The sequence below is a fragment of the Bos indicus x Bos taurus genome, chromosome 25 (assembly GCF_003369695.1).
Source record: "Bos indicus x Bos taurus breed Angus x Brahman F1 hybrid chromosome 25, Bos_hybrid_MaternalHap_v2.0, whole genome shotgun sequence".
In the NCBI taxonomy this organism is placed as follows: domain Eukaryota; kingdom Metazoa; phylum Chordata; class Mammalia; order Artiodactyla; family Bovidae; genus Bos; species Bos indicus x Bos taurus.
This window is the reverse complement of record NC_040100.1, coordinates 4086897-4141417: the sequence shown is the minus strand read 5'-3', so window position 1 is coordinate 4141417 and position 54521 is coordinate 4086897. Positions and strand designations below refer to the sequence as shown.

General features: G+C 51.5%; 3 protein-coding genes across 5 annotated transcripts; all 3 read left to right on the top strand.

Annotated features, from left to right (window-relative positions):
- Nucleotides 1-11667: 11667 nt before the first annotated feature.
- On the top strand, nucleotides 11668-20693 carry ZDHHC4 (zinc finger DHHC-type containing 4). Of its 2 annotated transcripts, none has more exons than XM_027527520.1 (8): nucleotides 11668-12138; nucleotides 12602-12795; nucleotides 13371-13494; nucleotides 14433-14506; nucleotides 15544-15722; nucleotides 17385-17510; nucleotides 18638-18882; nucleotides 20347-20693. In XM_027527520.1, exons 3-8 carry the CDS (start codon nucleotides 13378-13380, stop codon nucleotides 20635-20637), a joined length of 1032 nt encoding a protein of 343 aa, XP_027383321.1. In that variant the 5' UTR covers nucleotides 11668-12138; nucleotides 12602-12795; nucleotides 13371-13377; the 3' UTR covers nucleotides 20638-20693. The 2 variants fall into 2 exon arrangements, with proteins under 2 accessions (XP_027383321.1, XP_027383320.1); XM_027527519.1 differs by having other exon boundaries at nucleotides 12031-12138; nucleotides 12602-12769.
- A 1056-nt stretch (nucleotides 20694-21749) lies between these two features.
- On the top strand, nucleotides 21750-33279 carry C25H7orf26 (chromosome 25 C7orf26 homolog). Its single transcript, XM_027527518.1, has 6 exons — nucleotides 21750-22300; nucleotides 22711-22932; nucleotides 25071-25236; nucleotides 27932-28456; nucleotides 29296-29335; nucleotides 32475-33279. Exons 1-6 carry the CDS (start codon nucleotides 22109-22111, stop codon nucleotides 32674-32676), a joined length of 1347 nt encoding a protein of 448 aa, XP_027383319.1. The 5' UTR covers nucleotides 21750-22108; the 3' UTR covers nucleotides 32677-33279.
- A 9196-nt stretch (nucleotides 33280-42475) lies between these two features.
- ZNF853 (zinc finger protein 853) lies at nucleotides 42476-49801 on the top strand. Of its 2 annotated transcripts, none has more exons than XM_027527509.1 (4): nucleotides 42476-42608; nucleotides 42793-42999; nucleotides 43768-43885; nucleotides 46576-49801. In XM_027527509.1, exons 3-4 carry the CDS (start codon nucleotides 43801-43803, stop codon nucleotides 48513-48515), a joined length of 2025 nt encoding a protein of 674 aa, XP_027383310.1. In that variant the 5' UTR covers nucleotides 42476-42608; nucleotides 42793-42999; nucleotides 43768-43800; the 3' UTR covers nucleotides 48516-49801. The 2 variants fall into 2 exon arrangements, with proteins under 2 accessions (XP_027383310.1, XP_027383309.1); XM_027527508.1 differs by having other exon boundaries at nucleotides 43763-43885.
- The last annotated feature ends 4720 nt before the right edge of the window (nucleotides 49802-54521 follow it).

Here is a 54521-nt window from a genome sequence, read left to right as displayed (position 1 = left end):
AATTTGAATAAAATCCAGTTTATTAAAATTTGGGGGTGGGGGGATATTATGCTTTTGGTGTTGTATCTAGAAACCCATCCCCAAACCCAAGGTTGTGTAGATTTTCTCCTAATTTTTTCTTCTAGCAAATTTTGGAAACATCCAGCCCAACCCGGGTTCCCTGTCAAGAGCACGTTGTGGGCCTTCCCTGGTAGTCCAGTGGTTAAGACTCTGTCTTGCAGTGCAAAGGACACAGGTTCGATCCCCGGTCTAGGAAGATCCCACATGCCCCAGAGACTCAGCTGGTGGGCCACATCTAACGAACCCAAGCTCTGGGGCCCTTGAGCTACAACTATTGAGCCGACACGCCACGAGCACTGAAACCCCCGCATCCTAGAGCCTGCGCTTCGCAGCAAGGGAAGCCACAGCAATAAGAGGCCTGCACAAGACGACCAGGGAGCAGCCCCTGCTCGCCATAACTAAAAAAGCCCGCGCACAGCAACGAAGACCCAGCACAGCCAATAAATAAATAACTTTTATTTTAAAAAGGGTATGTTGTAGTTGATCAGACTTCCACCATAAGAAGAGGCTTTTATCAAACATGACTGCAAACACCACAAAATGAATCCAGTTGGTTATGGGCTGAATTTCGTCCCCTCAAGTTCACATGTTGAATTCCCTACTCTTGTACCTCCAAAATGTGTCTGTGTTTGCTGATAAGGTCTTAAAAGGGATGGTTAACTTCAAATGAGGCTGGTAGAGTGGTCCCTAACCCAATCTAACTGGTGTCTCTACAGGAAGAGGACATCTGCACAGAGGGACGACCAGGAACTCACGTGCAGGGACGAAAGTCCATGGGAGGACACAGCGCCAAGGACAGAGGCTTTCAGGAGAAACCAGCTCTGCCGACACCTTGGCCTCAGACTTTCCAGCCTTCAAAACTGTGTGAACACAAATGTCTATTCTTTAAGCCACCCCGTCTGTGGTATTTTTTATGGCAGCCCTAACAAAATTACTCATTGCCGTAGTAAAATTTCATCAGAATGCTTTAAGAGGCTCTTCATTCAGGATGTGTTAGGAGTTGGGGAAGTGGCCTCAGCCAAGGAGAGCAAATGTGGGGAGGCAGAGATTGATTGGGAAGACCCAGACATCAGTTTAAAATTGGCTGTTGTCTTCCTCTCTCCAGGCCAAGTCTATCCCGACACATCCGGCCACTCAGGACTGAGGACACTGAGCCCGACTGGGCAATTCATATCTTGCAATCACATCATGTACTCCTACCCGAAGCCCTCTGAGTGTATGAGCACTGTGCGGTAGGACCCTGGCTAACAAACGCAGGGGAGCAGGTGACAGCCTGCTAGGGGACGGAGGGGTTGGTCCAGATGATTGTCCATCCCCGTGACATGAGAGCTGAAATTGACCGATGTCATAATGGAATTTTGAGGGCAGGCTTGATGACTAGCATGGGGTCATCAACTTGGCCAGTGTATTAATGAGGGTGATGCGTGCTGGCTGTGGTGCCAAACGACCTGCAGTTCCAGGGGCTTAACAGAATAAAGTTTTATTTATTGCCTACATTACAGTTCAGCGTGGATTGAGTGGATTTCCTGGGCCGGGGGTGGGGGCTACCTCCAGGAAAAGATGCCGGGTTCCAGATCCTTCTATCTTGTGATGCCAACATCTTAAACATGTGGTCACTTCTGTAAAAGCCATTATATCAATGGAAGGGGAAGAGACTGCCAGAGGATTATGCAGGAATGTTTTAAGGGCATGGTCTAGAAGCGACCTGCATTTCTTCTGCATGCTTTTCAAAGCCCAGGACAAACTTCAAAGGAGCCTGGGAGATGTCACTGTCCCCGTGCCCAGGCAGAGGAAGCCGTGGGGTGAGCAAAGGGCATTGTCCCTACTACAGACAAGGCCACTCATTTTCCTACGCAGTTTGCAAATGTTGGGGTGCTGGGGAAGATGGTGGGGTGGGGAGTCAGCCTCCAGAGAGTTGGGAATGCTGGCTCCCACAGCTGTTTCAAAATAAGTTCAGAGGAGGAGAGTTGGCTTAGCGGCAAACAGGCCAAAAGCTGGGGCCTTACTTGCCCATGGATCTGGGGTGAATTAAGGATGAGGCTTGTTGGGGTCGCCCTTTGGAGAGCAGTGCAGTGTGATGAGCAGCATTTGGGACTGTAAATCCCACAGCCATGTCATAGGAAGCATTAGCGGTACAACAGTAGAGAACAAAATATTAGCCATCACGTCCAGATCCAGGCAGGCTTGACTCTCTGCTCAGCCCCTGGCACAGGCCTTGGCCTGACAATGCATGCAGAGCTGGTCTGTGAGCCAAGTGCTGGCGGGAGTCTCTCCCAACGTCCCTGCTTCCTCCGGAGAAGTGAGGTCAGCCCACTGGCACACCTTGTCTTTCTCGAGTTCCTTTCCACTTGGTCTTGCTTCCTCTCTACTCACTTGAAAGTTATTTTACCTTCTTTGTCGAGGTAAACCACCTCCAGCTCTGCCAGGAAGAAGACCACACCCATCCTTAAAGAAATGTGGTAGCAATTTGGAGGAGTTGCCCTTCCCATCCCTTATTCCTGCTGTTCTTCCCCCAGTAGTCAAGGCAGCTTTAGGAACTTGGGGTGTGTGTGAGGGGCTGGCAGTGGGAGATTTAGCCTTAAAAGAGCTCTTTTTGGTCTTTCAGCCTGCTAAGTAGACTTTAGTGTATCTGTTGAAAAAACTAAGGTCTGAAATACAAACTATTCGTGTGTGTGTGTGTGTGAGTGTGCGCGTGCGCGCTAAGTTGGGGATTCGGGAATGGAAAAAAAATTGCAAAAGTTTATGGTTTAAACCATAAATTCTGGAGTGGGACTGCCTGAACTAAGACTGAACTAAGACTGCCTGGACTAAGAGCCTCTTTCACACCCCAAAGAAGTAAGAGTTTGAGCAGCAGGTGAGAAGGGAGGCTCAGGAGGAGCAGACTCATCCCCGTCCCCAAACTCAGAACCTGGGCCACAGGAGCCAAGCTCAGTCCAGTTATGGTGAAACAGCAGAAGCTGCCTTTGGCACCTTGGATTCTGGGCCAGCTTGAACGCCTCTCAGCTGTACACACAGCTCTCTCGGCGCCCTTCACCGCTCCTGGGAGCACCATCAGAGTAGGACAGTCAGGGTGCTGCACAACCTCACTGTGTCAGGTGCGTGACAGACAACAAACTGTGTATCCCAGGGGCCTCTCCCTCTGGTCCCCAGGCTTCGGGCTAGTGTTCAGAACCACTTTGGAATGCCAGGCTCTGGGTGCCCCTCCTCCAGACTGCAGAGTTTGTAAACTGCTAATCCTGCAGATTCTGGAGCTCCGTCCATGGCAAGAGGAGTTGCGTGGTGGCTTGGGGACCAGAGGAGCCCACGAAGCCTGGTGCCAGGACAGGGGGCACCTTGCTTCCCAGACGCTCATTCCAGGCCCCTCCCACCCGCCTCCTGGAGACCTGAGGTAACATTTCCGCCTGCCTGTTGGCTTCCGTGGCCCTCTGGGTCGACCATCCTAACGTGGCTGTCTTTCCTGGCCCCTTCCCTGCTGCCCCCGTGATGCTGGAGAGCCTCTGCCTCTTCTCTCTTTACGCCCTCCTGCTCTTCCTAAGAAATCGCATCTGTCCTGGGCGACCTTGCAGGGCTGTGAGGCTGCAGCTTTGTGGCTAGAATTTCCTCCCTCTTCCTTTGAATACTCGTTTTCTTGAACTTACACCAGGAGACGGCTTGCCAGGGAGGAATTTTATTAATAGATTTGCCTTTGAGTCTGGGAGATGAAGGGCGTCCACTGCGAGCTCCTGCTACGCTCCAGGCATCTCCTGTTCTCACAGTGCAACTTCACTCACCCTGGGCTCACTCTTTTTTTTTTTAAACTTTTAATTTCATTTTGAAGTATAGTTGATTAACAATGTTGTGTTGGTTTCAGGTGTACAGCAGTCATTCAGTTATATGTGTATCTATTCTTTTTCAAATGCTTCATCCTGGGCTCATTCTTAATTGGTGGGACATTTTTAACACATTGCTCTTTTCATTCCAGATATGACACCTTATTAGGTACCCATGTATTGAGTGTCTCCCCAGCACGCATGTCCCTTTCTAGTACTTTCTAGTATTATCCAGGTCTCCATCTGGAGTCTTCCTCTCCCCTGAGCAGCCAGCCCCTATGATTTGGGAGAAACTGATCCTCCCTGCAGCCTCAGTGATGGTGGGGGCAGGCGGGGGTGGGGGCGGTGTTGTTCAACTCACTAAAAGGCAAAGTCCATTTTCCCAGCCTCCAAACTGGGTGCAGGAGTTAGCCTCTGCCTCAAGCCAAGCAGGATGAATCTTAGTACTCCTACTGGGAATACCTGGGTAAACCTCCCTACTCTCTCCCTCAGTGGAAGTGAATGTGGAAGCGTGAATACCCAAATGTAGCTGGCAGCCATCCCAAGAGGAAAGCTGGTCTGAGGATGAAGCTGATACTCAGCTGACAGAGTGAGGGACAAAAAGGACCTTTGTCCTTGATGATGCCATTGAGCTGCTGGTTCAAACCATTCCTGAAGCCTGTCCCGTCTCTGGATATTCCAGTGGCAGAGGTCAAGTCTCCTTTGCGTGCTGAATTCCATTTCAGTTGGGCTTACTACTACTTGCTACATAAAGGAACTCTAATACCCCACAGCTTTACAGAGGTCAGAAATACTTCCCACTTTGTTCTCCTGTGTTGATCACATTCACTAACTTTGAGGACTGCATCTATATGAGTGGCCAATGTTGTCTGAATGTCCTTCACGTTCATTATCTCATTTAACCCTTACAACAACCTTTGTAGTCTCTTATCCTTACTTGAACTGATGAGGAAACAGGCTCAGAGAGGTTAAATAAAAACCACACAGCTAGAAGAGACTGGAACCCAGGAAGCCAGATTCCTGAGCTCATCATCTTCTTCTGTTTTAAAAAAGTATTTATTTGGTTACCCCAGGTCTTAGTTGCGGTATGTGTAATCTTTAGTTGCAGCATGTGAACTCTTGGTTGCGGCATGGAGGATCCCTGACTAGGGATCGAACCTAGGCCCCCTGCATTGGCAGGTGAATTCCTAACCACTGGAGCAGCAGGGACATCTGATAACTTTTAGGTATAGGTATACATACACTCTCATTTGAGAGATACCACAGCTGATGGTGAACTGCAGGATTGGTAACCAGAGTAACAGAGCATTTGGGGTGAGGAGAGCTGAAGAGGGCACTGGCTCAAAACCATTCAGAAACAATCAGGAATGGAGGTTCTGCCCTGACAATCCTTTTGACCTTGGAGCTGAACTCACTTACCTTAAGGGGCAGCAAGCAAGGTAGCCAAGGCCAACTGGAAAGTGTAAGTTGGCCAAACCTACGTTATCTTCCAGCTGCTTAATGGTGACATGTAATGGCCCAACCTACTGGGCAGAAGAATTTTTGTTTTGGTTGCTATCCAGGATATAGATTTTCCTTCGGATAGAATCCATCTTTATTCTTTCATTTGTTCAACACATTTTATTTGAGAATCTATTATGAACAAGGCGGGGCTTCCCAGGTGGCACCAGTGGTAAAGAATTCACCCGCCAATGCAGGAAACACAAGAGACATGGGTTCAGTCGCTGGGTCAGGAAGATCCCCCAGAGAAGGAAATGGCAGCCCACTCCAGTATTCTTGCCTGGGAAATCCCATGGACACAGAAGCCTGGCGGGCAGAGTTCAGACATGACCGAGCGACTGAGCGCACAGACACGCATGTGAATGAGGCACTAAAATAGTTGCTACTGATACAACAGTAAGCAAATACAGAACCAATGCCTGCCCTCCAACAAAAATACTGTCATTATGTTCTTTTAAATTTTTCCCTTTATTCTTCCACTGTAAAATGCTCCCTGACCAATAAATCACTGTTTGCAAACAAGGACCATGTGCTATATTTGCCTTTGCAAGGCAAATATGAAGTCCTGTACCTCATTTCCAACTGCTGCTTCAGTCATTCCCTTGGGGATAAGAGATGGTGGTATACAAGGCAGTTGAGTCTGTCAACCGATCTCGTAGCAGGTAAAAAGTGACACCACAGGTCCAGTTTCAGGGGCTGACAGGAGGGCTTCGGAATGCTCCAGGAGGGATTCTCTGCTACAGGCTTTAAAGGTGATACACTCCTTCCTATCCACTTGAATTAAATTTTTGGTTTCAGGCAGTGTTTTCATATGCTATTTGTAAACTTGTGTCAAGGTTCATGATTGGAGATTTTGAAGAAGAGAAGGAAAAAATAAAATGCCAGTAACACATGAGTTTCAGGAACAAACTGATCACTGAAATGTATGTCCTGAGAAAATAATTCAACTGAAAAAAAAGCCTTTGCATATGAATACTTGTAAATCTCTATAATACTAAAAAGTAGGAAATGGTACAGATGTTCAATGATAAGGTTAGATTAAGTTCACTATGTCATATCCTTGAATAAAAATTAAAACTACGTAGGTAGAGGAAAAGCATAAAGAATCAACCTGCCAACGGAGGAGATGCAAGAGACTTGGGTTCAATCCTTGGGTTGGGAAGATCCTCTGGAGGAGGGCATGGCAACCCTCTCCAGTACTCTTGCCTGGAGAATCCCATGGACAGAGGAGCCTGGTGGGCTATAGTCCATGGGGTTGCAAAGAGTCAGACACAACTGAAGCGACTTAGCACGCACTCACACAAGGGAAAAGAGGCACCACTGAATAGGAATCCTAGCTTCATTCTAATTGATTTTGAAAAATTACTGTGATAAGGAAGATAGGATTATCCTGATTGGCTGAGACCAATAAAGACCCACTCCTATTCTCCAAAGAAGACACATAGATGGCAAAGAGGTGCATGAAAAGACGCTCAACATTACTAATTATTAGAGAAATGCAGATCAAAACTACAATGAGATATCGTCTCACCCGGGTCAGAATGGCCACCATCAAAAAGTCTACAAATAATAAATGCTGGAGCCAGTGTGGAGAAAAAGGAACACTCTTACACTGGGGATGAGAATGTAAATTGGTGCTGCCACTATGGGGAACAGTATGGAGCTTCCACAAAAAACCAAAACTAGAGCTACCCTGTGATTCAGAAACTCCATTCCTGGGCATATATCCAGAGAAAACCACGGTTTGAAAGGATACATGCAACCCAATGTTCACTGTGGCACATTGTTTACAACAGAAAAGACATGGAAGCAACTTAAATGTCTAGTGATGCTCAGCATGGCTAGAAGCCAGCCAATTGTAACTAAGACAGCCCAGCACAGCAATAGAGCACACTGATTCTTTAGCCCAATGGCCTGGGTTTGAATCATGGTTCTCATACATTTTAACTCTATTGTTTAGCTCTATTGTTTAACATTTTAACTCTATTGTTTAACTCTATTTAACAGTTAACTCTATTGTTAACATTTTAACTCTAGTTTAACAGTTTAACTTCTCTAGGCCTCCATTTCCTCATCTATAAAAGTGGTATAATAATAATACTTAATTCATAGTAAGTATGAGAGCTTGCGCCTTGGAAGAAAAGCTATGACCAACCTAGACAGCATATTCAAAAGCAGAGACATTACTTTGCTAACAAAGGTCTGTCTAGTCAAAGCTATGGTTTTTTCAGTAGTCATGTATGGATGTGAGAATTGGACTATAAAGAAAGCTGAGTGCCGAAGAATTGATGCTTTTGAACTGTGGTGTTGGAGAAGACTCTTGAGAGTCCCTTGGACTGCAAGGAGGTTCAACCAGTCCATCCTAAAGGAGATCAGTCCTGAATACTCATTGGAAGGACTGATGCTGAGGCTGAAACTCCAATACTTTGGCCACCTGATGCAAAGAACTGACTCATTGGAAAAGACCCTGATGCTGGGAAAGATTGAAGGTAGGAGGAGAAGGGGACGACAGAGGATGAGATGGTTGGATGGCATCACTGACTCGATGGACATGAGTTTGACCAAGCTCTGGGAGTTGGTGAAGGACTCCTGGGGTGATGGACTCCTGAACTTCCACAGGAAAGCCAGGCATGCTGCAGTCCTTGGGGGCTTCAAAGAGTCGGGACATGACTGAGCAACTGAACTGAACTGAACTATCTCATAGAGTTACTATAAAAATTAAATGATAAATATTTAAAAACTTTAAACTACTTAGAACAGCACCTGGAACATAGTAAGCGCTACATTAAGTGTGTGGTGAACAAATAAATAAAATGCCATTTAACTCATCAAAATGTATATATTAAAGGAGCTGATCTGGGAATTCCCTGGTGGGCCACTTCTATGGCCTGGGTTAAGGGTTCAATTCCTGGTCGGGGAACTAAGATTCCACAAGCATTGTGGCATGGCCAAACCAACAAACAGAAAGGACCTGATCTCTCAAATGCTTGCAAGGGTTTGGAGAAACAGGCTCTTTCAGACATTTGAAGTGGAAGAGCAATTTAATACTATTTATTAAAACTAAAAATGCATGGGGTTGCAAAGAGTCGGACACAACTTAGTAACTGAACAACATCAATAACAACGACAACAATGTCTATATATTCTGGGGCCCAGGAATTCTACTTCCTGTAGCTGTCCTAGAAAAATATACCTACTTGTGTGTAATGAACTTCATAAATGTATTTTCACTGCAACACAGTTTGTAATAGCAAAACCTGAAATTGACCTAAATGTTTAATAGGACCGTTACATTTAAGGTTGCAAATTGGTGGCCCTTAGGCTAAATTTGTCCTGCAGGTATGTTGTGCTTAGCCTGAATACTGTTTCATAATCTTGAATTAGTTGCAAATATTAAAAAATTAGATTTATGTCATAAAGATCCAGGTTTTCAAATATTCTTAAAACACTGACATTCAAGTTAACAATCCTTTGGTCTGTGTAAATAGCTACTTCTGTTTAGAACAAAACACACCTGCTCCACTTTGTCACCTTATTGTATTGTTACTTGCATATCCCCTGTAGGCAACAGAGTTTGAGACTTTGGCAGATATGTTATGGCTCCGCCAAATAATGAATTGTACATGTGAGGTAAATACAATATAGCAGCTGATTATGTAGTGGTGTAAAGGATCACCAAGACATACTCTGGGGTTAAAAAAAAAGAGCAAGCAAGAGGTAGAACCATTATGTATACAATAATGCTATTTTGGTAAACAAAAAATTATGTATTTGTATGTACACACTCGGAGAAGGCAATGGCAACCCACTCCAGTGTTCTTGCCTGGAGAATCCCAGGGACAGGGGAGCCTGGTGGGCTGCCGTCTATGGGGTCGCACAGAGTCGGACACGACTGACGCGACTTGGTAGTAGTAGTATGTACACACTACAATGTAAACTATGAAGTTCAGGGATCTTTCCATTTTAGTGTTATGTTCCCAGTGCCTAAAACAGTCCCTGGCATATTCAGTTCAGTTCAGTCACTCAGTCATGTCTGACTCTTTGCGACCCCATGAATCATAGCACGCCAGGCCTCCCTGTCCATCACCAACTCCCGGAGTTCACTCAGACTCACGTCCATCGAGTCAGTGATGCCATCCAGCCATCTCATCCTCTGTCGTCCCCTTTTCCTCCTGCCCCCAATCCTTCCCAGCATCAGAGTCTTTTCCAATGAGTCAACTCTTCGCATGAAGTGGCCAAAGTACTGGAGTTTCAGCGTTAGCATCATTCCTTCCAAAGAAATCCCAGGGCTGATCTTCAGAATGGACTGGTTGGATCTGGGTTCTTAATACATAGTTTAAAAATTTTTTTTGTTGTTATCTTTTTTTTTTTTAATTTTACTTTATTTTTAAACTTTACATAATTGTATTAGTTTTGCCAAATATCAAAATGAATCCGCCACAGGCATACATGTGTTCCCCATCCTGAACCCTCCTCCCTCCTCCCTCCCCACACCATCCCTCTGGGTCGTCCCAGTGCACCAGCCCCAAGCATCCAGTATCCCGCATCGAACCTGGACTGGCAACTCGTTTCTTACATGATATTCTACATGTTTCAATGTCACTCTCCCAAATCTTCCCACCCTCTCCCTCTCCCACAGAGTCCATAAGACTGTTCTATACATCAGTGTCTCTTTTGCTGTCTCGTACACCAGGTTATTGTTACCATCTTACTAAATTCCATATATCATAGTTTAAAATTTTTATTTTGGCTGCACTGGGTCTTCGTTGCAGCACACAGGCTTTCTGCAGTTGCAGTGCACTGGCCTTCTCTTATTGCAAATGGAGTACAGGCTCAGTTGACCTGCAGCATGTTGGATCTTAGTTCCCCTACCAGGGACTGAACCCACATCCTCTGCGTTGGAAGGTGGATTGTCAACCACTGGACCACCAGGGATGTCCCTCAATTTGTTGTTGTTGTTTAGTTTCTAAGCCATGTCCGACTTTTCGTGACCCCATAGACTATATAGCCTGCCAGGCTCCTCCCTCCATGGGAATTCCCAGGCAAGAATGCTGGAGTGGGTTGCCATTTCTTCTCCAGGGGATCTTCCCGACCCAGGAATAGAACTCACATCTCTTGTCTCCTGCTTGGCGGCAGATTCTTTACCACTGAACCACCTGGGCTTCCCAGTCCCTCAATACATTATTTGTTTAATAAATACATAGAAGAGGGGGTCAGAGGATGAAATGGCTGGATGGCATCATTGATGCAATGGACATGAACTTGGGCAAACTTCAGGAGATGGTGAGGAACAGAGAGGCCTGGCATGCTGCAGTCTATGGGGTTGCGAACAGTCGGACATGACTGGGTGACTAAACAACAATGTGTAAATGTATAAAGAGTTGTGGAAGATATACACTAAATAAGTGATTAATTCTGTCAAAGTACTGAGATTTGGGAGGGGTGGTGGTCAAGAGAAGTTTTCGTTCTGTATAGTTTGACTCTTTTACAAGGAGAACACAATATAGTATTACTTGCATAAATTTAAAAAAATGAAAGAAAAGCAGTCCAGCACAATATACCCTAGTAATCAAACCAAGATTTAAAGTGAGGCCCAAATGAAACCATCTAAAGAAAAATGAATGGGGTTAAAAATAAAACTCGGTGCTTATGAGTGATGAAAGCTAATCAAAATACTTAACTACCAGCTCAGAATTAACCAGCAGGGTGATGAGCCCACAGAAAACACTGATGAAATCCAGCCACTCCGCACACTTGATGTGGCTCCATCCATAACCACAGACCTCCCTGGTGCTATCATATTTTCTGATTTTTGGGTTTTGTTTCTCGATTCTGTGTCCTCAAGTTCATGAATGCCTTTCACATAATGTGTCAGAAAGTGACCAGCTTGGGAAGTTTTATAAAAAGAAAAAAAGAAAGAAAGAAGGAAAGAAGAAGAATCAATAAGCTGGGGGTATATAGCAAAGACAGGCAAAGAGAAGCGCTTTAATGTCCATGTTTGGAGATCACAGACATTTCCCCTCAAAGGGAGGATAGGTCTGGCTCATGTTTTCAGAGGCATCGAGAATAGACCGGTCTCAGCGGATTCTGAGGTGTCAGGGCAAAGGAACACCCCATAGGAGCCTTCTCAATGCTATGTTTGGAAGCAGCTTTTCTCTCTCCAGGTTCAACTATCATTAAACAACCTTCCTTCTTATCGTCCATATTTGGAGTCAAACAATCCTCAACCACCCAGGGGCAGGATGTTCAGAGCTGTTCTGAGACAGCAGGAGCAAAGCCACTGGAAAGGTTCAGACGAGTCCAAACGGTGCAACTGGCAGAAAGCAAAGCAAACTGTTCATCACGAATACACAGTGTACGAGCGCCAAGGTGTGCCTGTCCTGGGCTGCCCCGGCCCCTGCACGGCTGGGAGCCCAGCCCTGACTGGGCTCTACTCAGATCAGCGGGTGGCTAGGTTTGCTTCACAACACCGGCGTCCTCACCCGCACCAGGCCTGGGACAGTCTTTTGTAAGATTTTTGACAACGGCTCTCCAAAACTGGACCTCCAGTCGTCGGTCTGGAAGTGCCCAATCGGGAAACTAGAGACGCCTCAAAGGGAGCAGAACGCCACAAACAGCTCCGCCCCTGCGGCCTTCCGCAAGCACTTCCGCCGGAAGTCGAGCGGGCCAACAATAGCGTCGCATGTGACGTCACGTGTCCGCCGGAAGTCTGGGGACGCGCCCTGGAGGCGCCGGCCAGGGCAAAGCTGGTTGTTGGCAGATCCCGGCGGTAAGTCAGCCTCCGCTCGGGTGTTAGGTACCCGGGCTGGCGCAGGGTCGTACGTCTCCCCGTCTGACCAGTCCTTTCCCGTTGTGTGGGGCTGCCCGGCGCCCAGACACCCTCCGTGTTCCCTCCGATCTTTCTAACCCCGCCCCCCCCCCCCCCCCCGCCCTGCTTTGGCTCCTGGGGAAATGGCCGGAGCTGCTGGGATCTTCGGACGGAGTGTAGCCTCGGGAATGCCCTTCTGTTGGGTCCCCAGCGTGGGCTCCTTAAGTATAGGGATAAACACCAAGATCCAAGTCTCTTGGGTTATTTCTTCCCGATTAGCTTTTTTGCCCTCTCGAAATCTTAAAATTCCCATTCACCCTGCGGGGGCACAACATCCTCTGACTTTCACATTCTTTCCCACAGTAGAGTCCGCCCCTGACTCCTAGTCTATTATATCGTGTGTGTTGAATTGATGTCTCTGCAGCCAGATCCAGCCTCCTAGGGGAACCATGTCTCCCGTAGCTTTGGGTGCCACTCGTTGCTCCAGGCGCACGCCGCTGCGCAAGAGGAGATGCCGTTTGAGTTCTCAGTGAATGTTCGGAGGAGGAACGCCAGAGCTGTCGGCTGAAAGCTATCCAGATAAAAGAAATATGTAGGCTGGGGACCCCGAATCACCTCGTGAGAATTACTGCTCTTTATTTCTTCTGTCTTATGTCGTGTAGAGTTTCCAGTTTGGTTATCTCAGTTGAAAGTTCTGCCCAGAATCATATCTGCCAAGGCCCAGAGTAACCGTTTCCAGTTTCTTAATATAGGCCTGCCTGTTTGTTGACTCTGGTCCCCCAGGGTGGTCCCTGATTGTTGGGGTCACTGGCCTGGAGGGTTGCTTCGTAAGACGCCATTACTGATCCTGGCCCCTGACCTCCTCTGCTGGACCCTCTTTCCAATAATATTGTTAGCAGATTCTCTTGGGTACATTTCATATCAGTGTGCTATTTGAGGGAAGACCGATGCTTTCTGCATATTCTCCCCCACTGATTGTGGGATTTGCAGGCAGGAAATGCCACAAGACAGACCACAGTGGTTTGATTAGGAAACTCTTGAAGGATGACCAGGCGAGTAGCCCCACTGAGAGGCAGTTTGTGCTAGAAGGCTGAAGAATTCTGTTTGAGGAGCCACTTAGGGAATCAGTGTCTGCGAATATGTGTTAGAATACATCCCTCAGTAGCAGTCACACTGTTTGTGTTTTTTCATAGCCCCAGGATGGACTTTCTGGTTCTCTTCTTGCTCTACCTGGCTTTGGTGCTGCTTGGTTTTGTGATGATCTGCATAGGCTCGAAAACCCATTACTTGCAAGGCCTGATCAGCAGAGGAGCACAGGTAACAGTGATGATTGGAGACCACTTGAATACCACCGGTCTAAAAGGCTTGGGCTTCTCGGGGCGCTAGTGGTGAAGAACCTGCCTGCCAGTGCAGGAGACAAAAGAGACGCGGGTTCAACCCCTGGGTCAGGAAGATCCCTTGGAGGAGGGCATGGCAACCCACTCCAGCGTTCTTGCCTGGGAAATCCCATGGACAGAGGAGCCTGATGGGCTACAGTTCATGTGGTCACAAAGAGTTGAACACGACTGAGTACACACGCGCACACACACACACGAAAGGCTCGCCAGTTTTCCATCAGAACGAAAAGGTGATGCCATTTTTATTTGTTCGTTCACTTGTTCTTTTACTTATGGCAGTTGTGGTATATTCCAAAGCTATCATTCTCAAGACTGGCTGTTTCCCTGGATTTGATGCCTGTAATTGGGCATGAATGTGAGAAGTGTATGCCTGGAGGGCCCTGATGGGTGAAACTGGGGCTTGTGTGAACAGAAAGCCGAATATCAGGCTACCCACACTCCAGGGATCAGAGTGAGCAGAGTTGGGGTGAAGCGCCTTGGGAGGGAGTTGGCTGGGAGGGACCCAGGCTAATGCCCAGTGGACTCTGGGACTTCGGATTGAACGCAGGGCAGGGAAAGGTTTTGTTAGCAGTTCACATTAGCATCACCTGATCCAGCCCCTTTGCTCACCCCCCTTTGCCTGAAGACCTCCAGTTGGTGCCTTGTGTGAGGTCAGGGTAGAAACGGAGGAGTGGGCATCAAAGGAAGGCCTGCTGCAGGAAGCCCTCCTCTGTTCTCACTTAGATCAGTTCTCTGCCCAATAGAAGAAACATGCCTTAATATTACCAGTATTGCAGGGTGAAAGTGAAGCATCTAATTTGTTTAGGAGTTGGGGGTGGATAACGAGAAATGAAACTGAAGCCTTCTTTTTTGTTTTAGGTATTTTCATATATAATTCCAGAATGTCTTCAGAGAGCCATGCTAAGCGTGCTTCATTACCTCTTCCATACAAGGTATTCCTATTTCAGAGTTTTAAGTGTTAGTAGTATTTTCTATCCTGTTTAGCTTGTTAGCTGTTGCTGTCCTCTGGCTTCAGGAGGTTCCTTGTTTGTTTCCAGTGTGTTAGGGGGCACGATGCTGGAGGGATCAAGACTCCTGGGTTCAGACCCTCTACTCATGGATAATCTGCCTTATATCTTTGGGGTTTCAACATACCTAATTTTAAATAGAAATATTTAAAGAAAGAGAAAATATTGACACGGATTTCTATAAAAAGAAATGTATCTAATATTGAGACCTCAATTCCCAACAAAGATGATGATGATAATTGATAAGATTTATTGAATCCTTGCTGTGTGGTAGGCAGTAGGTGAAAGGTTTCAATGATTACTCTTACTCAAGCCCAGAAGAAGTGGTGTCCCTTGGTTCACTTTCCATAGCATCAGTTCAGTTCAGTTGCTCAGTTGTGTCTGACTCTGCGACCCCATGGACTGCAGCACGCCAGGCTTCCCTGTCTGTTACCAACTCCCGGAGCTTGCTCAAACTCATGTCCATCGAGTTGGTGATGCCATCCAACCATCTCATTGTCTGTTGTCCCCTTCTCCTCCTGCCTTCAATCTTTCCCAGCATCAGGGTCTTTTCCAATGAGTCAGTTCTTCGCATCAGGTGGCCACAGTATTGAAGTTTCAGCTTCAGCATCAGTCCTTCCAATGAATATTCAGGACTGAGCTCCTTTAGGATGGACTGGTTGGATCTCCTTGCAGTCCAAGGGACTCTCAAGAGTCTTCTCCAACACCACAGTTCAAAAGCATCAATTCTTCAGCACTCAGATTTCTTTATAGTCCAATTCTCGCATCCATACATGACTCCTGGAAAAACCATAGCTTTGACTAGACGGACCTTTGTTGGCAAAGTAATGTCTCTGCTTTTGAATACGCTGTCCAGGTTGGTCATAGCTTTTCCTCCAAGCAGTAAGCATCTTTTAATTCCATAGCATGCACCAGTTTTCACAGGAAGCCCCTGTGACAAGCCATCTACCTGTTTCTTTCAGAAACTACACCTTTGTTGTCCTGCATCTCATCCTGCAAGGGATGGTTTATACCGAGTACACCTGGGAAATTTTCGGCCTCTGTCAACAGCTGGAGTTCTCTTTGTATTACCTTTTTCTGCCTTATCTGCTGCTGATTGTAAACCTGCTTTTTTTCACCCTAAGTTGTGTAACCAACCCTGGTAAGTTGAGGCTCTTAGTATAGAAACTGGTGACAGCTCAACTGTCAGACTCGTTGACAGTATTACAAACAAGTAGTGATCCCTCTCAGGGCTTTGCAGAAGAGTTGGTATGTAAGGTGTGCATGAACTTTCAGGTTTGTGTGTTTTAAATTGTATTTATTTATTTATGGCAGTGCGGAGTCTCTGGTGCTACTCGGGCTCTTCTCTCGTGACGAGTGAGGACTCCTCTTCGTCGTGGTGCGCGGGCTTCTCTTGTTGCTGAGCACAGGCTCTAGGGCCCGTGGGCGTCAGTGGTTGCGGTTCCTGGGCTCTAGAGCACAGGCTCAATAGTTGTGGTGCACGGGCTTCGTTGCCTTTGAGGCATGTGGGATCTTCCCAGACCAGGGATCGAACCCGTGTCTCCTGCACTGGCAGGCATATTCTTTACTGAGTTGCCAGGGAAGCCTGATCTTTCCGTTTGAGTGTTTTCTAATTTTATTTTTGTCCTTCTTCACGCACACAGGTGTGCTTTCTTTTTTTTTAACTTTATTTTTTGCTTCTTTGCCTCACAGATTATTTAAAACTATTTAAAAATTGCGATACACTTTTATTTTTTGACACTTTCACTTAATTGTATTATGTACAGAGCTTTCAGTCTGTATGATACATTTTCTTTTAAAATGGTTAGTGATATTTGCATTATGCCCAGGTATGTGGTCAGTTTCTATAAATAATCCATGTTTTCTTAAAGAGTATATATCGTCTAGTTCTTAGATACAGGCAACTGTTTAAGCCCATTAGATGAAGATGTTAATTATGTTGAGATCTTTTATATTCGTACTAAGTTTTTTTGATTGATTAGTCAGAGAGTATGTGATCTCATTCTAATGGTAGGTTTGACAGATTTTTTTCTTCACATATTTTGAAGCTGTTAAATATTTATGTGTGTATAATAGTTATATATACTCAGGAGTATTTAAGTTTAGAATTAGTATTATCTCTGGATTCTTTTTTCTAAATGAGCCTCTCTGTTACTAGTAATGCACTGTTCTCAAGGCTCCTCTGTCTGATATTATTACACTGTTTTTTGCTGGATACTTGCTGGGTATTTTTTTTATTTTAACTTCTATTTTTGAAAGACTAAAGGTGCACTAACTAATGAATAGATAAAATGAGATATACTTCTTCAGTGGAATGTTACTCAGCCATAAGGAGGAATAAGTACTTATACATGCTGTAACGTGGAAAAACCTTGAAAACATTATGCTCACTGAAAGAAGCCAGGTAAAAAAAGACCACATATTGTATGATTCCATTTATAGGAAGTGTTCAAAAAAGGCAAATCCATAGAGACAGAAAGTAGATTAGTGGTTGCCAGGGGCCGTGGGACTAGAGAGAAGTGAAGAGTGACTGTTAAAGGGTTTCTTGTTGGGGTGATGCAAATGTTCTAACGCTGCTTGTGATGGTTGTGCAACTCTGTGAGTGTAAAAACCACCGAATGGCACACTACAAACAAGTCAGTTGGTTTTATGAACTGTATCTCAATAAAGCTGTTAATTTAAAAAATAAATTATTTGGAATACTAAACATAGCAATGTTGGTTGTATTTTGCCAGGACAGATTGCTTGAACACCCAGTCGACTGTGTAGCTCAAAACTGACAACGTGTGCTTCCTTTTTTCAGGCACCATAACAAAAGCAAATGAGTTACTGTTCCTTCAAGTTTATGAATTCGATGGAGTGATGTTCCCAAAGAACGTGAGGTGCCCTACTTGTGATTTAAGGAAACCGGCGCGGTCCAAGCACTGCAGTAAGTCTGGCCTTGGCCTCCAGCTCCGCCCTCGCCCCGCAGACAAGTGGGTTCTGTCTGTCAGAGAATGTTACATACATGTAGAAGCGGCCACTGCCGGTAGGGACCTGATCATGGTTTCTTTAACATACCTGGGGGTGAAGCCTTGTGTTCTCGTGAGCAGCCTTCAGCTCTGGGTCCGACAGCCTGTCCTTGTTGGCTGGGCTTGCTGCCCAAGAGATGCTTCTGTGGGATGTTGCGTTTGCTGACTTGAGTCCTGGCAGAGCCTACTCTCAGGGCATGCCCGAGATACTGGATCGCTGCTGTCCAACAGGAGCGTCCTGTGAGCAGTGTAGGGGATTTTAAATTTTCCAGTAGCCGCATTGCAAAAGTAAACAAGAAATGGACAAAATTAATATGTGTTTCATTTAACCTAACATACCTAAAACGCCATCTTAACGCGTAATCAATAGAAAAAATAAAAATATCACTCGTGGATTGTTTATGTTCCCTTTTCATACTAATTCCTTGGAATTAATTGTGTTTTTTACATCACTGGTACATCTCAGTCAGTAAACATCAATTTTTTATTGGACATTCTTGATGTGTATTTAGAGTTCTTAAAATTTATAGTTGGAAGAACTGATTCATATACCCAAGCTCTTCTAGACATTGGTAATAGTTTTTCAGTGACTGAGTCAGTACCAAAACGTCCTTTTCCTTTAATATCCACATCTACATTGACGTGATGATTCATCTTTATCCAAAAAACTGATGTGACTTTTAAGCGGAAGCATCAGTTTTAAAATTATATCTAAATAAAGTGAGTTCACTAAGTACTGTGTCACCTCAGTGTTAACTCACATTGAACTCAAAGGAGCATCGCATAAATTGGAAAACAAGTGTGAATTTATCACTGTCAACAAGTATTCCTTCAGGTGGTTCTTGTAGCCGTGTTTCAAGGCCTCGGTCCCCACACGTGGCTACTGCATTGGCCCCTGTATTTACACCGAGGTTCTGAAAACGTGGCGGCAGCTGCCGTTTCCCCCAGCCTTCAGCTCGTGTCCGTGTGTCGCGTTCTCGGGAGGTGTGCCTGGTGTTGTTACCAAGGATCGACGCAGGGTTGTGGCTCCCCTGTTGCTGTGCAGGTGTGTGTAACCGGTGTGTGCACCGGTTTGACCATCACTGTGTGTGGGTGAACAACTGCATCGGGGCCTGGAACACCCGGTACTTCCTCTCCTACCTCTTCACGCTGACGGCCTCGGCTGCCACCATGGCCGTGGTGAGCACCGTGTTCCTGGTCCGGCTGGTGGTGATGTCAGACGTGTACCTGCAGACCTACGTCGATGACCTTGGCCACTTGCAGGTTGTCGACACTGTCTTTCTTGTTCAGGTAACTGCATTGCGGGCTGTTTGCAGAACAGCCACTGCAGTCAAGGTGGTCTTCTGTCCATCACTGCAGACGCTCGGTGGTACCCCTGATCCCCACAGCCTCTTCCCCACATCCCTAACGCCCAGCTCCCACCCACCTGTCCTGTCTATCATTACGTTATTTCGTGATTGTTACCTCCATGGAACCCCACAGTAGCAGTTTGGGGTTGGTTTTTTCCACTCACCACAGTTTCTTTGAGATCCATCCAGGTGTTTCCCTGTATCAGTAGTTCATTCCTTCTTACTGCCACACCATATTCTATGGTGTGGATGGGTCAGTTTGTTTAATCAGTTACCCTTTGAGGGACATTTGGATAATTTCCAGTTTTGGACTGTTACTGATGAGGCTGCTATGAACTTCCATTTATAAGCTGCTGTATGAAAATAGGTATTCAGTGTGATTGTGGATTGTATGATAAGTCCATTTTAGGGTGTTTTTGTGTGTGTGTTATGCTCTCTATTTATCTATTTGATACTAGGATAACACATTATAACTATAGGAGGTGACTGATGTGTTAACTAACATTACTGTGATCGTTTCACCAGTATAATATAGATAATCATTATGTTGTATATTACATTGTTACACCTTAAACTTTCACAATGTTATTTGTCAGTTATCTCTCTATAAAGCTAGGAGTGAAAAGAAAATTTGAACTATATTGGACAAAAATAAAATATAAACTGGAAATTATTTCTCTCCCAACAATTTCACTCTCCAGAGGCAAACGCCTTTATAGTTTGTTGTTTATTTCAGGCTTTTTCCCCCCTGAATCTGTTTTATATAGCCATACACCTTCACAGAGTTAGCTTTATTTTTACACAAACAGGATTCCATGGTGATTTTTGCATTTTGTCTTTCTCATTGGGCAATATATTTCCAGCATCTTTTCCAAATTAATGCACAAACATTGACCTCACTTTAATGGCTCCTTATTGTTCCATAGCGTAACTATCCCAGAGTTTTGTTCTACCTCCTGGATGGACATTTAACCTGTTTCTTTTGGGAAGAGGGGCTGATGTTACAGTGAATACCCTTATACATGTATTTCTGTGGTCATATTGTTTTCAGAGAGAGACTGATCTCTTCTGTCTGTCTGGACTTTGTGTTGATGTATGAACTAAGATCTGCATTTATTTTTGTTTATTTTCTGCATAGCCACCTGGCATAACACCATTTCCCGAGTGTCCTTCCCCTTTTCCTCAATGTCCGCACTCCGTTTATCCCATATGACGTTCTTACACACGCCAGGATTTCCTCCTGGGCTGTCTGTGCCATTTGTGTTTCTGATTGTCTTCAGTGGGTCAGAGATTGGGGAGCTGGGGAGGCAGCTCCGCCATGTGTGTGGACAAGACCCTGGCTGGTGGGGTGACCCTGACTTGGGTCACAGCCTGGCTGTCTAACGTGATGCTTCTTTGTCCCCAGTACCTGTTCCTGACCTTCCCAAGGATCGTCTTCCTGGTGGGCTTTGTCGTGGTGCTGAGCTTCCTCCTGGGGGGCTATCTGTGCTTCTGTCTGTACCTGGCCGCCACCAACCAGACCACTAACGAGTGGTACAAAGGCGACCGAGCCTGGTGCCAGCACTGTCCCCACGTGGCCAGGCCCCCAGCAGCGGAGCCCCAGGCCTACCGGAACATCCACTCGCATGGGCTTTGGAGCAACCTTCGGGAGATCTTTCTACCTGCTACTGCATGTTACGAGAGAAAGGAGAAATAGGGCTGGGAAGAGTGCTGCTGCCTTTCAAATACAGTTACATTTATTTATACACATGGGTACGTTGTAAGCGTTGGTCTATTTGTTTTTCTGGTTTCTGCTGTGTTTATGAGTTGGCTTTCAGTGGTTAAGGAGAGGAGGGGAAATTAGTATTTGCTGGGTGTCTAATCCTTGCCAGGTACCCTGCTAATAAGCCCTTTTATCCTCTGTTCAGTCAGCTGGCTGAACAGAGCATCTCTGAAATCCTGGTGCCAAGGGACTCAAAGGTGACTTCTCAGAGGTTCCTCTTGACCTTGGTCTCAGGCTGGGCACCTAGATGGGAGGGGCCTTATGGCTGTGTCCACCGATGTGCAGGAGGGTCCCTGTAATTTGGAATTGTCCCTGGATGCAGCCTCTTTGATCCTTTCCATCTTTCCCAGGGAAAGACCATGGCTTTTTTTTTTTTTAAGTCCTGACCCACATCCAGCATCCTCACCTTGACCCACCTGCAGGCTAGGATGGGCCTTTTACAGGAAGCACATCCCTGTGGCCTCTTGCCTGCCCTCAACTGGCCTCTTGTGGCCACATTCAAGTCATTTCTGCCCTATTTTTAAAACCCCAAACTAAGCCCCAGTTAATTCATTGCAGAAAGATGAACGCAGGGAAAAAGATTCACAGAAAGTGCTGAGGGCTTTTAGATTTTCAGATCTTAGTCTTCAGGAGCAGGATACTGGTTCCCTGTGGCCCTTCCAGGCAGACGGGGCCACTCCAGAGGGCACTGGGGAATAGGAACTCCGGGGTAGGAGGTATCATTCCGCGTCACTGCAGCCCCGTGAGTTAAGACTAGATTCAATCTTGAATAAATGGCTGAGGCCTGAGCCAGGGCCCTGCACCACCACCCTGTCCTTGGAAAAGCTCGGTAAAATCAGATGCGCAAGCTTTGAACGCCGCGTGGAGAAAGCGAGGGGAGCTCCGGGAGGGTCTCTGGGGCGTGGGTGGGGGGCACCAGGCCCCGGGAGCCTTCGCCGGGGGGTGGGGAGGTGTGGCTCCCCCTCGGCAGGGGCGGGGTCAGGGTGGGCGGGGCCTCCGCTTCCGTTCCCGCGGGCCGGGCCGCTAGGGGGCGCGCTCCCCGAGGGCGGGCCCTCGCCGCCGCCCGCGCTTGGCCCCTGCGGGCCGCCGTCGCCGCGCTCCGACTCCGCTGCAGCGCGGCCCCGCGGCGTCTGGTTCACAGGGCTGTCGGTGGCGCTGTCGACGTGCAGCTGGGGCGCCCGCCGGCTGCCGGCGGGGTCAGCGATGGCCCCCTGAACGGGCCCGAGCGGGCGGCGGCGGAGGGCGGGCGGGTGCCGCGGCGCAGGCCCCGGGTCGGCGGACGGAGGCCGGGCCGCGGCCTCTTTGTCTCGGCGGCGGCGGCGGCGGCGGCGGCTGTCGCGTCCGCGGGGGCCCCGGAGCGGAAGTCCGTCGGCGCTCCCGGCGACCTGGCCGCCGCGGCTGCACCATGAGCGACATCCGCCACTCGCTGCTGCGCCGCGACGCGCTGAGCGCCGCCAAGGAGGTGCTGTACCACCTGGACATCTATTTCAGCAGCCAGCTGCAGAGCGCGCCGCTGCCCATCGTGGACAAGGGCCCCGTGGAGCTGCTCGAGGAGTTCGTGTTCCAGGTGCCCAAGGAGCGCGGCGCGCAGCCCAAGGTGCGCCGGGCGGCCGGCAGGCCCCCCGCCCCGATCCGTGAACCCCGGCTCCCTTCTTCCCGGTGACAAGCGTCGACCGCACCGCGAGCTCCCTTCGCAGCAGCGGCTCCGTCCTAGCCCTTGGCCTGGTTCTTTCAGCAACGGCCAATTTGCCCGTCTTGGGGGTGTGTGAGCCCTGCGTCTCCAAGGTTTTGTTAAAGGAAGAGACCGTAGGTCACCGTGAATCCCACAGGGTGATGCATAATGACGCAGAGGGACATTTCCCTACGTTTAACAATCGAGTTCTACTCCGTGGCACCCGGGCTTTAGGGAGGTGAAAAGTTCCCTGGGGGAAAATAGTGTGTTTTCTTACCGTGTGAATTAATTAATACGCTTCGTTTCTCCCCGCTTCTCCCGGATTTGTTTTACAGAGATTAAATTCACTGCAGGAGCTCCAACTTCTTGAAATCATGTGCAATTATTTCCAGGAGCAAACCAAGGACTCTGTCCGGCAGATTATTTTTTCATCCCTTTTCAGTCCCCAAGGGAACAAAGCGGATGACAGCCGGATGAGCTTGTTGGGAAAACTTGTCTCTATGGCAGTGGCTGTGTGTCGAATCCCAGTGTTGGAGTGTGCAGCGTCCTGGCTCCAGGTACTTCTGCAAGTCTCTGAAGATGTTTCTCTCATAGCTCAGTTGGTAAAGAATTTGCCTGCATGCAGGAGACCCCGGTTCGATTTCTGGGTCGGGAAGATCCCCTGGAGAAGGGATAGGCTACCCACTCCAGTAGTCTCTGGTTTACCTTGTGGCTCAGCTGGTAAAGAATCCACCCGCCATGCAGGAGACCTGGGTTCAATCCCTGGGTTTGGAAGATCCTCTGGAGAAGGAAAAGGCTACCCACTCCAATATTCTAGCCTGGAGAATTCCAGGGACTATACAGTCCATGGGGTTGCAAAGAGTCAGAGGTGACTGAGCGACTTTCACTTTCACTTTGGTTTCTAGAGAATTTTTTTCCCTATGTTAAAGAATCCACAGAAAACAACAAAATTCTGTACATTAATTATCCTTCAGTAAAAAAAAAAAAAAATCCACCTGCCGGTATAGGAGATGCAGGAAACTCACATTTGATCCCTGGGTGGGGAATATCCCCTGGAGAACGAAGTGGCAACCCACTTCAGTATTCTTGTTTTTTATAGATCAGTAAGCCTATGAGTTGTTCCAGAGTGCCACTTCTAAGTTGATTGCTCTTCTAATGGATGTGGACATAGAAGCCTTCTAGAGTATTTTTAAATATCTAAGGGGAAATAAGGTAAACCCGCCTGCAGATGCAGGAGACATAAGAGACACGGGTTCGATCCCTGGGTCGGAAAGATCCCCTGAAGGAGGAAATGGCAACCCACTGCCGTATTCTTGCCTGGAGAATCCAATGGACAGAGGAGCCTGGCAGGCTACAGTCCATGGGGTCACAAAGAGTCGGACACGCCTGGAGCCAACTCTGTACATGAGTAGTAGATTGTGTGTTGGGTAGTTTTTTGGAAGATCTATTTTGTTTTGCTTTTTTGTTACTCAAAGTTGTTGAAAAATTCCTAATCCATTTAGAGTAATTATTAACTCAAAATTTTATTACCGTGGTCCTCAGCTAAGTTAACAGAATTTACCACATTCAGTTTCTCAAACTTGCTTCATTCCCAAGGACTTGATGACATTTGTGTTTTTAAAAAATTTATCTCAATGTTTTTTCCTATGATCTTATTCGTCTTTAACATTGGGCTAGTAAAAATGCATATTGTTCTCTGTAGCACACAGGTAAATCTTGGTGAAACGTACCTTAATTGTCACTATTCTGATTTCTAGGGCCCCTGAACTCATCTCTCGTGTTGTCTTTAACCTCGAGATAACCTTTATCCCTTGGCAACCTAGCTTAAGTCAAGTTTAACGCCTTGAAATTCATCCTGTGATTTTCCATTTATCTCTTGTGGTGCTGTTGTACTGGCATTCTAGCAAAGTGAAAGCAGATGTTAACGGGAAAGGGTCTTGTGGCTTGGGTCAGGGTTTGACACCCCTTGACACGCGCTGCAGCTTCCTCCGAGGAAAGGTGTAGGGATGGCTGGCTTAGTGCCTAAATGAACAGCCTGGCCTGACACCCTGCCGACACCCTGACACCCAGGCCCTGTTTCAGCCCTGGAACTATGGCATCCTGAGCAACTGCTGAATGTGGCTGCAGGTTGGCATCTGACCAGGAGGGGAAAAGGACCAGAGGGTGGTGATGTAGGAACCTGTACTAGGAGAAGATTGTAAGAAAAATTGAGACAGTGCTGCGGTAAGTCACATGACAGTTCACAGACTCCTAAAGCACGTCAAAGTGATACCAACTGTTAATTTTTACCTTTAGAGTCTTACCTGTAGGGTTACAAAAACGGTCATTTCCCCACTTGAAGTCAAGAACGACTTTTCCCAAGTAGACGTCAAAGCAGGGCTCAGCAGGCCTTTCAGGTAAAGGGCAAGACAGTCAGCCTCCTAGGCTTTGCGGGTCCTGTGATCTCTGTCACCCCTGCTCAGCTCTGCCCTCGTGGCACAGGAGCAGGGCTGTGTTTCAATAAAACAAAAGCAGGTGGCAGGGAGGATTTGGTCTGCAGGCTTTCGCTTGCCAGTCCCTGCTTCCGAGTAAGCCGGTCACATCTTCTTCCCTGCCTGGGAGGGGTCCTGCCGGTTCTGGTCTTCACCGCGTGTTCATGGTTGCACGTGCGTGGGCGCTCCGCACCCCTAGTTACTGGCCTGTGGCTTCCTTGCAGCGGACGCCCGTGGCCTACTGCGTGCGGCTGGCCCGGGCCCTCGTGGACGACTACTGCTGCCTGGTGCCAGGCTCCGTCCAGACGCTGAGGCAGATACTCAGCGCCAGCCCTCGCTTCTGCTGCCAGTTCATCACCTCTGTCACCGCACTGTACGACCTGTCATCAGGTAAGCTCGGAAACGGCTTCAGCTGACTGCCAGTGGCATGTACACTGACCACCCAGCCAGCAAATGCTTTGTCTTTTTATCTTTCCTTCTGCAATGTGTACTTTATTTCAGGCTAAAAGCTAAAGGCATGGGCTACTTAGATCTCTGGGATTTCCTAATGGGGAACTCTCCTTAGTGAATCCCATCTGGCTGACTCTGAACAGTCCGGGTGGCAGACAGCCCAGCAAGCTAGGGTCTGGTGTCTGGGATGGGTGGCTGGACTTGGCAGCACCCCGCCATGGCAGGGCACCTTTCCTGGCCCTCTGCACAGAGGCAAGAGCACTCAACAGCTGGGAACAGTGTTCAGGTCCTTTGTCTTCTCATAGGAAAGATTTAGTTCAAGCAAGTTCACAGCATCGCAGTTGCCCTTTCTTCAGTTACTCCAGGGCAACAAGAACAGAAATTGGTTTTAACATTGGATTAATAAATGGATTAATTAACATGTGCAGAAGGAAAAAGTGTTCACAGAATACCACTCACATGCTCGAATGGATGTGAGACGTGGTATTTTTCTCTTATGTCAGCTTGCCAGTCTGATATGTCAGTGATGTCTGTTTTCTTTTTTAAACCACTGCCAACATGTGATTGGCATACAAGAAGCTCTCTGTTTTTGTATGTGTGTAATGTGATGAGTTTGGAGCCACGGAAATCACCGGCTGCAGGGCGGTGGCCCAGAGGGCGGGCATGGAGTCCGCCAGCAGCACAGTGGTTGCCATGGCCAGCGCTCGGGTAATGGGAAGGCCTACCTGGGGTGTCTCCACCTCCAAAACCCCAAAATGAAAGGAGCTCACCTAACCAAACAACACCCTCCTGCCCGATGGGTGCAGAGAACTCAGGTCTCCCCGAAGCAAGACTGTGGAGATGGGTTCCTCAGGTACACACACGTGTGTACACAGAGCACATGTGTACAAGTGCTGTGTACAGGCTCTGGAGATGCCTCAGCTGAGATGTGTGCAGGGCTGGGGAGGGGCTAGGTTGCTGGAAAAGTGGGTCTGAGACTTGGCATTTCCCAGATGGACACGTCTTGTGAAGTCGAGGGGACAGACTCAGAGTCACCAATGTTTACCTCGCCAAGTCCAACTCATAGACAGCTGCTGCCTCCTGATACCGTCATTCATAGCAGCAGGGAACGGGCGGTTCATTCACAAACCAGCAGATAATCTTAGGGGAGAGGCCAGTGGCCCCTGTGAAAGAGCATCTAGGGGGCTGACACTGACGTGGGGCTCACTCCCCCCAGCTCTCCAGTCTCAAGCATGGCCCTGGACCACAGCAGCCTGGCAGGGACTCCGTCAGCCTTAGCTTTGTCATGAGCTGAAGGCTGCACAGCCCCGGGGACAGGAGGCCGGGGGTCTGCTGCTTTGCGCACAGACAGCCCGGGGGCAGTATGCAGCCATCCCAGGATAGGTGGTGTCGCCTCGCTGTTAAAAGCCTCCTGGGGTCAGGTCTGGGCCCACCATGTACTTTTTTTTTTTTTTTTGGCCACGCCATGTGGCATGTGGGATCTTCCCTGACCAGGAATTTAGTCTGGGCCCCCTGCACTGGGAGGGAGGAGTCTTAATCCCTGGACTGCTGGAGAAGTCGCCCCACTGTGTACTTTTAGTGAGTCTGGAGGAAATGACTTCACATCTCGGTGTCTCAGCTTCCTTATCCTTTATATAATAGATGAGTTGTTTGAGGGTTGAGTTAATCCATGTGAAGGAGACTGGTGCCTGGCACGTGGTTAACTCAGAATGAGCATCAGCATTTGTCGTTGTAATTTCTCTGTTTTGCTGTGGAATGTCCCAGGTCTCGGGGATCACAGGAGGCCAGGCTTAGCTTAGACAGGGGCTGGCAGCTAACATTAGCAGCGGACAGATCACTGTCTGGACTCTGAGCTGCTCCCCGAAGGCCACCGTAACGGTCACCAAACCTATTCGGTGACAGGTGATGAACTGGCGGCAGAAGCGAGGGCTGGCGCTGAACATCTGCTTCAGCGTCTGAAGGATCCTGGTGCCAGGCAGCAGGAGTCGTGCCGGAGGCCGGGGCTGACCGCACACAATAGACCACAGGGGACACCAGACACGGACGAAAGCGACTCCCCGGGAAGGGGGGACGTGTGGTAGCGGTTTTAGATATAGACCGTTACTGTTGTGCAGCCGCTCAGTCATGTCCGACTCTCTGCGACCCCATGGACTGCAGTGCGCCAGGCTTCCCTGTCCATCACCATCTCCCAGAGTCTGCTCAAACTCATGTCCATTGAGTTGGTGATGCCATCCAAGCATCTCATCCTCTATTGGCCCCATCTCCTCCTGCCTTCAATCTTTCCCAGCACCAGGGTCTTTTCCAGTGGAATAAAAACCCCCTAGTTACAGAGAGTGGATTTTTATTTAAATTGACACATGGGATCTTCAAGGGATAATGGAGTTCTTGGGAATTTTCTGCTTAACACGTTTCTTGAGCCCTGCCATGGCCAGGCTGGGGGTCCCAGGACGCTGAGTCAGGTGAGAACCAGCCCTCAGGAGGGGTTGTTCCAGGAGAGGAGTCAGAGGCACACCATCTTCAGGAGAGGACAGAGGCACAGGGTATCGGGTGGTGAGTCCTGTGAGCTAGGAAGTCCATCTTCCCATCTCCTCCTGTCCCTGAGGACCCTTCTGAATGAACGCATCTTTGTTTGCAGACGATCTCATCCCCCCGTTGGACCTGCTTGAGATGATCGTCAACTGGATCTTGGAGGACCCCAGGTTGATCCTCATCACCTTCCTGAATACTCCAATTGCCGCCAACCTCCCGATAGGATTTTTAGAGCTCACGCCGCTCACCGGATTGATCCGCTGGTGCGTGAAGGCCCCCCTGGCTCACAAAAGGAAGAAGAAGACCCCCTTAGCCAATGGCCACGTCGCCGCCAAAGTCCCGAAGGACTCGGGCGGGGCGGAGCGGGCCGCTCACCTGCTGTACTCCAAGCTGCACCTCAGCGTGCTGCAGGTGCTCCTGATGCTGCAGGCGCACCTGACCGAGAAGAACCTGTACGGCCGCCTGGGGCTCGTCCTCTTTGACCACATGGTCCCGCTGGTGGAGGAGGTGAACAGGTTGGCCGATGAACTGAACCCCCTCAACGCCTCCCAGGAGATCGAGCTTGCCCTGGACCGGCTTGCACAGGCTCTGCAGGTGGCCATGGCCTCCGGGGCCCTGCTGTGCACGAGAGGTGGGTGATGGCCTGGCCGGGCCCCCCTGGGGTGGGGGGTGCCACCCCCTCTGGGGAGGGAAATAGGGGCTTCCCTCCCCCCCAAAAAAAACCTAAAAAAAGAATTGGAAAAAAAAACCAAAACCAAACCAAAATAGGGTCTTCTGGACAAGGACTTCTTTCCTCTGGTTTTAAATCGTCTTGCTTCTTGGTGACTGCAGGGAGGAGGGCAGAAGTCCTGGGACGCCTCCAGGTAGAACCCCGCAGCGAGACATCTCGGTGTCTCCTGGCTGTTTTGCCCAGACCCGGGGCTCCTCCAGAGCGTGGATAATAACAGCTGCATGTCCTTCCTCCAAGGGAATCTTCTTTTTGTGCAGTTCTTTTCTATTGTGGCATAATTTATATACAGTGGAATGCATGATCAAGTACAGGAAACATTCCCATCACCTGTTCAGAGGGTTCCTCAATTCTCCTATGTTCAGTGCTGGAACTCGCCCGGGAGCATGACCGGATGTTGATGACACGCCCGCCTTTGCTCTTTGAGCGCCGGCTCCCAGCCCTTGACGGCAGTCCCACGTGTGCTTCATATCTCCCTCTTAGCCTTGATCCGCTTTCTCTGGGCCCTTCCCCAGCCATCTGACGGGTTCTCAGCAGAGCTGCCCTCTTTCCTAAGTGATGTCTTCTCTTGGGGGCCTGGCGTGTTAAAGCAAATACGGAAGAAAAATGAGAGCCCGGTTTCCGAGCAGTGGTAGATGAGAGTGAGGCACTGTGACTGTCCTGCCGGCGGCCTTGAACATCCGGGAGCTTCTCCCCTTGTCGTCTCCCAGCTGTTCCTTAATTCTCTGTCCCTTTAATTTCAGACGACCTGAGAACCCTGTGCTCCAGGCTGCCTCATAATAAGTAAGTGCCCTCCCCAGACTTGCGGCTGGGCTGGCATAGGGGTGGAGGCGGGGTGGGGGGTGTGCAGGGCAGGGCGGACCCCTTGTCCTGGCTGCCTTGGGTAGAGCTGGTCTGCAGGGTCTAGGGCTTCTGTGTGTAAGGGACCCCCCAGGACCTGCCGATCAGTGGGGGAGGGGGTGGATGTGATAGCGTAACGCACAGGAGAGGAAGCCCCAGCAGAGCGGCCATCGGGAGGGTGAGAAAAGCGGCCGTCTTGCTGGGTGTCAGTGAAGAAGCTGGAGTGAGCTGGAGTGTCCTTTGATGTTGTTGTTATTTAGTCGCTCAGTCGTGTCTGACTCTCTGCGACCCCATGGACTGTAGCCCGCCAGGCTCCTCTGTCCATCGAACTCTCCAGGCAAGAACACTGGAGTGGGCAGCCATTTCCTCCTCCAGGGGATCTTCCCGGCCCAGGGCTGGAACCTGCATCTCCTGCTAGTGTCCTGCCTCGCAGGCAGATGCTTTACCGTTTGAGCCACCACGGAAGCCCCTGAGTGTCCTTCATCGCTGACGAAGTCAGTGTGGGTGTGTGTTGTGGTGCTCTTGTGTCACCATTGGTGACATTATGGTGGCACAGCCCTTAGGGGGGCAGGACAGGGACATGCCCTGGGCCACAGCGTGTGGGTTAGGCCAGCGCCCTGACATTGGGTGCCACAGACCAGGTTCCGAGTGCGGTTCTGCCTGTGGTTTGTAGTGACGCTGGGCCGCCTTGTCACCTCAGTTTCCCCCTCCGCTGATTTATGTGCCTCCAGGGTCATAGTCAGGTTTAAACGAGGTGGCATTTGCAGAGTTCCTTGTCCACGGTGCCCGGCAGTCTCCCCCTCAGTGGTCGTGGTTCTTGTCCTAATTTGGGGGAAAGCCGTGGTAAAAGTGGCGAGGAGCAGGAACCGTGTGGTCGCACAGCTGCTGGTAAGAATTCCAGCCTTGCCACTTCCTATCTGTATGACCTCAGGCATGTTCTCGCTCCCTCCGTTTTCTCTGTAAAATCAAGAAAACCATGGCACCTGCCTCGAGCCCCCCCTGCCTCCCGTGCCCTGCTCCCGACCATGGGATTTTTGTGACGATTAATTGAGTAAAAACACAGGAAGCAGGTAGCACATCACTTGATAGGCAGGAAGCACCTCAGAAGCGTTCGCTGCTGTCCCGTCTCCCGTCACCTTATAGCTCAGGGGTTTCTTGGAATCAGGTTAATTTCATTGAATCTAAGAAGCAAAGAACTGTGTGTACAAAGCTGTTTCATGCAAAGGCAGTATCATTAGTAGCGAAGAAGCTGGAAGCAACCTGGCCCTCCCGTCCACAGGGACACTTGGGAAATTGGTAACGTTACATCAGAGGCGTGGAGCACCGGTCAGCTCGGTTGCGCAGTCGTGTCTGGCTCTTTGTGTCCCCATGGACTGCAGCACCCGTTCCCCGGTCCACCACCATCTCCCGGAGCTTGCTCGAACTAATGCCCATCAAGGCAGTGATGCCATCCAACATCGCATCCTCTGTCGTCCCCTTCTCCTCCTGCCTTCAGTCTTTCCCAGCATCAGGATCTCTTCCAGTGAGTCAGTTCTTTGCATCAGGTGGCCAGAGTATCGTGTGTCTTCGCTAAAAACAGCAAATGTATATATGAACGCAGCGAGCAGGTGGGCGGGTTTACAGGAATGAGAATGGCCGAGTTAGGTTAGTTGGATGATTAAGCTTCTTTCCGAGGGTTTTTCAATATGGAGGAATGTTCCTTCCCCTTGGTTTTTAACACGGTTGGTGGGGCTCCAGGGCCGTCATTGGCAGGCAGTGAGGACAGAGGTGAGTGTGCCCGGTGGCTGGGCACACTCACAGTGTGTGCGCCCAGCCGCCCAGGGCCCCACCGCCCAGCCCCACTGGGGCCCAGGAGGGCAGGCAGGTGTGACCGCTGAGCGCAGGCTGAACTTGAGGCCAAAGGATGGGCCAGGGGCTGTTCCCCAGGCTGCTGGCAAGAGGGGCCGGGGGGCTCCGGGTGGACGTCTGGGGGGTGAAACAGAGAGGATGAAATGCAGTGGTTCCTAGGGGAATGAAGTGGTTCCACTGGAGATACTCCAGCAGTGGAGCAGGGCCATGTGAGGGGACGGCGCGGCCCTGGGCAACAGGGAAGCTGGGGGGCATGGAGGGGGCCTGGCAGGCGGGATTCCCTGGCTGTGTGAGACAGTGGAGACCCTGGGGTGAGGCTGGGAGAGCAGAGGTCAGGGGAGCGGGGCTGGGGAGGAAGCCCTGAAGGAGGGGATTGGTGTTTAGGCTGAGTCCTTGCGGCCGAGCTCGAGGTGGTAAGGAGGTTAAGACGCCCTGCTGATTGTGCTGGGAGGGGAGGGCGGGTCAGACAGGACAAGAGAAAAGAGAGGAGACTCTCCCAGGGGGTCCAGAAGGGGCCAGCAGTGGAGGTGACATTGAATTCAGGAGGGAGGAGGACTTCTTGGGAGGCAGAGGCTGTGGACGTCCTGAACTGCAGAGAGGAGGGTGCAGACCCGGGAGGAAGGGAGTTCAGGAGGGGAGGAATAAGGCTCCCGGAGGTGGGAGTGGGACGGGAGGGGGCCCTGAGAGTGGTTGAGGACTGGGTCCAGGCCTGGGCCTCCTCTGAGGACGCTGGATGTCAGGGTCACGTCCAAGGCCAGCTGCCTTGTGGCTGTGCTTGGCGTTCAGCTGGGACTCAGTCATTTGGAATGCCTCAGAGAAGCGTGGCCCTCCATCACAATGACCCCCCTGGGTATGGATGGCTGAGGCCGAAACAGACAGTGATCTGCGGTCGTCCCTGAACCACAGACGCCAAGGCCGTGTCCAGAACGCCCATGGACCGCAGGGCCCCTGCTTCCCGGCGCTGTGGGCAGGGTCCTGTGGACCGCAGGGCCCCTGCTTCCCGGCACTGTGGGCAGGGTCCTGGCGTTTCCCACCGTGGCCTCTCCCTCTCCAGGCCCCCCCAGTCCACATCCCACCGCCTCCAGGTCACCCCCTCCGTTCTCCTGAGCACACAGCCTTCCTCACCCAGAGGCCTGGTGCCGTCAGCCGCCCGCTGCCTCCCTGCAGTGGCCCTGGGCAGGCGGGCAGTGTGGTTGGAGCCTGCGCACCCTAACCCCTCTCCTTGTTTCTGCAGCCTGCTCCAGCTGGTGATCTCGGGACCCGTGCAGCAATCGCCCCACACGGCACTCCCCCCTGGGTTCTACCCCCACATCCACACGCCCCCACTGGGCTACGGGGCCGTGCCAGCCCACCCGGCTGCCCACCCTGCCCTGCCCACGCACCCCGGGCACACCTTCATCTCAGGCATGACCTTCCCATTCAGGCCCATCCACTAGCCTGGCTCCGTGAACTGCTGAGTTGGCACCGTGCCTTCCATGCCTGGTTTGGAGGAAGCCTTCCCGGCAGAGGGCGGTGAGCAGAGAGGAGGCCATGGGGGCGGCCAGGTGACCCCTCCTCGCCACAGGACCCGGTTGGTGCCAAAGTTCGGTGACAGCAGCATCTTTGCGCCTCCTCCCTGTCAACATCTGTAAAAGTCCAGATGCGACCAATGAAAGAAAAATCATCCAGCCCTCTGCGGAGCCACGCGGGCACCTTTAGAAGCTGCCAGGACTGTGAGCCTGTGGTCCGGCGTGTCGTTGCAGACACGTACCCTGAACCTGTGCCAAGGGGCATGGATGGGGGACCAGCGTCGCCGAGTCCACCTGCCTGGCTTTCCTCCCCGGGGGTGGGCTGCGTCCCACCGAGACACAGGCCACGCCCACAGCTCAGGGAGCAAGGCTGAACCACTGGCATCGCGAGCTTGCACCCAGCACTTGGTACAGGTCAGGGAATCCTGTGAGCGTGGTCCCCAGCACTGAGGAGAGGAACTTCTCTGTTTTATTGGGTTCCCTAAAGTTTCTTTTCATATGTTCAAATAAATTTTTTGTAGACATCTCATAGACCATTATGGAATGTGTTTGAAAACTCACTGGCCGGGCCCCCGGAAGTGTCCTCCGCAGTCTGCTGAGGTCCTGGTCAGAAGACTGGATATGATTCTAGCCGCTTCTGTTGCCAGCAGCGCCACAGACTCTCCCCACCCTGTGCAGAGCGCCGGGGTCTGTCTGCTTCAGTCACAGGTCCTTTCTGCCCTCAGGGACAGAACTCAGGCCTCACTGGTTTGGGGAGGAGGGATAGAGACTCAGTAACCCTATTGCTGGGCTCCCCTAGGCTGAAGGTGAGGCGCGAGAGGCGGTTACAGTGAAGAGTGAGTGCTGAGGACTAAGATCAACTCGCAGGGATGAAATTCAGCCTTGTGGCGGTTTACCCTGCTGCTTCTGGCTGCAGACCAGACCCTGGAAGGCCAGATGAGACCAGGTTTTGTGTGTGTGTGTGTGTGTGTGTGTGTGTGACGTCTGGAGTTTGACACGTCCCTCAGGGTAACACAGCTGCACTGCAGGGCTGGCCTTGGTCGCAAGTCCATGATGTGGGTGACCGTGACCACAGGTGCTGTCTCAGGGACGTGAGCTCTAGGCCCTCGTGGGCCCCAGAAGTGCTCAGCCAGGCTCCCACCACCCCAGCCATGTGTAGGAGCTGGTCTGCAAGCAAAGCCTAGCAGGACCCTGCTTTTAAATTGCTTTTGAGAGCCATGAACTAAAGAAGGAGATGTCCTTTCCTTTGATTTCATTATCCTCATGGTTTTCTGTTTATGGACAAATCTGATGTTGAAGCAGGAACCGAAGTCAAGTACCTACTTCCATCTCTCTCGGTGGGACACAGCCACAGGACTAAGATTAGCACTCGCTGGTTCTTGGTGTCAACTCTGATACCGAGTGTTTCTGTAAAGGGTGCAAAAGGGGCTCTCCTATCACTTCCTGATTAGAGGGCCTCTGAACCTGGCTGTGTCCCAGAAGGTGGGCGTCACCATTTATCTCCAGGGCTACATAGTCTCAGCTCCACTCAGACTTCAGGTGATTTTGCAAAAAAAAAAAAAAAGAAAACAGGTAGGAAACAAAGCCACTAGAGGCACAGATTTCTTCTGTGGTATTTTTAGCAGTATGTGGGCAATTACAAATGATGGGTGGGCCTCCTGTTAAGTAATTATGTGCCAGGCACTTGCACCATCTTTTTTTTTCTTTACAATGGTGTTTTACATCCATTAAAAATTGATACATAAGAAAATATTAGGCATCAGGGGAAACAAACTACACAGAATGTATAAGAAATTACCCACTGATCCAAAGACATTCCAATTTTTAAATTGAGTGAAGGAAATGAACAGAAAATTCATAGAAAAGAGGGGCTTCCCTGGCAGTCCAGGGGTTAAGATGCCATGCTTCCACTGGGTTGATCCCTGCGTCAGTTCAAAAATCTGCCACGGCCAAATAAGTAAATACAGCCTAATAAATAAGTATATTTTTTAAATGGTATGTACTAAGCCAAAAACAGTGGAAACCTCTGGGGAAGATAATGGACGTTGGGTGACAGCCAAAGGAGGCCTTTCCTTGTCTACACAGTTTTAAAGTTTCAATTTTTATTTTTTAACTCAATTTTAAAAAATATTCTGAGTCGTAAGGAAGGACAAGACTGAATTAGTCCCTGACTCCTGTAAGTAAAAGAAGCCTGGGTCTGGCATACGTACCAGCCGATAACCACACACAGTTTGTTTTTATAAGGATGGTGTATTCACATGTTACTTGTCTAATTACAAGTAAGTTTTTTAAGTGCATTTTAGAACTTCTATTTCTGGTAGTGATGGGTTAGATTTTTCAGCCAACACTTCTGCTTTAATTTAAAACACTGGAAAACATACAATGACCTACTGACAAACCAGCGGGTTATAAAGAACATCCAGCTCAGGGACTTCCCTGGGGGGTCAGTGGTAAAGAATCCGCCTGCCAATGCAGGAGACACAGGTTCCATCCCTGGGCCGGGGGGACCCCACCTGCCGAGGAGCAACTAAGCCTGAGCGTCACAACTATTAAGCCAGTGCTCTAGAGTCGAGGAACCGCAACTGCTGAGCTCCTGCGCTGCAGCTACTGAAGCCCTGGCACCTAGAGCCTGTGCCCCACAACAAGAGAAGCCAGCACAATGTGAAGCCCGCGTGCTGAAACTAGGGGGTAGGCCCCGCTCACCGCAGCTGGTGAAAGTCCACGTGTAGCAACAAAGACGCGGCACGGCCAAAGATAAGATCCAGGGCAGATGGTAAGCGAAAGCAGGTAAGGGGCACAAAGGCACCTGTGCCCCTGAGGGCCCCAAGGATGAAGGGCTCAAGTGGGGATCTACTAGGAGACCCACTCTCCGTTCTGCTGGAACCCCTGGTATATACCTTGAAGAAGAACAGAAGACGGCAGGGAATGTTGCCCTCGAGCTGAGTGGAGCCTGGGAAAAGCCAAAGGGGAGTCTGGTTCCTAAGAAGTGAGGGGCGGGGCAAGTCCTCACCCTGGGTTGACAGCACTGGTCACCCCGGGACTCTGCCTGCCGTGACCTCAGTCCTTAGGGCTTCCTGGGCTTGCAGTCCTCCCCACTGCCCTCGAGGAGCAAACACACATTCTCTGGAGGAAAGTCAGTCATCCTGGGCTCAACCCACCAATGACTGTCCAAGGAGACCGACTGATGTCCAGTGAGAGATGAACAACAGTGGGGACCAGCAGATGCAACTGACAGAAACAGGTTCAAAAAGTCTTCCAGTGTCACAGCTGGACTAAAACAGTCATGGTTAATGGCATAAAAGACAAATGGGAAACTACAGGGGGAAATTACTAGGTAACTGTGAATTACCAGAGAAGGCAATGGCGCCCACTCCAGTACTCTTGCCTGGAAAATCCCATGGATGGAGGAGCCTGGTGGGCTACAGTCCATGGGGTCACTAAGAGTCGGACACGACTGAGCGACTTCACTTTCACTTTTCACTTTCATGCATTGGAGAAGGAAATGGCAACCCACTCCAGTGTTCTTGCCTGGAGAATACCAGGGATGGGGGAGTCTGGTGGGCTGCCATCTATGGGGTCACACAGAGTTGGACACGACTGAAGCGACTTGGCAGCAGCAGCAGTGTGAATTACCTAGAAGATGGGGGAAAAAAAACTTCGGTAGAACTTCTAGAAATGAAAAGTAGGAACTTCCCTGGTCATCCAGTGGCTAAGACTCCACACTCCCAGTGCAGGAGACCCAGGTTCAATCCCTGGTCAGGGAACTAAGATCCTCCATGCCTCACAGGATGGCCTAAAAGTTAAAAACAAAAACAAAAACAGATAAAGTACAGTATTTTAATTATACCTAAACTGAGCACTGAAGAATTGATGCTTTTGAACTGTGGTGTTGGAGAAGACTCTTGAGAGTCCCTTGGACTGCAAGGAGATCCAACCAGTCCATTCTGAAGGAGATCAGCCCTGGGATTTCTTTGGAAGGGATGATGCTAAAGCTGAAACTCCAGTACTTTGGCCACCTAATGCGAAGAGTTGACTCATTGGAAGAGACTCTGATGCTGGGAGGGATTGGGGGCAGGAGGAGAAGGGGACGACAGAGGATGAGATGGCTGGATGGCATCACTGACTCGATGGACGTGAATCTGAGTGAACTCCGGGAGTTGGTGATGGACAGGGAGGCCTGGCGTGCTGCGATTCATGGGGTCGCAGAGTCAGACACAACTGAGCAACTGAACTGAACTGAACTGAACTGATGCCTTCTTCAGGGCTTCCCAGGTGGTGCTAGTAGTAAAGAATCTGCCTCCCAATACAGGAGACATAAGAGACGATCGAACCCAGGGTTCGATCCCTAGGTTGGGAAGATCCCCTGGAGGAGGAAATGGCATCCCACTCCAGTATTCTTGCCTGGAGAATCCCATGGACTGTAACCCACCAGTCTCTTCTGTCCATGGGATTCTCTGGCGAAGAATACTGGAAGGCAATGGCTAATAATTCTGCCACATACACTTGCTCCAGCTTCCCTGGTGGCTAGTGGTAAAGAATCCGCTTGCCAATGCAGGAAATGTAGGTTTGATCCCTGGGTCAGGAAGATCCCCTGGAGAAGGGAATGGCAACCCACTCCAGAATTCTTGCCTAGAAAACTCCATGGACAGAAGAACCTGACGGGCTACAGTCCACGGGGTCACAAAGAGTTGGACATGACTGAGTGAGCACATGCCTCCTTCAACTTATAAAATCCTGTTCAATGTCACTTAATTTTGTTAATGCAAATTAGAGCAGTGAGGTAATTTTTGCCCATCATATTGTCAGCTGTTAAAAAAAAAAATGTGTGGCAAGCAAGCATCTGGTTTGGTCTTTGTCACTAAGTCATGTCTGACTCATTGTGATCCCAGGGAGTGTAGCCTGCCAGGTTCTTCTGTCCATGGAGTTTTCTAGGGAAGAATTCTGGAGTGGGTTGCCATTCCCTTCTCCAGGGGATCTTCCTGACCCAGGGATCAAATCCACATTTTCTGCAATGGCAAGCAGATTCTTTACCACTAGCCACCAGGGAAGCTGGAGCAAGTGTATGTGGCAGAATTATTAGCCATTGCCTTCCAGTATTCTTCGCCGGAGAATCCCATGGACAGAAGAGCCTGGTGGGTTACAGTCCATGGGATCACAAAGAGTTGGACACAACTGAACGACTAACACCAGTCATCTGGGATTCTCAGGTGGCGCTAATGGTAAAAGAATCCACCTGTCAATGCAGGAGGCAAAAGAGACGAGGGTTCGATTCCTGGGTCAGAAAGATCCCCTGGAGTAGGAAACAGCAACCCACTCCAGTATTCTTGCCTGGAAAATTCCATGGGCAGAAGAGCCTGGGGGGCTACAGTCCATGGAATTGCAAAGAGTCAGACACGACTGAGCGACTGAACACAACCAGTCGTCTGTCTCCTTCTTGACAAAGGACCTCTTTGGGGGCAAGTGTTTGACAGGCAGCCCCTTCAGGGAAGCTGGGCCCCTCCTCTGGAGTGGATTGTGTGTGTGTGCTAAGTCCCTCGAATGGTTAGCACTCTGCTTTCACAGCTGTGGGCTCAGGTGAACCTGGGGGTTCAGGTGACACATTCCAGGTCAGGGAGGAAAAAAAAGAGCAAGTTGTTGAAAGTCAATGTGTATATTAGGATCTGGACCGTGTAAACGCATTGTGAATAAATACCAATACATTCCAGTTACGATGGATCTGTTTCTGTCCATCCACAATTCAGCCCCCCTTTCCTGCTGGTGATAGCATCCTGACTTCACCCCTGAGGCCCTGGATCCATCCTTGATCCAGGCATGGCCCAGCTGAGCCCTGCAGCCCCCGTGGTGGTTGCCTGAAGGTGAACCCATGAACCAATGAGCCCTGATGAAACCCAACTCCAGAATCTGAGCCAGAACTGGCATAAGCCTGGGGCCAGTAAACCAAAGGCAGGGAGAGTTCATCTTGAAAGCAAGGGGGATTTAATGACCACACACATGACCAAACTGCCCAGGGTCAGCCAGCATCCTAGGAAATCCTCCAACAGAAGAAATGAAATAGACACATTGGAGGGAGGCGGGGAACAAGTGGAGCAAACAAAGATGACAGAGGGAGCAGGAACAAACTTCACTGTCCTCAGAGAGATGAGAGCAAGCGCTGGAACCATGAAACAAGAACAGCATGCATGAGAAAAGCAAGAGCTTGAGAATAAGAAAGCTCTGGGGAATGGAAGACAGAATACCAGAAATAAAAGCATTCAACAGAACGCTTAGAAGAAAATGAAGAGAAAAGCTTCCAGAAAGTGTACCGAGAGGTTAAGTGATGACAAATAGAAGAGAAGTTAAAATTGAGAGGAGTGGAACAGAGGGTCCAATATCTGAAAAAATCAAAATTCCAGAAAAGGAGAAAAGAAAACCAAGGGGAACACAATCAAAGAAATTACTCAAATTCACTTCTCAGAACCGATAAACATGAGTCTCCAGATTGAAGTGGCTGCCTGAGTGTCCACGAGCGAATTTCAGAATACAGGTTTAAAAAATATATATCTACAAGCTTCCAGAGAGAAAAACTGGAGGAAGACATGGCAACCCACTCCAGTATTCTTGCCAGGAAAATCCTGCAGACAGAGGAGACTGGCAGTCTACAGTCTATGCAGTCACAAAGGGTCAGACACAATCGAGCGACTGAGCACACAGCACAGAGAGAAAGTATCAGTCATGTGCAAAGGACTGGGTATCAAAATGGCCCTGGACATCCGCAATAGTAATACCCAAAGCCAAAAAGCAATGAAGAGGAGAGTGACTTCCTCAGTGGTCTAGCAGTTGACTCTGCTCCCAGTGCAGGGGGCCCAGGTTCTATCCCTGACCAGGGAACTAGATCCTGCATGCTGCAACCAAGCCCAGCACACACCGCCCTGACCTCATACGCTGGCCTCATGTTTGGACGTTCCCAGGCCACCTGCACTTCCGACCAGCTGGCTACAAAGTCAGGATTCCTGTGACCCACTCGGGTTCGTTAATGCGTTAGATCAACTCACAGAATTCAGGAAAGCACTTACACTGATGGCTGTCTGAGTGCGTGTCTGTGTGTTCAGTGGAGTCCGACTCTTTGCGGCCCCATGGACTGTAGCCCGCCAGACTCCTCTGTTCATGGGATTTCCTGGAGTGGGCAGCCATTCCCTTGTTAGGAGATCTTCTTGACCCAGGGATCAAACCTGGTTCTCCTGCATTGCAGGCGGTTTCTTTACCGTCTGAGCCACCAGAGTTTGAAGCTCTCACCCAGAAAACAGGATAAAGACCAGACAAATGATTAGACAATGGGAGGATGGCAGGGAAAGTATGCATGTCTCTGTGTGGTTTAAACAGTTTAACCAGCACCTTCCAGAGTGGGATGTCAATAGATATGGTCTAAACTGGAAAAAGCAAGTAAGAGCGTTAGAAGCACAATATTTAGAAACATGGCAAGAGAGATCTGAAGAAATGGGAGTGGACTCACAAGTGAGGAGAAACTTTTCTTGTTGCTGCAGATATTGTAGAACTATTTGATTTACTCAACTTGGTATACGTGTTACCTTGATTTAAAAAAAGAAGAAGAAAGTAAGTAAGACAGGGACTTACCTGGCAGTCCAGTGGTTAGGACTCCATGCTTCTAACTGCAGGGGGCCTGGGTTCAGTCCTTGATCAGGGAGCAAGGATCCTGCGTGTTGCTGCATGGTGCAGCAAAAAAAGAGAGAAAATTTTGAAAAAAAACAGATTAAAGGGAAGAAGAGGAAGAAAGCAAAAGAAAGGGTGGTAGCTTTGGTCAAGCCAGTGCTCAGGTGTGGACCAGAGAAACGTTCTTGGGGAGAGCTGCCCCGGGAAGACACCTGAGTGCAGGTTGGCACGATGTAAGGGTGGGCAATGAGCCTGGTGAAGGAAGAGAGCCTGCAAAGGTGGTACGTGGGGAAGAAGGGGGAACCAAGAGTGCTCTCCCAGCAAAGCTGCCTAGAGGTGGGACGAACTGAGAGATCAGTGGAGGTCCCTGGTGACATCAGGCAGGGCTGTCTGAGTGCAGTGACGAGGCAGAGGCCAGGCTGCAGAGAGGGAAGGGGGGTCAGGACGATGGGGGTATGGACAGAACTATCATGGGGCATCTTTCCAGCAAATTTGGCACCAAGGGCAAGAGAGCAAGGTTGGGGGGGCGGTGCCTGTTTTAAGATGAGAGAGCTGTGGGAATGAGCAAGCGCTGTTGGAAAGAAGGCAGCAGAGGGGGGAGGTTAAAAATTCAGGGGCGGGGAGTGGATCCTCTGGGCTTGAGGTCTCCCAGGAGGCAGGAGGAGGCAGAAATAGCTTTGCTCTCAACTCTCCCAGGCAGAAGAAGGGGCACGCCTGCCCCGGGCAGGAGGGAGCCAGTTCATTCACCCCCAGGCACCCGGCTAGTGGGGTGCGGTCCCACCGCCCCAATGGAAGGCCATAATTGGCCTCCTAACACGGCTGGAAGAGCCCCCCTTGGGAACCCAGATTTTTCCGCCTCCAAAGATGGGCTCTCGCTGCGCTTATTCCTCTACGGAGGCAGATGCGGTCCCTGCCCTCTGGAGCACCTCATCTGGGGTGAAGCTGCCAGACAGAGTGTAGGCGGTTCAGGCAAGGGCGAGAGGGGAAGCCCCAATCTCCACTCCCAAAGGGCCTGGAAGAATCCAAAATCGGAACAAGGGGGCCACAGGTGTGGCAGCTATGTGAGCGTGGAGACAGTAAGGGGGGAGGGGCTGTGACCACAGTAGGACCCCTGTCCCCCTCCAGTGGGGCACCCCCGTGCTCCCCCCAGGAGCATCTGCGGCCAGTGCTTTGGGTTTTCGGAGAACTGGAGCATCCCGATTTCAGCGTCAGCCCCTCTCCAGATGAGAGAGAACAGAGTAGCAAAGGGGCGGGATATGGAGACACAGGGACCCCTCCTGACCCGCGGGGAAGCGGCTCGGCACCACCAGGGAGGGCGGCTGCCCTGAGCGGCTGAGGAGGGGGTTGGGGAGGGCGGAGGGTGGGGGTGGCGAGGGGGCCTGGCCACGCGGCGGTACGCACAGCGCAAGGGCGCAGAGAGAGCCAAGCTTAGCTCTCCAGTCGGCCAGGGTGGCCCCTACGGCCCCATCTGGTCCTTTGGGGTCCACGCCCACCTGACTGCCGGCCACAACTCCCCGCGCCCCCAGGCCCATCCCCGCCACATCCAGGACATGGGTCTAGGGGGACGAAGGAGAGGCCTCTCTAGGGTGTGCGCAGCGGCCCGGGATGGGGCTTCGTGAACCGAGCGTCACCTAACTGAGTGCGACTTGAACCCCGTTTGTCCCGGTGCCGTGCCTGCCCTTCAGCGGGCTGCCGAGCCCGGCTGCGAGCCTCCCCTGCACTCGCGCGGCGACGGTCGCCAACCCGGGCGCGCGGACGCGCACATCCGGAGATGCTGCGGAGCGCGCTGCGCCCGGCCCCGGCGCCCCCAGCTCGCGCCCCCTGCGCGGGGTGAGTGGCCGGGCCGGGAAGGGTTAAGCCCACCGAGCTCGCGGCGGCCTAGAGCGGCGGCGGCGGCGGGGGCCGGGGCGCGGGGGACAGGATGCGGATGCCGGGGGGACTTCCTGTGCCGGCCCCCGCCGCCCCCGCCCCCGCCCCCGGCCCGGCAGCTGCCCGCTCGGACGCACGGCCGGCCGGTCGCACGCTCGGGCGGGCGGGCGAGCGCACGGGGACCCCGGCCCGGCCGCGGCGCCCGCCCCCCGCCCGCCTTCCGCGCGGCCCGGCCCGGCCCAGGCCGCCCGCCCGCCGGCTCCTGGCACCTGTGGCGGCGGGCAGATCCCTGGCCGGCCCCGCGCTGCCCTGGGCTGAAACGACACCGGTCCACCGCCCACCAGGTCCGCCCCCGGTCCGCCCTCGGCGCCCGCAATGGTCCCGCCCTGAGCCCCGCGCTGGTTCGGGGCTCTGTCTACACCCCTCCACCCCGCCCCCTGCCTTCCCCCCGCCCCCGCCCCACGCCCCAGGGGGCCCACACCAACTTCTGCTCTTGAACTCTGCTCTGCCCCCCTTCTTTTGGCCCAGGGCGACCTCGGCAACCCTGACAGCAACAGACCGTCCCAAGTGACCAGAAAGCCCACCCGGGTGGCCCAGCGCCTCCCCGGCTCTTTCTGGATGGGGGCACCTGGCGAAGGAGCTGGCTAAACGCTCTGGCCTTCACCTTCCATTCCCTGCTGACCACACCTCCCCTAGTGCCCAGGCTGCCCGCAGAGCAGGCGATGCTTGTGCCAGGTGAGGCCCAGGAGGGTAGGTCAGCAGGGCGAACCCAGGGAGGCTTTTCTTAAGAGGGTTGGGCTGGATTCTTGGAAGCTAGAGGGACCTGGAGTCATCCTCTTAGGAGGCGAGGATACCGCCACAGGGACCCTGGGGGGACACTGGAGAGGGGCGGGGAGCCCTGCAGACCTCAGGAGCGCTGGGGCACAGGGCCAGGCCCGCAGCCCTCCAGTTGCAGGGCTTGTAGTGCTCTGGGAACCTAGCGTCCTGGGAACTGAGGTAGCACCTGGATGGACTCACATGGCCCAGAACTGGCGGTCTGCTGGTGACCTGGGAAGACTGGGCCAATCCCCAGAGCAGCTTGGGAGGCAAGAGACCAGGGAATTGAACAGACTTGTTCATGTTTTGAGGGGGCCAGGGGAATGTGAGATGGAGATGGACAAACAAGTCTTTTTTCCTATAAAGTTCCCCAAACATCCCTTCTGGGAGTGTACCTTGTACATTGTCTCTCATCATCGGTGATGAGCAGCTGCAAGAGCTGCCCCAGGCAGGAGGCTGGACGTGGGCCCTGCACAAAGTCAGGAGAGTCAGGACTCCCTGTGCAGGGAGCTGGCCCTAGGAGCAGGGCCTCCAGGCTGCCCTCGCTCATCCTTTTCCCGGCCGTGGACCACACTGTCCTCCTTTCCGGCAGGGGTGAGCTGCTGACTTGAGGCAGCAAGGCATCAGGGCCCCTGGCCCGGGGCTCCCCGCCAGTCTGAACAGCTTCCTTCCTTCCCCTCAGCACAGCCGGCTCCCCAGGATCTTGGTCTGACCGCCAGGATGAAGGTGAGGCGGGCAACCAAGACCATCGTGCGGAAGCCTCGCCGTCTTAAAGATGGGGGCCTGGGGCCCGACACCCCCTCAGGTAAGGGGCTAAGGGTGGGGGACACCTCTGACCTCCTGAACCAGGAGATGGTCCTCAGGTCCCTGGCGAGGATCCTTTGACCAAGCCCCAGGCCTGCTGAGAGGGAGCCCTGAAGGTTGGCAAGCAGCCGTCTGTCTGGGGTGTGGCGGGGAGGCTGCACGCCCTCACATCGGCAGGGTCACCTCAGGGTTTTCTGAAGCCACCATCAGGCTGCAGTGTTGCTGGTGAGGGCTGTCTGGCAGTGCGCACGTTCTCAGCCCCCATCCCCACCTGGACGCTTGCTGCTGGTTCCCAGGGCTCACAACCTCCGTTTCCTTCCACTCTCCTCCCTGTGACTTAAGGTCCCAGATTGAATTCAGGGGCTGAGGGGCACCCTGGTCGCTGGTTGTTTGGCTTTTCTTTTCTCTGTGGCCTCTGGTCTTGTCCGCTTTTCCTTGACTTCTGCCTGCTTCCATCCATCTTTCTCTCCTTTTTCCCGGAGGCAAATGTGGCCTCGAAGAACGTTCCAAGACTTGCCCCGCTCCCCACTCTCGGCAAATCTCCCAAGGCGGCCATGCTCACGGGAGCCACCTCCCTACTCTGTGCTTTGAGAGCACTGAGTGAGGGGCTGGGCAGGGTTGAACAGAACATGAAAAGGACCAAAGGGACGAGGCATCGGATGGGGATGTGTGGACCCAACTAGGACCCTTGGCCTTCCACCACACACACACCTCCCCTCCACCCCCCACCGCCAGCTTCCCCATGTGGCTTGTGAGATCGGAGTTCCCCGACCAGGGATCGAACCCACACCCTCTGCAGTAAGAGCTCAGAGTCCTAATCACTGGACCACCAGGGAATTCCCAGGACTCTTGGCTTAAATACTCAACTGACAAAAATCTCGCGAGAGTAGGCACATCCGATGACACTTCAGTATACATTTACCAAAATATCGTTGGTAAGAGTGTGCAAATGCCGTGAGAAGCAGGGAGTGGTCGTTTGGCCAAGCACTGTCCTAGAAATGAGAGGACCTACCCAGAGGGGTGATGAGTCCCGGCTGCCCCCAGAGGTGGTAGGAGGAGGGAGTGCCCATGTGACCTTGGATTTGCCAAGACAACAGGTTGTCTGTGATGGTCTGTCTTCCCTCACTTCCTGCATACTCCCACCTGGTGTGAGTGTGTAAGAAAAATGCACTCACTGATCCATTAGCCTAAGCGAAGGGTCTTGGGAATAGGTTTTCTAAGAGGGAATTATTTACATGTAGATATCCCTTGATTTTATGAAATCAGTATATTCCTGGAAAGTCAGCCAGAAAGCAAAATTGGGTCAACCAAACCTCTACTTCCCATTCCAAAGTTGAAAATACGATGCTATGGGAAAAACAGATGTTGAATCAGACTTGGGAATGGAGAAGGCCTCTTTGGATTTTCTGATAGCACAGCAGTATGCTCAGAGTGAGACACTGCGTGTGGGTTTTGTGACATGTAGCAATGAGGTGAGTCCTGTATCGCCGAGCTTTCTCTACATCGTGCACCATGCTGGGGCTGTGTGTTTATTCCCTCTAATTTTTCGCAATTTCCCGGAAAGGGGTTTAGCTCCTTTAAGCAGATGGGGAAACTCAGGTTCCCAGGGGTTAAGTAACTGGCCAGTCGCCATGTAGACTTGGGGCTGTGAATTGTTCCTTTCCATCCGAGAATTAACAGCCTAAAACTACTTCCAGCCTCAGACTTCCCTGGCAGTCTAGTGGTTGAGACTCTGCATTTCTAATGCAGGGGACTCGGGTTCCACTCCTGGTTGGGGAACTAAGATCCTACATGCTGAGTGGTACAGCCAAAAAACAAACAAACAAGCAGACCACTTTCAGTCTAAAGGCTATTTCAAATGGAGCTAGTTGTATCCTTGGTATTAATATTTCCAAACTTCTTGCTAATTTTCAAGACAATTCCTAACCCACAGGGAGAGGGATTTTTCAAGTACCTACTAAGGGTGATGCCGGGGCCCTTCCTGCTTGACTCATTAAGCTGGCAGTGTGGGGATGACAAAGGTATATTCCAGACCAGGAGGGCCCTGAACCTGCAGGAGGTTAGCCAGCTGCTACTTGGTAGAATTACCGGGCACCTCCCACCTGGAAACCTCGTGTTCTCTCTGACTTCGGTGATTTTTAGAAACTGCTTTGGAAACACTTCCAGGCAGCCTGACAGAAATTCTGTATTATGTACAGAGAGGGTGAGTTTCATTTGTTTCGAGTGTGACCTTTGACTGAGGTCAGTTCAGCATGGGCTTGTGGCTTAGCCATGGGAATGGCAGATTCACAGATTCCTCTCAGATGGCGGTTAGGCCCAAAGGACTTTTCGGGGAGTGGTGTTGGGGAGCCCCAGGCACCCAGAGTGGTGTCACTGCCAAGGTCTAAGCATCGAGCCTGTGTGGAAGAAGGCCCCGAGGAGAGGTTGGGGACCTGGGGTCCAGAGTGATGTGACCAGCTAGCTGTCCCTTGGATACATTTCTAAGCCAACTCCACACCGCTGGGCATTTCCCTTTCTATCCTGCTGCCATTGTCATGTGGTCCCGTGTTCTGGGGGTCCCTGCTGAGGGCTCAGGAACGTATCATAGAGTGACTGTACATGGGGGAGGGTAAGGAAGGACATCATGGGAGTCTGAACCAGAGAGCTGACTCCAGATCTTTCTCTCCTGGCTTCCTGCCATTCCCACTCCAGGTGGCAGCGGTGGGAGTGAGAGTCAGGAGAGGAGCAGCAGCCCACCTCGGCCAGCAGTCTCAGCTCCCAAGCGGGCCAGTGAAGTCGCTGAGGAGACTGCGTCAGGACGGCAGAAGCTGCAAGCCCGACAGTTAAAACAGTGGCCAGAGCAGCAGCCACAACCGCAACCACACAACCAAGGGTCAGGACCTCAGCCAGAGTCGCAGCAGCAGCAGCAAGATGGGCAAGAGCCGCTGCCCCAACCGCAGCCAGAATTGCAGGAAGAACCCCAGTCTGAACAACAGGGGCCGCTGAAACCACGGCTTCGGCTTATGCCGCGGCAGAAACAGTCACGGGAGCAGCACAGGCAGGTGCGACGGCGGTCACGGCTGCGGCAGGAACGGTTCCAGCGGCAGGAACTGCAGGAAAAGCCCCCGTGTGTGCAGTATGAGCAGCAGAAGCAGCTGCAGCGGCAGGAACAATCAGAGGAGAGGCAAGTGCAAGAACAGCAGCTGCCACAGCTGCAGCAGGAGCTGCAACAGGACTTACAGCAGGGATGGCCACAGCTGCCGCAGCAAGCGGTACAACAGCTGCAGCAAGCGGTACAGCAGCCACAGCAGCTACAACAGCAGGAGCCATTACAACCACAGCAGGAGCAGCTACAATCACAGCAGGAGTCACTGCAACCACAGCAAGAACAGTGTCAGCTGCTGCAGCAACAGCAAGAACAGCTCCAGCACCAAGAACAGTTGCAGCAACAGCTGTTGCAGCAGCAAGAGTTACAGCGGCAGCAGCAGCAACAGCAGCAGGAACACTTACTACCACAGCAGGAGCAGTTAGAGCTGCAGCAGCAGCTGCAGAAGCAGCAGGAACAGTTGCAGCTGCTGCAGCAGCAGCAAGAACAGCTGGAGCTGTTGCTGCAGCAGCAGCAGCAGTTGCAGCAGCAGCTACAGCCCCGGCCTCTGGGGCCGGAGGAGGAGGAGGAGGTTGAGCTGGAGCTCATGCCGGTGGACGTGGAGTCTGATCAGGAGCTGGAGCGGCAGCGGCAGGAGCTGGAGCGGCAGCAGGAGCAGCGGCAGCTGCAGCTCCAACTGCAGGAGCAGTTGCAGCAGCTGGAGAAGCAGCTGGAGCAGCAGCTGGCGCAGCCGCTGGCGCAGCCGCCGGAGGTGCAGCTGGAGCTGACACCGGTGGAGCCTGGGGTACACCCGCCTGAGCTGCAGCTGGAGCTGACCCCTGTGCCGCCCGAGCTGCAGCTGGAGCTGGTGCCGGCCGCTGCGGGGGCGCCCGCCGCGGTGGTGGTGGCGCCTCCGGGCTACGTGGTGCTGCAGGAGCTGATGGTGCTGCCAGCGGCCGTATCGGCGCCCTCCATAGTGGCTGTCCCGGGCCCGCCGAGCGGCGCGGCCCTGACGCCGGCCCGGCCGCCCCGGCGGCGGCGGCGCGCCCGGGACCGGCCGACCATCTGCGGGGAGTGCGGCAAGGGCTTCAGCCGCAGCACGGACCTGGTGCGGCACCAGGCCACACACACGGGCGAGCGGCCGCACCGCTGCGGCGAATGCGGCAAGAGCTTCTCGCAGCACTCGAACCTGGTGACGCACCAGCGCATCCACACAGGCGAGAAGCCGTACGCGTGCCCGTACTGCGCCAAGCGCTTCAGCGAGAGCTCGGCACTCGTGCAGCACCAGCGCACGCACACGGGCGAGCGGCCCTACGCCTGCGGCGACTGCGGCAAGCGCTTCAGCGTCTCTTCCAACCTGCTGCGCCACCGCCGCACGCACTCTGGCGAGCGGCCCTATGCCTGCGAGGACTGCGGCGAGCGTTTCCGCCACAAGGTTCAGATCCGCCGCCACGAGCGCCAGCTGCACGGCGCCGGCCGCTCCCGGGGCCTCGGCCTGCTCCGCGGTGCGCGCGTGGCCGCCGGGGGCGCCCCGCGTGCCGAGCCGGCGGCGGACAAGGCGCCCTGACCCGGGGTCGGGGCTGGGGACGAGGGCGCCGAGGTCGGGGAGGGCGCCGCTTCCCCCGCACCCGGGAAGCACCGCGCGCTTGGAAGTCTTGACCACGTGCCGCAACATCCTGGAATATCGCTGGCATCCTTCTTCCGGGCCAACTGAGTGACGGACCGATTCACCCTCGGAAACACTCCACGGGAGGATATCGACGAGGCTAAAGCGGCACGGAGGTGGCACATTACTGCCCACAGCACATGGTTCAGGGTCGTCTTTGGGTACGAATGGGTTAAGAAGTTGGCCAGTTTCTCTCCCAGAGAAGTTGGACTTGACTGGAGTTAAGAGCCACGGGGGAAAACCAACGGCAGGTCGAGACGCTGGGTGACATTCGACAGAGCTCCAACACTAACCAGGGAAGCCGACATACGTGGTATAACACTCGTAAAAGGGTCCTGGTGAAAATTATTTCATGGGGGCAGAGGAAATTTATCTGCACTACGTAGAAAGCTGATCAAGGCATTCGGTTATCCTCAGTGGCTTTTGCCTTGAAAATACTTCCGCGAATGAAAGTTCATCAGGGTGGACGAAATCCTCATGTAAATGTTTTGTGTTCATGAACACAGGGTCCCAGCGTCCACTGGGTCAATGTGCAAAGGCCAGGAAGTCCACTCTGGGTGCAGGTGAAACCTTCCCTCCAGGGCCGCACCCAAACAAGCCTCCCAGGCAGGCGCTGGGGTATTCCCAGGCTCACAGGCGGTCCCTAAATCCTCTTGAATAGAATCGGGGGGCGGAAGCAGAGGGCATCCTGTGAGTGCTGTCCAAGGCCCTAAGGGGTGGTCCCTCCATCACTCCCAAAGACCTCCCTGTAGCCCCCACCTGCCTTGCCTTCTCAGAAGCCAGTACACCCACTGCGGCTTAGGGGCTGGGACCTTGAGATGCAGGGGCAGGTTCTCTCAGGCCAGGCCGCGCAGAGGGCCAGCCTGAGTAGACCCTGCCTCGTCTCTGGGGGTCAGAAGGAGAATACGGGGGACAAGGACAGGAGGCAACAGAAATGCTCTTTATGGCGATTTTGTAAACGTCTGGGGGTCGGAGCAGCAGCAATCTCCATGTCTTGTGGGAGGGCAGGATGATGTTGTGGGGGCACCTGGTATCTCTGGTCCTTCCGGCCCTTCCTGCTCCTGACTCCCCCACGTGGCTCCTTAGACGCTGCCTGACTCCCCTCCCTGCTTCTCCTTTACTAACACAGCCTGCTCCATTTTACCAACATGTTGGTGAGAAACAAAATAAACAAAAATGAGGAAATAGCTTGTCCTGTCTTTGTGTTTTCACCTCTGGATTTTACAGGGCTTCATTTCTCTGTCACATTTTGCCCGTTGCTCTAGAAGCAGACAACTTCGTACTCAGAACCATGCCCATCTCTGCACCCCAGACCCTTCCTTCCAGCCTGAGATTCTTGGCCAGGGATGGGCTTATTCAGTAAAACTCTCCTGGGAGGGACGGGGACCAGAAAGTGGATGCTGGAGGAAGCCGGTTTTGGGCATCTCCTCCGGACAAGTTTTGAAGCCGTCCAGTCCAACGGTAGTGTGGACTGCTGGTGACAGTGGCGAGTGTGCTGGGTCACCTGGAGGGGTGTCGTGAGGACTGAGGCCCCTGCCAGCCCTGAGAGTCCCTGGCTCTAAGACTCAACAGTCAAATGCTCTCAGATGCCTTTTTACCATCTTTGTCTCCCCTTGTCTTCCAGCTTTTGCTTTCAACCTTCCTGCCCTCAGCTCTTCTTTGCTGGATGACCCTAGGGGCTGCTGAAGCCTCTTGACCCACGTGTGTGGAGAGCTGGATGTACCTGGGGATTGCCTCCCCCACGGTGGCTCTTGGCCAATGAAAGACAGGTGTTCAAACCAAGCTCCTCCTCTTCCAGCCAGCACTGCTCGGAGGCATGGATCATGGCCAAGCTTGTCTGTGGGATCCCATGCGAGCATCTCTGCAGGGTTTGCCTTGAGACTCGCCCTTACTCTGCTTCTTCTCCTTTGTGGTCTTATTTCCTTTACTCAGATACTCACTGGGAGCAGGGCCTTAATAAGTCACTCACGCCTGTAATCCTTGTTTCAGGGTTTGCTTGTCAGGAGCCCACCTTCAGACTGATGGTGTTGACAGTGGGCTTAGGAAGTGGAGTCTAAGGTGGGGACCATGGGCTTGGAGCACTCTCCCATCGCAGCAACAGGCTCTCCCTGTTGTGACTCCTGACTGCTATCATGATGGACAGGACAGGATACCAGCTGAGAGGGGCTGCCCAGCTCATGTCCTCATCCTGAGGACCTGGGATACGCTAGAGAATGGTTATTCTAGGGACTGTGGGATGGGTTGGTTTTGCTGAGCACCACTGAAGCCATGATGCGGGTGAAAGAGAGGCTCGGGATCACAGTTATCAGCTGAAGGCCCAGAGGGTCAGTCAGGAGGCCTCTGTGCCGTAAAGAAACTAAGTTCCTCCTGCCGAGGACCGACTACCAGAGACCGGGGACAGGGCCTGAGGCAAGAGGAATGAAACCTGGGTAGGATTGGGGATGTCCTTGAGCACACATTCCCCCCAACTCTATGGGCCTGTGAAAGTGGCCTGATTTCCCTGGCTAAAAACACCAGCTCTGGGGATTTGCCTGGTGGTCCAGTGGTTAAGAATCCACCTGACAATGCAGGGGACCCAGGCTTGACCCCTGGTCAGGTAATTTAAGATCCCCTATGCCATGGAGAAACTAAGCCTGCGTGCTGCAACTCCTGAAGCCCGTGTGCCACAACTAGAGTCTGGAAGCTGCCACGAAAGATCCTGCACGATGCTGCAACAAGGACCTGATGCAGCAAAGAAAGAAAGAAAATGTAGTTTAAAAGCATCAGCTGTGCCTCTTACTTTGTCCAGAGACAGTTGAGGCAGGTGTTTTTCAAGACACTACTTGTCCTCCTATAATGAAGTCCTAGGCCCAGCATGGCTTGGCTGGGGCAATGCTGGCTCTGCCAAGAGTGGGGAGGGATTATTTGCCAAAGGAGCTGCAAGTCCTGGCTAATACCTCCAGGCAGGAAACAGGGAAGTACACTTGGGAGTGGATCTAGAAGGCGAGGGGCTGAGAGTGGGTGGCATTTTAGGCTGGAGATTAAGACATGCTTCTGGGGCTTCCCTGGTGGCTCAGTGGTAAAGAATCCACCTACTAATGCAGGGGACACGGGTTCAATCCCTGGGTCGGGAAGATCCAACATGCTGCAGACCTACTAAGTGCACACGCCACAGGTATTGAACCTGTGCTCCAGAGCCCGGGAGCCGCAACTACTGAGGCTAGAGGACCCTAGAGCCCTTGCTCCCCAACAAGAGGAGCCGCCACAATGAGAAGCCCGAGCACTGCAGCTGGAGTAGCCCCCACTCGGCACAACTAGAGAAAAGCCCGTGCAGCAACAAAGACCCAGCACAGCCAAAAATAAATGAAATAAAAAGACATGCTTCTGTGTCCTCTCAGGCCTGAGAAGGAGCCCCAGGAAATTTGCCTCTCGGTCCTTACCTCCTCCTTCTGACTTTGTGACAAACTTCCAGAGGTGACTCACGCAGGTGTATGCAGGACCAATACCACGTGTATGGTACCTTGGAACAAATTTTAAAATGTGTCCCTCTTCCCAGTGGAGATAGCCCACTCCAGGTCCACGGCTTTGTAGCGGGGAGGCAGGCTCCCTCAGAGCCTTGGCCCTGGCGAGGTCTCCACCCCACCTCCTCCCAGCATTTTCAGCCACCAAATCGAGTGTTTCTTTGTCCTGAGTCAGCCTTTACCAGGTTCTGTCCTGAGCCCTAACCCTAACCCTAACCCTAACCCTAACCCTAAGTCACAGGGGAGCTCTGCTTTTCTGGATTTATATCACACCTTGTCTGTTCTGTGCTGGCAGCCAGTTAGACGTGACTAATTCATGTGTGTTGAGAGATATCAAGGGAAAATTAAAGACAAGAACATTAAGGAGTTTGACTTGAGGAATTTTGTAACGGAGTTCAGACCTTACAAGGCTGGCTCATCAAGTGAAAAAAAAAAAATACAGTGGGAAAAAATTAACCCCCGCCCCCAAATTACTGAGAGTATAATTAGTCTCAACTTTTCATGTAATGATCACATCTCCAAGGGTTTGCAAAAGGTAGAGAGAGGGTTGTTTCTATGAGGGGGCTGGGAAAGGGCTCAAGGTTTCACCTATATTGGGCACTGGTGTGAAACAGAGGAGCTAAGTATGAAGTCCTTCCTGTCTCTTTGGGATGTGTTAGTCACATTAATGGCAGTAGGGAAGGCTGTCATTTTTCTTTCTTATCCAGTAAATATCTCTGGACTGACCCTGGGCTGTACTTATGCCATATCAGGGACTGGCTGGCTAAGCTCAGAAGTCTCTGGTAAAATGAAGACTCTCCAGGGAATAAGGTAAAGTCAAATCTATAAAACAGAAAAGAGTTCAACCCTTAGTACTGTCTTTGCTTCCTTTGAGTCAGCTTGGCATCTTTTAGAAACTAGCAACGGTCCTCTAGTGAGGACTTGGGAATTGGAATTCTGCCTGCCAGTTACTACGTGACAACTTCCCTTACCTGTAACAAGGAAGCAAGAGTATCCATTGTTCCCGGTTGTTGTATGTCAAGCAGGTAAAATATTATATGCAAACGAACCTAACCTACAGTAGGCACTTGGAATATATTTGTTGCATCTAAAGCAAGAAACCAACACATACTCTTTCCTCTGGTTGGATTTTCTATGAGATAAGGCTTTCTACTATCCCAAGGTTTAAAAGTTTAGACATTGTAGAAAAGAGGACTTTGTGAGGCCCCAGATGGTAGAAGGGCATAGTGATGCCCTTAGGATTCTCCCTTGCAGGTCGAGTCTGGTAGGGTTCCAGGTGACTCTATCCAAGGCCGTGACATCAGCCACCATGCAGGTATCTCCCCAAAGCTCTGAACCTGAGGACTCAGTCTCCTAGACTTGGACGTTCCAAAGATCTAAGGCTCAGTAAGTCCACGTGGAGCACTCCACCCCTGATTTCTCCCTTTGGTGCTGGCAGCACCATTCAAATTCGCCTGAAAAAGAAGTAACTTTATTTAGTTTCTACGTTTGACCGCACCGTGTGCTATGCAGAGATCTTAGTTCCCCAACCAGGGATTGAACCCATGCCCCCCCACCTTGGAAGCCTAGGGTCCTAACCACTGGTGTGTGTGTATGCTGAGTTGCTCAGTCATGTTCAACTCTTTGTGACCCCGTGGACTATAGCCCAACCAGGTTCCTCTGTCTCTGGGATTCTCCAGGTAAGAATACTGGAGCGGGTTGCCATTCCTTCCTCCAGGGGATCTTCCAGACCCAAGGTTCGAACCCAGGTCTCCTGCAACACAGGCAGATTTCTTTACCACTGGACCGCCAGGGAATTCCCAAGGAGTAAATTTTAAGCTCATCAAAATTAGATGTAAGAAATCAAATGGTTTCCAATAAACAAATCTTATACTTTTGCTTTAATAAAATGTCCACTCTGTATGTCTGTAAACAGCTTGGGGGATGTATATGAAAATGCATGCATGAAATAGAGTTCACGGCGGGAGTGGGGGTATCATCTGCCTAGTTCTTGCCTTGCCCTCCACGGGGCATGCTGATGTTGAGGAGGCTGTCAGCCATCCAGTGCCTGTCATGAATTCATTCTGAGTGTCAGCCTTCCTGTGGTTCACCAGCAGGGACACGGGCATGTGGGAGTTATGAGACATTTGGAATTTGTGAGATCCAGGATGGCTCTGTCTGAGCATATGGGCTTTGAGTAAGCCCCACCTCTGCACAGACTCATCCCCAGGTGCAGACTGACTTCAGGGGCTGGTCCCCCAGCTGGGCAGAGCTCACTCACACTAGGCTCCTAGGCCTTGCTTAGCTGACACCTCCTGCAGGAAGCCCCCCTGGATTCCTTCTGGGTTCTCATGCTGTGGGCTGGCAAAGAGTCTGACACTGAGGAGTGCTGACCAATGTCTCCACCCAGCCTCCACACGCCCCTGCC

Coding starts and splice junctions, on each gene's coding strand:
- ZDHHC4 (XM_027527519.1), top strand. CDS start 12,711: ATGTTCGGAGGAGGAACGCCAGAGCTGTCGGCTGAAAGCTATCCAGAT. Junction 12,770..13,370: donor TATCCAGATAAAAGAAATAT/GTAGGCTGGGGA, acceptor GTTTTTTCATAG/CCCCAGGATGGACTTTCTGG. Junction 17,511..18,637: donor GGCGCGGTCCAAGCACTGCA/GTAAGTCTGGCC, acceptor GTTGCTGTGCAG/GTGTGTGTAACCGGTGTGTG.
- C25H7orf26 (XM_027527518.1), top strand. CDS start 22,109: ATGAGCGACATCCGCCACTCGCTGCTGCGCCGCGACGCGCTGAGCGCC. Junction 25,237..27,931: donor ACTGTACGACCTGTCATCAG/GTAAGCTCGGAA, acceptor CTTTGTTTGCAG/ACGATCTCATCCCCCCGTTG. Junction 28,457..29,295: donor GGCCCTGCTGTGCACGAGAG/GTGGGTGATGGC, acceptor CTTTAATTTCAG/ACGACCTGAGAACCCTGTGC.
- ZNF853 (XM_027527508.1), top strand. Junction 43,886..46,575: donor GGGGCCCGACACCCCCTCAG/GTAAGGGGCTAA, acceptor TTCCCACTCCAG/GTGGCAGCGGTGGGAGTGAG.